Raw genomic sequence first — 72,089 nt, 5'->3', positions numbered from 1 at the left:
GTGTCATAGCGATTGAACCCGTCAATCCATTTGAGTGTCTGAAGATATAGTACACATATGTTTCTTACAATACTCTACTATTCATACTTGACACTTTACAAGCCATGTGTCCTTATCCATTAATAAGCATATAGGAAGCCAAGTCCAAGCTTCTTGAAGCGGCAAAACTTCATGCTCACATAGGTGATTCTTTTAATTATGCACCTGCATTTTCAATTTTCCAAAAGAACCATTAAGAAGATATAATTCAACCTAACCATCACTTGCAGGTCTGAGCACATACCTTGGGAAGATAAACACAATTGCTCCAATCTCTAACTATGATCTTTCCACATTGAATTCTGCTTCTAATGTTGTATTAGAAGGGAATTGGGTATACCATAGCTAATAGATTTAAATGGACTTTAATCCCATCCCAATTACCGACTTCTTCACTAAGTCTCTAGCTAACCCCTTCGTCAAGTGGTCAGCTAAGTTTTGTTGCGACCGAACAAACTCAATAGATATCACCCCATTCATGATTAATTCCCTAATCATACTATGTCTAACACCCAAATGTCTAGACTTTCCATTGTATATTTGACTATAAGCTTTAGCCAATGTGGCAGTACTATCACAACGGATAGAAATTGGTGATATCGGTTTAGGCCATATCGGAATCTCATATACCAAATTCCTTAGCCATTCCGCTTCTTTACCAGCAGCAGCTAATGCTACAAACTCAGATTCCATTGTGGAACCAGTTATACATGTTTGCTTCTTGGAAGCCCATGAGATGGCACCTCCCTCAAGCAAGAACACCCATCCACTTGTAGAGGATGAATCTTCAGCATTATTTATCCAACTAGCATCCGAATAACCCTCTAACACCGAAGAAAATCCCATATATGATAATCCATAATTTATTGTACCCTTCAAGTACTTGAATACCCTAGTTATCGCATGCCAATGATGTCTACTAGGATTACTAGTAAATCTGCTCAACTTTCCAACCGCATAAGCAATATCCGGTCTAGTGCTAATCATAGCATACATCAAAGAGCCTATAGCTTTTGAATATTCGAGTTGATCCACAGGTTTACCTATATTTGGCATAAGCTTTTCTCCCGGATCCATGGGAGTACTTACTGGAGAACAACTTTCATAATTGAACTTCTTGAGTATTTTCTCAATATAATGAGATTGCGTAATTACAATCCCCTTATTCTCCCGTTTAATCTTAATACCAAGAATAACGTCCGCTTCTCCCATATCCTTCATGGAGAACTTTGATGACAAGAAATTCTTTGTTTTATCAACTTGATTTTGGTCGGTGCCAAAGATCAACATGTCATCAACATATAAGCAAATGAAAACTCCTTTACCGGAAGTATCAAATTTGCTATATACACATTTGTCAGCTTGGTTTAGAATGAAACCATTAGACAAAACAACCTCATCAAACTTTTGATGCCACTGCTTCGGAGCTTATTTCAGCCCATACAACGACTTAATTAGCTTACACACTTTATGCTCATTACCAGGCATTACAAATCCTTCAGGTTGCTTCATATACACTTCTTCCTCCAAATCACCATTCAGAAATGCTGTTTTGACATCCATTTGATGAATCACTAGATTATGAATAGCCGCCAAGGCAATCAACAATCTAATAGTAGTGATACGGGCAACAGGAGCATAGGTATCGAAATAATCAATCCCTTCCTTTTGTCTGAAGCCTTGGATAACTAATCTAGCTTTAAACTTGTCAATTTTACCATCGACTTTCATCTTCTTTTTGAAGATCCATTTGCAACCCAATGGTTTGCAACCTGGTGGTAAATCAGATAATACCCAAGTATTATTTTCCATGATAGAACCAATCTCTTCGTCAATTGCTTCTTTCCAAAAAGCAGAATCTCGAGATTTCACAGCTTCATCATACGTTCTTAGATCCTCCTCTATACTATAGCAATAATAGTATTGAGTGTCAATCTGATCCTTTGATCCCTCAACTAAATATAGTTGAAAATCAGATCCATAAGATCTAGATTTTCTAGCTCTTTTGCTCCTACGGGGTTCAAGTGTCTTACTTGGCACATCATTTGAATGATCATCCCTTAGAGATTCATCTGAATTAGGTATAGAGTCCTTTGGTCTAGGTATAGAAGAGAAACAATTCTCATCAAATATGGCATCTCTCGATTCTATAATCGTGTTAATAGAAATCGAGTCATTAGGTTCTACAACATAAAACCTATAGGCCTTGGAGTGCTCAGCATATCCAACAAAGATGCAAGCTACACCCTTTTCATCCAAAGTTTTCCTTTTTGGGTCCGGGAGTCTAACCACGGCTCTACAACCCCAAACACGTAGAAACGTTAAGTTGGGTCGTTTCTTATACCAAAGTTCATATGGGGTAGTCCTGTTCCTTTTATTAGGAACCCTATTTAACAAATAGCAAGCCGTTAACATAGCTTCTCCCCAAAACCCTTCACTCAAACCAGAGTAAGATAACATGGCATTCACCATTTCCTTAAGCACTCTATTTTTCCTTTCAGCCACACCATTTTGTTGAGGTGTATATGGTGCCGTAGTCTCATGAATGATTCCTACGGATTGGAAAAATACAGGATCATAATATTCACCACCTCTATCTGTACGTAATGTTTTAATCAACACATTCTGTTGCACTTCAACTTCAGTTTTATAAATTTTGAATTAATCTAAGGATTCGTCCTTAGCGTGCAGCAAATAAACATAGCAGAATCTAGATGCATCATCTATGAAAGTGACAAAATATTTTTTATGTCCTAATGATGGAGTAGCATGCAAATCACATAAATCACTATGTATCAACTCAAGAATGACAGATTTCCTTGTTATACTTTTAAAAGGTTGCCTAGTGATCTTTGTTAACATGCAAGTTTTACAATTTTCTACATTTTTATCAAAAACAGGAATTAAATCATCTTTAGACATTTCATGCATTCTTTTATAATGTACGTGTCCTAGACGAGCATGCCATAACGATGAATTGATAATATTCGAAGAGGACATAAATACAGAGCCAGAATCATTAGGAACTCCATTCAAATTCATCATAAACATACCATTATTATAATATCCAAATCCTACAAACACACCAGACTTCGATAAAACATATTTATCGGATTCACACACTTGCTTGTATTCAAGCTTATTTAATACAGGACCAGAAATCAAATTCTTACGTAGTTTAGGAACATACAAAACATTAAACAAAGTAATAGTCTTTCCAGAACTGAATTCTAGCACCACGTTTCCTTTGCCTTCAACGGGAGCGAAGTGATCATCTCCCATGTAGAGGACAGAACCATCTTCCACTGGAACAAGAGTCTTGAACCAGAAACGATCCTTGCAAACATGTGTTGTAGCGCCAGAATCAATCCACCACGCGATAGCATCATCCTGCACATAGAATGCTTCAGAATTTAGTGAAACCGAATGTTTAATCAAACTATTCAAATCACGAATTGATTTCTGACCTTGGTTTTCGGATTGGTCCTTAGACCCCTTTCCTGAACCACTTGCATTCGCGTTATCATGCTTTTTGCCGGAACGGCAATCCTTCTTGAAGTGGCCTGTTTTGCCACACTTCCAGCATTCTAGTTTCGGTTTCTTGTTAGCACCGAAACTGCCCTTATTGTTCTTGAAAGCACGCTTCTTTCCTTTGTTTTTGTTGTTACCGTTCTTACCACCCTCTTCGACCATATTAACCGAGGGTCCAGCAATTTCTTTGCCTTTTCCTTTGTCATCCTCCTGCGCTCTTAGAGATTCTTCTATGCGCAAGTGACTTCCAAGTTGGATCAAAGACAGTTCGTCTTTTCCATGCTTCAGATTGTGTTTGAAATCCTTCCACGAAGGAGGCAACTTGTCTATGATGCTTGAGACAGATATTGTTTCATCCATCTTCAATCCGTGTTGTGTGAACTGTCCAAGGATTCGGAGGAGTTCATTGAATTGTTCCATGACAGACCTCGATTCAACCATTTTGTAATTGTTGAAATCGGTTACCAGGAACTTTTTACTGGATGAGTCCTCTACCATGTACTTGGATTCGAGACAATCCCACAATTCCTTTGCAGATTCTATGTTTTGATAAATATCAAATAAGGGATCAGACATACCGTTAAGAATGTGCCCTCTGCATATGTAGTCGTCGTTCTCCCATTTTGATCTACGTCTCATATTTTCAACCGTGTCTTCCTCCAGAAGTTCTGGAATCGGTGTAGACAGGACGTGCACCACCTTCAACGTTGTCAACATGAAATGCATCTTCTTTTGCCAACGCCTGAAGTCTTGTCCTTGAAACTTGTCCAATTTTCCGAAGTTTGTAGTCATCTCCTTGACGGTGCTTCCTCCAGCCATGATTATCAGAAAATACTTTGTTCGTTTGTTAGAAAAATGGGTATGATAATCCTGGATAACTTCGAAGAATCGCGTTCGTACACTTTCCGAACAAAGTATTTCGACCCTATTCTTGCCTGGGTTCACGAAATCTTTGTGGGGATAATTCTTGAAGAACAATTTATTTCTGGCAAAGAGAGATGTTCAGGAATGTAGAGAGAAAGTTTGATTTCGTTATCACTTTTCAAACTGAGGCCAAATGACTCCTTATATAGGAGATCAATAACAGAAACCGAAAAGACGCAACTGTTCAGAAACGGTTACGTCGGTTGGGAAAGGATTCGAAATTCAAAAGAAAATTTCGAACGTTGGAACCCCGTTTCAATTATTCGCATTCAATTATACGTTTACTCGACGAGCGTGCACTCCGCACTACCCCTAACTCGTTTCCAAGCTTTAACGCATAATTGCATCGGCCTATAGTAAATCACATTATTACTAAAATACATTGATGATATTAAAATCACCAACAGTTTGGACACTCCAACACAACTAGATTGTCCTTATAGAAGAAATGGGTCACCAGCAGCATGCAGCATAGATACTTGTAATTGAAATTGTGGCATAGAATGTCTTAGAAAGGGAATTCAAAAAGGTGGACAATGTTGGTTGTTGTTGTTTTATTTAAGAAGCCATGTTGTATCACTTCAATCATTAAAAATAAAAAATGCACTTTAATCAGTGTTTGGAATTTACAATGTGTAAGGTTTCATTTATTGTAATGTTAGAAAACCATAACCTTGTTTATCAATGAATGCACTTTCAAATAAAAATATATTCTCACCAATCATCTATTTTTCATATTAGGATCATGATACTTTGATGATCTAAAATCTATGAACTCATCTTAGTTTGAAAAACATTGATAATAATAGCTAATCTTTTCAATTTTCATTAAAGTTAAATACTAAGTATTAATATGGATCTCATAATTATCTAATCACAACTTTTTTACTCAATACAAAATTCTAACCAACACAAGATAGTCAAATATTCATAGAGACTTTTTTTTTTTTTTTTGTATGAATAGAGGTATTTGTGTAAATAAATCAATGACAATTATAATGAGTAACAAAGTTCAACCTCGAGATATTAAAAAGTATTTTATTTTTAGAGATAAATTTGAACTCAAAACCTTTTATTAAATTTAAAACATCATTATCGTCTCATTCAAATGCTCTTAAGTTGTTACATAAACATCTATAAAAGTTAGTTTTATAACTTTCAAATAAAATAAATTGCATAATTTTTCTTCAAAAGTTGTGCAATTGCAGAATTTCACGTATAAACATTAGTATTCTCATAAATTTTATCATTTATTATTATGATAGTTGTCACAAAAAAACCTTCAATATATATATATATATATATATATATATATATATATATATATATATATATATATATATATATATATATATATATATATATATATATATATATATATATATATATATATGAAACTGTACTAACACAAATCATGACCCAATTGATGTATTTTACAGGGATATTCTCAAGACCTTCCCATTCCAAACTCTTAAAAGAATTTTAAGTTAAAGCCATTAATAGCTAATGCTTTAGTGTGCCCTATATCTGGTGCTTTAAAATATATTATGTATTATATTGTAAATTTATATTTATATTATATATAAATATATACTATGCATTATATTGGAGAAATAGTTTGTTTGGTCTACGTAGAGTTTAAATATAATGTCATTGAAATTAATTTTTTTTTTTTGTTAATTCAGTTAATTTCAAAATTGATAGTTGTAGATTTGTTCGTAAAGACATGAATTTGATCTTGTAACAATCTAGTCATTAGACTACAAAATCAAAAAATATAATTGTAAAATATAATTAAATAACTGTTTTGAATCACAACCAAATAAAATATATCATAAATATTTTTAAAAAATAATTAAAATAAAATTAATATGAATTAAATAGCATGTTACATGTGTCTACCATTTAATAATTTACACGGTTAGCTCATAGAATTTAATTTATAAAATTTTCATAATAAATATTTCTTATGAATTTCAAATTTAATATATAAATAAAATTAAAAAAATGGTAAAAATAAAATAAATTTGCACCATTATTTTTTTTTTACATATCTCAGAATGTGTGGTTAATTTTAGAATAACAAATAGCTGGAAGGGATGATTATTCATTAAGAGAACAGGGCTTATAAATAGCCTTATAAGCCAAACAGAATCTACTGCTAACAAACTTGAAACGTGGTAATAATCAAAAAAGAAACAAACCCTGTTCTTCCTAAAGAATAGGTCTTTCCTAAAAACCAGGAATTGCTAAACAAACAAATTTACGCTAATATTTTAATAATAATAAACTTCCTAACAATCCCTCCCTTAAGCTAATTCATCTGAACTTAGCTTACTTCAGTAATAAGCATCCCATTAAGCTTTTCAAATTGTTTCAATTTCAATGGCTTCGTCATAATGTCCGCAGTTTGATTCTCAGAAGCACAATAGCTCAACTTGATAACTCCGTTGTTTACTAAGTCCCTAAGAAAGTGGAATTTCACATCGATATGTTTACTTTTTCCGTGAAACACCGGATTTTTGGATAGTTGTATAGTAGAACTATTGTCGCACATGATCATAGTTGCTGTTTTTTCCCCGACTTCAATCTTTTCCAACACTCTTCTAAGCCAAACACATTGACACGCACATAAAGCTGCTGCCATGTATTCCGCCTCCGTGGTGGAGAGAGCGACAACCGGCTGTTTCTTTGAGGCCCAAGAAATAGCTCTCGCTCCCAATTTAAACACAAATCCGGAAGTGCTTCTTCGATCGTCTAAGTCACCGGCATAATCACTATCAGTGAAGGCCACCAGTTTTAGATTGTATTCTTGCTTCCTGTAAAAGATACCCAGATTAATTGTACCTTTTAGGTACCTTAAAATCCTCTTTGCTACCAGCCAATGTGCCATAGTAGGCCTAGCCATGAACCTGCTTATTAAACTAGCACCAAACATCATGTCAGGTCCAGTTACAGTCAAATACATAAGGCTTCCAACCACTTGCTTATACAGAGTTTCATCAACGGTAACACCTCCCTCGTCTTTGCGTAATTTTGTATCCAGTACAATGGGATTTTTCACAGCATTACTGTCCTCCATACCAAATCTAGATAAAACCTCCTTTGCATATCTTCTTTGACAAATGAATATTCCACCTGCACATTGCTTCACTTCTACTCCAATAAAATGCTTCATTTCCCCAAATCAGACATATCAAACTCCAACATCATTGAATTTTTAAACTCATCACACATGCTTCTATCATTCCCGGTAAAAATTAAATCATCAACATAAAGGCTTACAATTAAACGTTTACCTCCTTTTGATTTTGTAAATAGAGTATGCTCGCTAGAACATCTTTCGAATTCTTCTCGTAAGAAATAAGATTCGATTCTGCTGTACCAAGCTCGCGGTGCTTGTTTGAGCCCATATAATGCCTTTTTTAGTTTGTAGACTTTCTCTTCTTCTCCTTTCTTTACAAACCCCTCAAGTTGCTCAACATAGACTTCTTCTTTTAGCTCACCATGAAGAAAAGTGCTTTTACATCAAGTTGAAAGACCTCCCAACTATATTGTGCAGCTATTGCAAGAATTACACGGATAGTGTCGAGTCTTGCCACCGGAGCAAATACCTCAGTATAATCAATACCATGGCGTTGTGCATACCCTTTTGCTACGAGCCTCGCTTTGAACTTCTCCATAGTACCATCTTCATTTAACTTTGTTTTAAATACCCACTTGACTCCAATAGGTTTGATATCTTTAGGAATCACAGTAAGTTCCCAAGTTTGGTTCCTCTCAATGGATTCAATTTCCTATGACATTGATTCCCTCCATTTTTTGCATTGTACTGCTTCTTCAAACGTTGTAGGGTCATTCTCAGTTACCATCATCATTGCATTCAGATTTTCATCATCAGAGAGACCTTCCCCTGTTTCATAATCTGCCATCCATATTGGTTCTCTTCTTACTCGCATGCCCCTCCCTTCAAGTAATTCGTTATCATCAGAACTTGGCTCATTTGAAGGTGAAGTTGTCAGGCTACTTGATTTGTTGGAGCTGTTGTTAGAGATGTTGGAATTGCTGAAAATTCCAGGACTGCCACTCAAGTTATTTGGGTTTGTTTCACCAAGTTCTTCATTTTGATCCGTCACAGTATCTCTTTCATCTTCACACTCCAATATATCTTGCTTTATTTCTTCAACAGATCTCCCCCAATCCCAACCTTTTTCTTCTTCAAAAACAACATTCTTGCTGACAAAAAATTTCTTTGAGATTGGATCATAAAGCCTTCATGCTTTTGATTCATCGCTCTCTCCTAGAAGAACACATCTTTTGCTTTTGTCGTCTAATTTGCTCCTATTTTGATCTGGTATATGAACATGTGCCACACATCCGAAAACTCGAAAGTAATCTACCACCGGTTTTTCATTGCTTCATGCCTCTTCTGGGGTATTATCTTCAACCGCTGTTGTCGATCATCGATTCTGAATATGAACGCACCATTTTGTAGCCTCGGACCAGAAAGTTTTGGGAACTTTTCTTTCATTTAGCATGGATCAGACAACATTCATAATTGTCTGATTCTTTCTCTCGACAACTCCGTTCTGCTGCGGTGTATAGGCTGTTGTCAATTGCCTACTAATGCCCTATGATTTACAGAATTCTCCAAACTCATTTGAGGTGAACTCGCCACCCCTGTCAGTCCTCAAACAAGTTATGAATGCACCTATCTCTTTCTCAACATTAGCTTTAAAATGTTTAAAAGTAATAAAAGCTTCTGATTTTTTATGTAAGAAATAAATCCAAGTTTTACGAGAATAATCATCGATAAAACTTAGAATGTACCTCTTGCCACTGTGGGATGCTGGCTTGATAGGGCCACATATATCTGAATGTACTAGCTGGAGCTGTTTTGATGCCTTCCACAAACTCCTCCTTGGCATTGTATCTCTGTGTTGTTTTCCAGTTAGGCAGGTTGTACATAACTCATTAGGAGATTTGAGAACAGGTAAGCCAATCACCATCTTTTTGAAGGCCAATGTTCTTAATCCCTTGTGATTCAGGTGCCTAAATCGATTGTGCCCCATGCGCGCCTCTTTCTCTGATACATCTTCAGTTTGCAAACACATGAAATTTCTCTATGGCATATAAGCTAACACAAAAAACATCTTGTTTACACTCATATTAGTTTGCATAATCAGTCCTCTCTTAGAATGATACACTTTACAAGTTCCATCCCGAATTAAAATGGTCAATCCTTTCTCTTGAAGCTGCCCTATACTTAATAGATTGTTTTTAAGCTCAGGAATATAATAGACCTCAGATATTACCTGGATTATGCCATTTATTTGCACCTTTATACTCCCTTTTGCCACTACCGCCATTCTCGTATCATTTCCAAGCTTCACTGTTCGATTGAAATTTTCTTCCAATTCAAAGAGCCACTCTTTGTTTCCCGTCATGTGGTTGCTGCACCCTGAATCCAGGAACCATATCTCTTCTTTCTTTTCTTGATGAATATCTGCATATGACATCAACAAAAGTTCCTCTTCTTCTAATTCAGCATAGTTAGCTTTCTTTTCCCAGTCAGGACATTCATATTGGAAATGTCCTAATTTGTGGCATTTGAAACATTCAATGACTGCTTTGTTTATGGGTTATCTCCCTCTACCTCTGCCACGTCCTCCTCTGAACATGCCTCGACCTCTACCTCTGTTTGATCGATCATCATGAGCCACTTTTAACACATGTTCCTCCTCTTGGTATCCTTTCATTCTTTGTTCATGAACTAGTAAACTTCCATGTAATTCATCAATACTCAAAGTACTTAGATCATTTGATTCCTCTATTGAACACACAACATAGTTAAATTTGATAGTTAAAGATCTAAGTATCTTAATCACCACCATACTCTGCTCCATTGTCTCACTGTTTGACTTCATTTTTTTCACTAAGGTCAAGGTTCGCCCCAAAAAAGTGTCTACTTTATCTCCTTCTTTCATGGCCAGCAACTCGAACTCCCTCCTTAATGCCTGCAGTTGTGCCCTTTTCACGACCCTTGATATTTCCGCTTCATTGAGTCCCAAATTGCTTTTGAGGTTTCCTTGTCAAGAATTGTTTCAAGAACTTCTCTGTCAATGGCCTGAAACAGAAAATTCTTGACCTTTAGATCTTTGAGTTTGGCTTCTTCCATCGTCTTTCTCTATGCCTCACTTGCCGATGATGTCCCAATTGCTGCTGCAAGGATTCCTTCATCAACCAGATTCCACATTTCCTTACTCCTTAGAAAGTTCTCCATCATCATTGACCAATAATCATAATTGCCATCGAACTTGGGAATGGACTGCTGCACAAACTTTTTTGAAGTTGTCATTCTGCTCACACACTTTTAATTTGGCCCCTTGTACAACTCTGATACCAAATGTTAGTTTTAGAATAACAAATAGCTGGAAGAGATGATTATTCATTAAGAGAATAGGGCTTATAAATAGCCTTACAAGCAAAACAGAATCTACGGCTAACAAACTTGAAATGTGGTAATAATCAAAAAAGAAACAAATCCTATTCTTCCTAAAGAATAGGTCTTTCCTAAAAATTAGGAATTGCTAAACAAACAAATTACAACTAATATTTTAATAATAATAAACTTCCTAACATGTATAGTAGTGTAAGTAAAATATATAGTTTTATAGGAATATCTGCTAAAAAGTCTCATTTATTCCTCTTTGATTAATTCAAAGCAACCAAAAGAATTGTAAAAAAAAAACAAATAACAACAACAAAAGAATGAAGTTGACGACGAAATTGAAGACTTCGTGTTCTACTTCTATAGATAATATCTTGATAGAAAAAGATTTCTACCAACTTGGCTCTTATAATGGTAGAGAAAAAATTTATACGTCACAATTTGAGATTGGAGAATCAAGTCTATCAAAATCAAGAGTTATTGGAGGATTTTGTTTGAATGAGTAACTAAATGTTGTGAGTGAAGAATCAATTAGACTTTGTATGTGGCTATATTATGTGTAATTTCCTTTCTTTAAACTAGAGTTTTCTATTGTCAAGAATAAATTAAGGATTTTTCTAGGTGTTTTATTCTATTTCAATATGTGTTTGAGTTGTGTATTTTAAATGGAATATCATTGATAATTATCTACTACTATTTTTTGTTATTTATTATAGATTTATTCAATTAGATCATTCAAATGTTTGTCTATTATGAAAAGAGACTATGAATGTTGAAAACTTTATATCATATCCTTACATTCCTTACATTTATCTCCGTCCTTACATTTTAAGAAATATTTCAACTTTGTTTTTATTTAATTGTAATTAATTTACCATTTTACTTCTTACTATTTATTTATGTTTTTTAAAAATTTGAAGAAGTTTACACCCCTACAATTGGTAACCACCATTGTCAGACGGATCACGTCAACGATACTGGTATGATAACTAATTCACTCAACGTCGGCATCATATGTCATAGAATCAGATGTGGGGGTGAAACATACCACCTGAATCCAAACTGACATATGCATTTGTCAGGCATGTATAGAACAACTATATCACCCCACTTCAAACACCTTATATAGACATATATCGTGAAATGGACGCACCACTCTATGATCCTTGAATGAGCGTCATTTGACATCTACAAGTGTCAACTTGTCCAGTACAAGTCTTAACTCATCCACCTTCAACACATAGTTCGAGAAAGTCCACAATCTTCAATTGCTTTCTAATTATCTTCTCTTCTTCCAATAGTTGGAAAATACTCATGAATCAAACAATGTTACAAAATTAATACTATTAACAAAAAAATAATAAAATAAATAAAAATAAATACCTGTAGCTAGGGGTGGAAAAACGGGTTGTGGCTCGTCAGACCGGCCCGCGCACCCGCCAAAAAATGACGGGTTGGATTGAAATTTTTTATCCGCCTACCCGCTCAGCTTTAAGCTCACCAAAAAAAGGGGCGGGTTGGTCGTCATCCCGCCAACCTAGTTATCAAACACTTAAAATATTTATTTTGGTTGTTTGAAGGTTAATACTTGTTGATGATTCTATTTTATATATTTATTTGCGAATATATGCAATACTTTTTTAAGTAAATTTTGTTTAAAAGATGCTTTATAAAATTATAAAAAATCATTCTAAAAAATATATTTGAAATGTAAAAATAAGCCTATTAATCTATTAAAAAATAAAAAATAAAAAATAAAAAAATAGACGGGCAAACCCGCCGCCTGCCAACCCGCCACCTTGGCGGGACGGGCTAGATTTTAAAGCCCAATTTCACTTGGCGGGCTTGCTTGCTCCACCCCATTTTGGGGGGGGTTTAAGGCGGGACGGGGCAGACAATCCGTTTTGCCACCCCTACCTGTAGTAGAGTAGCATATCCTTTGAGTTGCTTGCAATTAAACATGGGAGCATCTCTGAGATATCTATAGAGAGTGATCAACATTGTTTCTCCCCAACTATATCTCTCACATCCATCCAAGTCGATAAATAGTGATATATATACTGTTCTCGCCTAAAAGTCTGATCGACAAAAATCGTGTAACCTACTAGCATCACCATGTAAACTCTGGTAGCATAGTCTTATCTAGAAGCAGATCAATGACGTCTAAATAAATTGTACATCCACTCTAGCTTATAATAAGCACCCATGAAAGAACGGACATGTGGCGCTACCTCACTAAATGTAACTCCCAAATAATCAACAACAAGACCAACAACATCTTCTTCAGTGACACCTCGAGGGCCCCTAAATTCTCCATTGACCGGAAGGTGATGCAAATAAGAAAAGTTGTCCAATGTAATGCCCATCCCACTAAATGACATGTGAAATGACAATGTCTTTGAATGACATCTCTCTGCAAATGCTGATACTAAATTTTGGTCTATCCTCGAAAAACAGGTTCTCTGGATTGAAGATATACTAGAGCCAGCCAACAAACTCTCCATCTCAGGTGGGAGACAATGAGGAACCCATCCCATAAGCTTTATCCCATGTCCAACAACTTAGAGTTCTTTCTTCATACCTATCTCCTAAAAACAATTTAAAATATATATTATAAAAATTAAAATTAAAATTACAATTTATTCAAAATAAATCAATTTCCATTAGTTACCTCGCTGAAACATATATGGCGAGCAATATAATGCTCATACTTTACTAGGAGAAACATATCATATGTCCCTCTTCGAAATGTTAACGATTGTAGAGCAGATACAGATCCACCTATATGCTCATCCTCGCCAACCATCGGTTGTCAATCACCCCGTACTACACTAACACATTACTCACACTTGATACATTTTCAACACTCCCCCTCAAGTGTGAGTCCACAATGCTCCCCCTCAAGTGGAAGCTCTTCTTGCTTCCACAAACTATTGTACCAGACAAAATATTTCTTACTCACCACCCTGGCGCCATTGACACTCTTCAACAGAACGTTTCTTACTCACCACCCTTGTGGCGCCGTTGACTTTCGATACAAGTAAGTCAGTCCATTTCTCAAACCAAAGGCTCTAATACCATTTATTGGAGAAGTTTTTCACTAAGGAGTATTGAACATTGTATGACTTCTTCTTCTAGAGTAACACCTTTGTGAGAGACACATCACATATTCACCCAAAACCTTAAGGTGATAGGTGGGTGATTCTATCACTTATAAATGCTCAAGTCTCCATATTTCTAACCAATATGATACTATTACCCACACTACTCACACTTGATACATTCTCAACAAATCTGAAGCTTCTTTGAGGCGGTACATTGACATATTCAGGAAAATGGTATTCAAAGTATGACGAGCAAATAAAGGATTGCACTTTTGGATTTTTAGAAACGTTTGAGGTCACATTTATGTTTCCAGAGAAGTTAGTTTTGAAAGACATGGTAATATTGGGTGTCATCCTTAATCAAGCCCAACCATACCTCAATTAAGAGAAAAACATGCTATATGAAGATGTCGAAAGAAACAAAACCTCAAGAAGTGGTAGATTTTCCGAGTATGACCCGTTAAACACTTCAAGAGAAGTGGTAGATCTTCAAAGAGGCTAGAGTGAAATATCCATATCTTGTAAAAGAGTCAACATAAATTAACAAGTCTAAATTTAGGATATTCAAACATTGATGAGGGGGTAATTTGAAGAATGCGACTGAAGAGTTGATTAAAAAGGAATACTTGGTAGATACACCAAGTGTGATGAGTGGAAATATGAATACAAGAGACAAAGAGATTCCCCCTAGAATTCTAGAAGATGAAGTGATTCCCCAAGAAGAAAGCACTTTCTTTTTTAGGTTGAGGCACTGCCTAAATAAATAATTAAGACAACTAAAGGAACCGATATAGGGATCAAAGAAGAATATGAAGACCGAAGGGGGAAGTGATTGCTCATAGTGTACGTCACCAAGGGCTATCACTATATTGCTTTCATCACTGAAGGGTTCTCGTACCCCAAGACACCACTCATTGGTATTGTGAAGAGAAAGATCATATAGTTGATCATAGTGGATAAGAAAGGATAAATGTTGGTAGATGAGAAGACAAAGCAAACCATTATGGAATTTCAAGGATAATGAGGAAGTGGGTGGCATTCTCAATGATATTGGTTCACATGTGATTACATCCACCTTAACAAATTTTGACGTATCAAATATCTTTATTGACCGAGGAAGTTCATATGACATCATTTATGCCGAACTTTTTGAAAAGTTAGGCTCAAATAAGGAGAACTTATCACCCTGCATGAGCATGAATTTTGAAGCATTCAATGGTTTTGTAACCCGTCATTGGGGTTTCATAGATATTATGGTAACTTTCTGTGAAGGAAGAGAAGCCAATACAATGGATGTTCTATTTTTGGTGGTTCCATGTAAGAGATTTTACAATCGCGTCTTCGGAAGGAAATTTCAAAAATTTCTTGGAATTTCATAGATCAATGGATATGAGTCATTAAGAAAATATTTCCTAATGATGAAAAATACAACATCCATCTTGAACCAGTGATGGTTTATGTCGAACACATAGAAATTGAATTATTCACAAAGCCTTGAAGTAGAATATGTACATGACTTCCTTCTAGCATACGGAGAAGGTAAAAGAGGCATACTTGCCTAGATAACAGCTCTAGACGTCAATGTCGCAGACTTCCATGCACATCTAGAGGAAGCTATATCTGATAACGAGCACGATTCAGAGAAACCTCTATATATCACCGATAGAATAAATATGTTGAGGCCGATCAATAATAATGATTTCATATCCATCTAGATCGACGAAAACCCAACAAGAGTAGTGAACATTAGAGCTAACCTTCCAAGTTCTATCAAGGAGGAATTCACGAGGTGCCTTGAATCCAATGTTGTTCTGTTTGCCATTTCCCTAAAAGGAGATGTCTGACATCGATCTGAGCATGCTTATCATCAGCTAAATATTAATCTTTTTGTCTGGTACGTGTCTTAGAGGAGACACTATTTGTAACACCCTAAACCCCAAAAATACTTAATTAAATAAAAAAATATACATTTTTCATATTTATGCAGCAATGATGTTCCATATCTCCCTCAAATAAACATGCTTCTAAAAAAACTTTATAACAATGCAATAGAAATTCAAGTCATTTTATCTCAACTGAAAACATCTCAACATAATTAAATAAATTCATAAATCTCAGAAAATAACAAATAACGAAACTCATCTAGATGTTACACTATTAGAGCTACACCGCATGAAACTAAACTCAAAAGAGTAAACATAAAGAAGTTTTCAAATAACAATATAAATGAAGTATTTTTGGGGTTTAAACTCATAGATGTTATCAGTGTATTAAACAACAAAGGTAGTTTTCAAATAACAATAACATCAACACACATATATTAATTCTCACACACAATCAATTACAATATAAATGAAATGCTAAGTCTTTCTCAATATGCATGTGGTACTAAGGTTTGGATGTCAGAGTTATGTTACTGAAATATCCATGTCTCTAGTTCCTCTCCGAACTGGGTTCCTCTCTGAACCTGAGACCGTCATTGGTTCCTCTCCTGAATCATGACCTTGTCGACCGAAGTCCTAACTATCTCTGATATACATGAGTGCATGAAAATCAACAACAAATTTCAAAAACACATACTCAACAAAAAAAAACATTCACATCTCATACGTAACAAGGTTCCTCTCTAAACCCACAATTTTGCTAATCTAAGGCTAACTATGTAGTTCCTCTTTGAACTACTTAACTCAAAGCATATTATACAGATATAACTCACTCATATAATCATATAATATTCAAACATACTCATTAACAGGGAAAATTATTATCATGTCAGTCGACAATATGGGTAAAAAAATAATTACTCACGGACAAACTCTAGCCTTATCAAAACAACTCTGGACCTATCAGATTACTCAAATTTTACCTCAAACAACTCAATAGTTTGACTGTAAATAACTCAAAAACTCAATTTTAACTCTTTTGGCTTATCAACCTTAAACAAATAAAAATATAACTAAAAAAGCAGCCTTATAATGCCCAAAAGGTTTCAAACTCAACTTATGTGTATCATATATCCTTAACTTCAACTCTAAACAACTCATAAATAACTCTGACAACTCTATCAACTCTAGTGTAACAAATCTGACTCTTAAATTTATCAAAAAGGCAACGAAAGGTCACCGAACTCAAAATTACTCGAAAACTCGATGTATTGGACAAGGAATTTGAAACCGTTAAACCGCCGTCGAACCAGCCTGTCACCGACCCGCCCGCGCCACCGCATGCTCTTGCTGATTGCAGCTACCGCCTTTGTGTTGCGTCCCGTTTCTAACATTGAACCGCACTCGCGCTGCTATGACCTCGTGTCGTGCCCACTTTAGTGTTGCTTCAGCCTCTCATCACGCGCCTTGCCTTCCCCCGACCAGGCGCAACATCGCGCTACCGCTCTGCTTTTATCGTTGATGATTATGCGCGGCTTCTGCCGCCACTGATGCTCCACCGCATTTCTTCTTTCCTCCGAATCTATTTTATTTTTATTTTTTCCTGTTAATTTTATTTTTCAGAGAAAAAAGACCATTTGGAGTTTTCTGGCTTTTTAATAACTTTTGTCCAATAATACAGATAAATTATATACCATAGTCCAAGTATTATAATTTTGCCTTATAGTGTAATCACAGTGCATCATACAACAACAATGCATCGATAAGGTAAAAAGGCTAAAACAATACAAGGCATAACACATTTGACAAGGATTCAAGTAAAACAATACAATAATACTCAAGAATCAATCAGAAGAGTTTAAGGAAAACCCTTTGGCCACAAGCATACAACATAAATATATAATTTAGAAGAAAAATATTGGAGGATAAGAATCTCTCACTATCTGACTGCATAAACACCCACATTTGAATAGTTTCCCTTTTACCTCGAAATTGCATATTAAAGAACTATTGGCCTTTGGGATCACCTCTCTTCCTTCTATGATCGCTCTAGCTTTCTGCGTCTTTTTCCAACTTTTCTCAATTTCACGATCTCATTAAACTCTTCCTCACTTTACTATTTATTTACCCTAGTTATCCCAATTTTCCTTTCACCCTCAATTGTCTTCACACCCCTCACTCTTACTATTTTTCTAAAATTTAAAATTCTACTATTTAATTTAAATAAATAATATTCTAATTTTTTTTCTTCCACTTTGACCACACCGTCAGTTCTTACTTAATTCACCACTCAGTCCTTAATAAAATTCTATTTTCTCCATACTCTAAAGTATCTCTAATATTAATTAAATTAAATAAATTACCAATATTTCAAATAAAACACATATATCATTCAAATAAATAAATAAAATATATATATATATATATATATATATATATATATATATATATATATATATATATATATATATATATATATATATATATATATATATATATATATATATATATATATATATATATATATATATATCAATTAAAATAAATAACTAAAGTTGGAATATTATAACTCTCTCCCACTTAAAAAGATTTTCGCTTTCGAAAATTACGTGACGCAAACAGCTCTAGATAAGTCTCTCTCATTTAGCTCTCTAGCTCCCACGTCACGCTTCCTCTAGCAGGTCCTCCACATACTAACTTCACCAGAGCAATCTCTTTACCTCTCAAATGATTCCCAAAAATTCAAACCAATCAACTCACCTGTCTTACTTTTGATTCAAATCCCTCTCAAGAAACACACTATGAATAAATACCATTTTTCAAACACAAACAAAACTAAAACGTTAATAAGCTTGAGTTGCAATCGTTACCAAGTTTGTGATGTCGAAACTGAGTTGTTGTAGTGTTGATTTTGAAAATGAAACAAGAGGTTTAGAAAAAAAAGGGATGTGGTTGAAACTTTATGGAAGGAGCTGAGTTGTGAGTGTAGAGGATGGAAGGATCGGGAGAAAATGAAATGAGAAGAAAGTTGTGAGTGGTTGTTTGAGAAGGGGTAGTTGTGTGAGTTTGGTTTAGGTTTAAAGAGAGAGCTTGAATGTGATTTTGGAAGAATTTTTAGGGACTGCTAGCTTAGAAAAACAAGGGGTGATGGTGTTCTATTTATAGGGCAAACACATGGGTTGGTGTGTGTGAAGTTTTGGGTTTACTTGTGGAAAAAAATGAAAGTTATCGTTGTTGTATGTACAGGTGTAACCGGTTACCATGATTTGGGTAACCAGTTACCCATACGAAAGTTAACGCTGAAGGCCTGTTAAGAGCAGGTGTAATCGGTTACCATAATTTGGGTAACCGGTTACCCATGCAGAAATTAGCCTTGGATGTTTGTTAAGAGTAGGTGTAACCAGTTACCATGATTTGGGTAACCGGTTACCAGAATCCAAATTTGTAATTTTTTTGGCTATATTATATTTTAATTTGAAGTGACATCAGGAAAACCCTAGTTTTCCTCAGGTATAATCACCATGCTTTTAGTCCATGTAACATGCATTTGGTTGTGAATGCTAATGCAAATATGGTGATGAAAAGATGAATGTATGCATGTGTAGTAGGGTCATGGACCAGATAAAAGTTGTACATGGTAGGATAAATTTTGGGGTACGACAAAGTCTCTAAGGATGATTCACCATTCACCATAGTTCTTTGAAGATGTACCAAGATTTGAAGAATAGTTTGTGGTGGTCTGCGATGAAAAAAAGACATTGCAGTATATGTGGCCAAATGTTTGGTTTGTCAACAAGTGAAAATTGAGCAACAGAGGTCGGGTGATATGTATTGGGGCAGTTTTTCACTAGGAAGCATTGAACATTGTGATACTTCTTCTTTTAGAGCAAAACCTTTGTGAGAGACACACCACATATAAAATCCAAAACCTTAAGGTGATAGGTGAATGAGCTCTCTCACTTATAAATGCTCAAGTCTCCACATTTTCAACCAATGTGGGACTAATACCCACACTACTCACACTTGCTACATTCTTAACACTCCCCCCTCAAGTGTGAGTCCACAATACTCCCCCTCAAGTGGAAGCTCTTCTTACTTCCACAAACTCTTGTAACGCACAAAACATTTCTTACTCACCACCATTGTGGCGCCGTTAATACTTTTCAACCGAACGTTTCTCACTCACCATCCTTGTGGCACCCTTGACTTTCAATACAAGTAAGTCGGTCCCTTTTCGAACCAAAGGCTCATGATACCATATGTTAGGGGAGTTTTTTAATAGGGAACATTGGACATTGTGAGACTTCTTCTTTTAGAGCAACATCTTTGTGAGAGACGCACAACATGTTCACCAAAAACCTTAAAGTGATAGATGAATAAGTTTTCTCACTTATAAATGCTCAAGTCTCCACACATTTCCAATCAATGAGGGACTATTACCTACACTACTCATATTTACTACATTCTCAACAATATGCTACAACCATTAGAAATTGCCAAGTAAAAATGAAAAATGATATATATATATATATATATATATATATATATATATATATATATATATATATATATATATATATATATATATATATATATATAATATTCACTTTGTTTTTTGTTGAAGCAAATCCTATATATATTGGAGAGTCTAATATATATTATAGTCTAGTGATGCAAAACATTCATTTAATATGGTCAACTTAATAGAGAGTTCAAGAAAAAAATTGGAGAAATCATTAATATGAATTATAGAAAGAGAACTAAAGATCAGAGGCTTTAATAAGTCGGACCTTTGATTCAACAAAACTTTTATTTATTTTCCACTGAAAGCAGCCAAAAAAAATTGCAACAAACAAACAACAACAAAAGTTACAATTTTCTTTTATATTTAATGCTCGATCCAAGAATCAAATCAGTCCCTTTTTATAACAAAAAGTTATTATTTATTAGATGAAATAAGGAATAAATTTATTTTATTTCTCTTATTGACTTTACATCAATAAAGAATCAAGGTTTTGGCTAATTTTTCTTGACTTTAAGTTTCTCATTCAAATCCTCTTTCTTTTATTTATTTGTTCCTTATTTCCACTCATATTCTACACCGTCTTATTTCTTTCGATGGATTGCAATGATAAAAAGAAAAAGAATCAAGGTTTTGGCATCATTCATATTCTTTGATGTTATTATTTATCTAAATGATTTTTTTATTTATAAATGTTCATTTTTGTTACATTTTTCTTTCAATAGGATACTAGGGCAACTTCTAACCATTGTAAAGTTTATCATGAAGAAGGATCAACAAGTTCAAAAACTCACGTGTGTGAGTTTTGTAACAAAACCTTTAGTAGTGGAAAAGCATTAGGTGGCCATAAAAGAAGAATCAAACTTTTGTATGTGGCTATATTATGCTTAATTTCTATTGTAAAAAATAAATTCAATGTGTTTTATTCTATTTGATTATGTGTTTGAGTTGTGTATTTGGAATGGAGTATCATTGGTAATTATCTACTACTACTTTTGTTATTAATTTGAGAATTATTCAAATGTTTGTCTATTATGAAAAGAGACCGATGAATGTTCTTGCAACTATGATATTTTGGATTTGAATGCTTATTGTGGTTCTATTAGGCTTGAAGAATTAATCTCTAGGATCGAAGTTGAATTGATTTCGGCCGATTTTAATCTAGAAAAACTAATTAAAAATCCTATGGAGTATTGTTCAATTATATGAAAACTTTCAATGAAATGCAAATATACATGAAAATATAGTTATCAAAATAAAAAAACTAATTAACCTATCATATATATGAAAATATAGTTATCAAAATAAAAAAATAAAATGCAAAAATCATAGAGAACTTTCAATGCACACTAGAGTTATAACAAATATTTAGTTGAAAATTCAAATTCTATGTATTGTAATCGATAAGACTTCAAAAGTCTATTCATTTCAACAATGAATCATTTAATCAATTGTATTAAAGCTCCTAATCGATTAGGGTAGGATCTAATTGATTAGAAACCTCCTATAAGAGGTCATTCTACTTTCCTCTTTCTTTCATCACTTAAATTTTCTTCTTTTATCGTACTTGTTATTTGTTTTCCTTTACTATTTATTGTTACTATTTATTGTGAGCTATACCATCATCACCTATGGCACTCAAGAGAATCAAAACCTCTTCTTGCAACCTTTGAGTTTGATTACTTCTCATCATCGGTTCAAGATAACTCTTTCAACAAGTATTTTTTTCAATCACTTTGTTCTTAAACTGCTCTTTGTCGATGATATCTATTTTAAAAAATTTGAATTTTTTTTATGCATTCAACCAAACTAAACTCAAAGAATTCATCTGCAATAAACCAAAAATAGTGTATCCAAGGCGGGTAAAAATGTTCTACTCAAAGCTCACATACAAATAAATGATTATTACTTCTTAGGTATGTAAAATTTTAATCTCTCTCAATTGAAGAGTTTGGGTGAATTGTTGGTCTACCCTCTTGTGGGTCTCTCTACTATTATGATGCTTCAAATAACTTTGAAAATTACAATCTTCACTCTACCACACAATCCCTTCTTTCTGAACCAGCTACATGTCATAGGGTCTCTCACACAATGGAACATATGATTGTGACATGTTGTCTCAATTTCTATGTGATCACCCATGTGATTATCTCGAGGAAGGTTACCACAAGCAACTGTTAGACGAATGATTTTGTGGTTACTTGGCTTCTAGACAATAACATCAAGACCAACTTTTCACTAAAGTGTTTCAACATATGTTAGACTGCAGAAGGCAACATACTCGGTAGCCATATGGGGATCCGATCGCAAACGTTATGATTCATGATGGAGTCGGTTTGGAAGAGGAAACATGTGATCCCAACTCTTCAAATATCAACAAAATTGCTCTGAAAATGATAAACAATTTTTTGCACCGGTTTGTTAGTTGTTTTTATTTCTCTTTTGTCCTTTTAATATATGTTTTTATCTTATTTCAAGCTTGGTTGCATGTTTTCTCTGATTTCAGGCTCAAAAGAGTGTTCTAGGAAAAAAAGGGATCAAGAGGAACACAATACAACAAAATTCGGAAAAAGGAATTTTCTTCATACAAAATTCAGGGATCTAATACGACCGTCCTTAGCAGCTGCTATGGGCCATAGTAGCCTTGAGGCGCTTCCCATACAAAGATCAGACGCCTATTACATATGGTCGTAGTAGCCGCTACAGACAGTAGCAGAAAGACGGTTTTCGATTGAAAAAAGTTTGAGCATCAACCTTCAAAATGCAGATCTATGGAGCACGATCCTTCACAATTCTTGATAGCAGCTTGTTCTTCAGATGGAAATAAGGCAAGGCTAAGGAATTAGAGTCCAATAATCAACCAATGAAGTTGAAAATTGGATCTGAAAAATTCAAGTGAAAGAGCAAAATTCCTTTAGAGTGAGGTTTGGATTGAGTTCTGCAACATCTAAGACGCCTTGAGGTTGATTTTGAATGAAGCAAAGCAGCTCTATTTATAGCAACATGCAATGCAAATCATGGGAATTTCATGTGCATGTGTGATGAGGGCCTCCATGCATGGGCCTGTACAGGCGCATGGAGGGCCCAAATCCAATTCATTTGGCATGCTGAAGTGTAATTGAAATGAAATGGACATGTACATGTGAATGATTTGGAGTGTGCGTGAAGTTTGAACATGGTTTCCATAATTGCACCCAAACTTTCTCCTCTTCGAAAATACCTCTTACCAAAATGAAACATGGCCTTGTGGGTAATGGTTGGAAAGGTCTTGACATGAGGAACAATTGTTATATTGAACAAAACTCCATTTGGAATTGGTAAATTAATGAAAATTGGTCATAAAGTTCAAGGTGCAAAACATGTTCATGTGAATTTTGCCAAAATGTACCAACTTCAAGCCCTTCTATTTCAATTATAAAAGCTCCATATGACAAAACCTCCAACATAAAAGTTATATATATTTTCAAGAAAATAAATTTGGACTCAAATTTTGAATCATTTGGATTTTTTATGAGAAAGTTATGGGCACTTGAAGTTGGACTTTTTCACATTTCAATGACTTTGGTCCAAAGTGACCTATAATGTTTTGTATTATCACATGTACTTCTTTTAGGATTATGAAAATTTGTTCAACATAACAAATGAACTAGACATCTTAAAATTTCCAATGAATTTGATCCCACCTCAAAATAATGAAAAATGAATGAGTTAGGTCCTTGGGAAGCTGACCCAAAATTAGGGTTTCAGTCAAAATGACCTATAATGTTTGGAAATGAATGATGACCTTCCAAGATTCAAATAAAATTTTTATGAACATGAAAGTTGTTCATATGGTACTTAAGAACATTTTTTCTCTTGGAGTCATCTTTATTTAACAAACACATCAAATGTTGGGTCTTAGTGGATTTCAAAATAGTCAGATGAATTGACTGATCAACTTCTCAAGTCCATACTTCAAATCCTGATGAATGAATGATTGAGGACACTCAAATAAGTTCAAATATGCATGCAATGATGAATGAAAGAACTTCCCTTGATTATATTTGATCATGGGTTAAGGTTGCTTCATGAGCAAGGCACAGTCAATGCACAAATGAATTAGGGTTTCCTTGGGAAACAATCCTCAAGCCCTTTAGTTTGCTTTGATCAAATTGACAAATTGAGATACTTGGTAGGCATGTATGATGATTGAGAGCTTTGGGAACCATTTTCATGCTTGCTTTCAACTTCCTCTGGCCATATCAATGCATAGGGGCCTCTTAGGAGCCTTAGATCTTATGATTGCTCAAGCTACAATACAAAAGATGTTAGTGACATATTTTTTTGCTTTTGGTTAGTAAACAAAATAAGAAAAGAAATAATATACAATTCAAGCATGCTTGGTGGTCTCAAACCAACTCACACAAGTCCCACCCTAGGGTTAAGGAGCCAAGATGCTATGATCCTTGAGGCAAGGCAATGAGCAATGATATGATGCCATTGATGCGTGGGTTTTCGCAAGTATACGAACGCGTCAGAGTAATATAAAAGATTGTCGAATCCACAGAGACCAAGTGTCAATCTATCGTTATCTATTGTTATGGTGTTTATCAAAGGCAATCAAAATAGGTGTTTTTAGAGTGTGCAATGAAAAGTAAAGTGTTGAATAAAGTTCAATTAATAAAGACAGGGTCGAATGTAATTCACATAATCAATTAATAATCCAAGTACTTGCTAGTAGAACTACCTATGGGTAGTGTTTCCTACTTTGAAAAGAACTAATTTAACAGGAACTGTCGCTTTCGCGTATTCAGAACCGAGTTGTACTCCCTAATCAAACCCTCTTATTGTCACTTATAAAAAGGCGCGCATTGCGTTAGAGTAGTAAACCTATTTTTAAGAAATATAGTATCTTGACTAAGTTGTAAAGTATTTTAACCTGGACTTCTTAACCAAAAGAGGTTCTCAGGAACCAGACTCTAAACTTATAAACGTGTCCGAAAATAGTTTTAAAATCTCTTTTCTTCTTAAGTTAAAAACTCCTAATGAACTAAACAAAGCGCTTTCGCTGTTTTTGAAATAGTTAGAAACAATTAAGTTTAAAAAGACGTTGGACGGCTTTCGATCTTACCCAACGGAAATTAAATGCGGGAAAACTTAAGTTGAAAGTTAAAATAGCCCTTAAGTATTTCTACGAACAATTGTACGGATTATCGGTTCAATTACGATCCTTACATTCTAACCTTATAGGTTTAGTTAGACATGATAAAGTAAAGGTGCATTAGTTTAAATAAAAGTAGTGCGGGTGCGGAAAATAAATAAAAGTAGTGCGAGTGTGGAAAATAAATAAAAGTAGTGCGAGTGCGGAAAATAAATAAAAGTAGTGCGAGTGCGAGAAATAAATAAAAGTAAAGTGAGTGCGAGAAATAAATAAAAGTAAAGCGAGTGCGAGAAATAAATAAAAGTAAAGCGAGTGCGGGAAATAAATAAAGTAAAGCGAGTGCGGGAAATAAATAAAGTAAAGCGAGTGCGGGAAATAAATAAAGTAAAGCGAGTGCGGGAAATTAAAATAGATAAAGGCAAAGTAATAAAAACCTGCTCCAATCGAAGAGTTGAATAAAATGCAAAGCGGAAATGAAAATGGCGGCAGAATTAACTTCCTTCCAAAGTGCTCCAAACTCGATTACAGACTCAATCACAAAACTCGATTACACAATTGTGGTAACACCCCAATGCGAAGCGATTACCACTTTAAAATACTGAATATATGCCTAAGTGAGACAAATTTTGCTATGAGTTTGCCTTTGTTCTAAGTTTGGATCTTCCTCTGCTCTAAGTTTGGATGCTTGAACAAGTGATTTTGAGTCTCTATTCATAGGAGAGTAAAATGAGGGAAATGACAAGGATGCCCTTCAACTTGAAAATGGGAGGGAAAACTTTTCCTCTTGTGGCGTCCGCCACAAGGCCATGGCGCCCGCCACAAGGCCAATCTGAGGCGCCTTAGTGGAAGTAGTGGGGAACGTGGCAGTTGAGGGAAGTTGAGCTAGGACACGTCATGGCAGGGTCTATGGCGCCAGCCACAGTGGGAGCCACAAGTACAAAATGCTGAATTTTAGGGTTTTTAGCTCTTTTTCACTCCTTTTCTCGATAGGGGCTCCGATTAAAGTAAAAACCTGAAAACAAAGAGAAACATAGTAATAACACAACAAAATGACAATAAAACTACTAAAATGCATGCGAAATCGGAGTCGAAAATACGGTGAATTTCAGTGTCATCAGCCATGAGGGATCTTAGGGTCAAAATTAGGGTCTTACAGCAGTTTTCAAAGAAATCGACTGACCAAATTTTTTCAAGTATTCTTAATTTTATTCAGAATTTCCATAAATTCCAAAAAGTTGCATCAATTGGAAATACATAATGTATTTATACATGGAGATTTACATGAAGATGTATACACGTTAGTGCCACAAGGTGTTACTAGTCCAAAGTCAAATCAAGTATGCAAATTGTTGAAGTCACTCTATGGTTTAAGGCAAGGCAATAGAAAATGGTATGAAATTAACATCATTCTTAGTTAATTAATGATATAAGTAATTTGGTTGAGATTATTCCCTTTTCGCATCCAATAATGGTCCATATTTCAGTGCACTACAATGTGTGTGAATGATATCATTTTGGTTGAGAACTCCATGGATGAAATTTATAGATTGAAAACTACACTTGATGTTGAATTTAAAATCAAATATCTTGGCAAGTTAAAGTACTTCATAATAATAGAAGTTTCTCATTCCAAAATTGAAATTATTATTTGTCAAAGAAAGTATTTCTTGAATGTGTTGAAAGACACATGTCTCCTTAAGTCTAAACCGGACAAAACTCCTATTGATCCATCTTTCAAGTTGCATCAGAACACAACCGAGTCTTTTGAATATATTCTCAACTATAGAAGATTAGTTGGAAAGCTACTTTATCTCTTAACTACCAGGTCTTTCCTTTGAATATATCAAATAACTAACTTTCTTCAATCAATGAGATATCTTCATTTGTTCCCATTTTTTCTACATTTCTGGTTATCTCCTTGATTTCATCATCGTAATGAGAAACTTCATGATTAACGTTGTCATTATTCATCTCATATCCGTATTTTAAAATTGAGAAAAATACAAACCCAAACTCGAACACAATTTTACTATTTTAAGATAAATATTTGGAATATCGTGGATTAGAATTTGCATTACTACAATATAATATCCTTACATAGCTATCAATGAGCTGGTTTGTAATTTAATTTATATATGTTGTAATGTAAATCCAATAAAATTGTAATATTTATTATAATATTTTAAAATATAAATAATAAAATAATATTTGTAAATAACTTATTTGGATTTATTTATAAAAAAAATTATAATGTAGATATATAAAAAAGTTATTTTAAAAAAAGAAAAAAAAACTAACAAGTTTTTTTTGTTATAGAAAAATGAAGGACTAAACTTATTATATTAAAATAAAAAGGTGGCACTTCTAAAGCGACGTTAACGGCATCCCACTAAAAAATAGAAAAGTCTAGTTTTATCTTCCATATTAGGTAATTGATTTGGTTAGCAAAAGTAGGAGTTAAAATAAAAAGATGGCACTTATAATGATTTTTATTCAAACTAGGACACACACTCTCTCTTATATATTTCAAACACATTCACACTATTATTCACGTAGTTAAAAATCACATTTGCTCAAACCATGACATCTTCTTCTTTGCAACAAAAAAAATGCAATCAATCTAATGAAACTAGAAATATTGTGTTAAGAAAAGGAACATGGTCTAGTGAAGAGGATCAATTATTAAGAGAATATGTGATTAAATATGGAATTGGAAAGTGGGATTCTCTAAGAAAGAAAACAAAGCTCGCTCGAGATGGAAGAAGTTGTCGTTTAAGATGGTTAAATCATCTAAATCCAATTTTAAAAAAGTGTTCGTTTAATGAAGAAGAAGGGAGAAAACTTGTTCATCTCTATAATGAATTTGGTCCCAAATGGTCTCAAATGATTTTACAGGTTTGTTTATTTATACTTCACTCTTATAGGAATTATGAATAAAAAATTAAAGTTTATTAGGCTTTCTATAATTGTAACCATTTATAATAGATAATGAATTTTTTTTTTATGTTATGTAAAAATAAGGTTTTTTTTTGGTAATAATATCTTTGCATTAAGTCTACTTATTAATTAATAAAATTTAGTGATATGCATGGATTTTTTTTTAGAATAACTGATAATTGGATATATAATTATTTTGAATTTGTTTTTATTGCAACAGTTTCCTGGAAGAACCGATAACGAGTTAAAGAATTTTATTAATTCCAAAAAAAGAAGTTTAAAAAATTCTAGAAAGCATCTCCTTCCAGAAAACATAAACCAAGTTGATGAGTTGAATAATAATGTTGGTGAAATTAGTAACAAACAAAATAATGCCTCCCAAGAAGAAGAAACGGCTCTACCAACAATGGAATTTGATCATCAAGTAGATGTTCTACATGGTAACTATCTTGATCAAAATTATGGTGACAAAAGTATCCACAACTTTCAACAATTTTCAACGTTGGCTGATGATTCAAGTACTTGTATCAAAAATCATGCTGTCCCAACATTGGATGATAGGTGAGGAGACAATTTAATGTTTTTTTTTCTTTTTAAAATTTATAATTACATTAACATATTTCATGACTAACATTAGAGTTTATTTTAATGAATGCCATCAGGTTTCCTTCATACTTTCAAGATATGGAAGATATCGTTCCACCATTTTCATCAAGTAATATGTTTTTTGATCAAGAGCTTCCTCCATACAATCTAGACATGGATTATCAACTTTCAGAAGAAAGGTATTGGGACCGATATCTTCAAAATCCAGATTTATCATCTGAGGAGCCTCAATATGAGATCTTAGAACCTTGGTTGCTATCTCAATGTGTTCCTCTTTGGTAAACACATTTATGGAGGATGAGAGAAATAAAAAGAATTAGCTTATAGTAATTATAATTATAATGTGAGTTTTATTTCTTAGTTATTATTTTCATTTTTTTAAAGAATTAATTTGTATTACGAACACTTATTTCAATTGTATTTGATAGAAGTATTTTATCTTAATGTGTGCCTTTTGAAAGCAATATTATTTCCACATTTATTTATTCAGTGTCTCATTCATTTATTCTAGAGTTTTCTAAAATCTAAAACGAATAATTTGGATCAAAACTAGTGGATTATGGACACGTTTATTTAAAAAATAAATACTAATAATTATTCAATGAATATATTAGATTTATATAGAAATGCATGTACGTAAGTTATATGTGTCTTCCAACAATTAAATATATTCTCCATCGTTTTCATGTAACCCATCACTAATTAATTGAATAAAATAAAAATTAAAAAAGAAGAAGGGCGCGTGAGAGTCAATTATGGGATCCAAAACCATTTTTTTAATCCTTACAAATTCTCTCTATAGATTTCCTTTTTCTTTCAGAAACAAACATTACAGACTGGGTTGACTCTTTTCTCTACGTGTTTGCCGGCTGATTTGGTGTATTTGCTTTGTAGATGTACTATAGTATTTTGTCAACAACAAATGTTAGTTTCAAACTATACTGCTACTTTCAATGTTAGTTTCTTTGTTTGTTTTTTTTAAAACTTTTTTCTGTCATTGGTCATTTGCTGGTTAATCTAAATTAGTCATAATAGGAGATCATGAGATCAAATAGATGGGGTTGGACGCCCCCACCTGTTCTGTTTTTTCCATCTCTCCCTTTCTTATTATTATTGTAATATTGTATGAAGGATTCGGTTTTGTTTCGGTTAGACTAATTAGGCTTAGACTTACACTATTACATGCAATCATTGTTTCTTATTCTTTTGAATCTTTCATTTTCTCTAATTTAGTTAATGTCAAACTAGTTCTGATCCTTAATAATAAATGTGATAAATCGAAAATTCCATCAATTCACTTCCACAATAAAACCACACTTGTTTTCTTTATAAAAGTAACCTGTTTTCAAATCAAAATTAATTTTCATCCAACATCGAACAATTGCCAACCTCCAAGAACATATCAAGTTTGAATATGTTTCAATACTAGCACAGCTGTTCCACACAAAGGCCAATTGCCAACCTCCAGAGACAGGTACACATAGTTCCTGTCATGAATAGTCCAACCACCTACTTCAAGGGACCATTCAGGAGAATCACAGAACCTTCCACCACTACTAGAAAAACTGTTATTAGCGTCGGCCATTTACAGACGCTAATGGTGAAAAAATAGACACTAATATGTGGTTAGCGTCGGTTTAGCGTCGGTGTCGGGCCTTGAATAAAAGTTGCGAAGCTACTGTGTAACGTCGGCTAAAGATACACCGAGGCTACGTAGCCTCGGGGAGACGGAGGCTAAAGCGGACACTAATGGAACTGACACTATGTTGTTTCAAAACCATGAAAAGTCAATATTATGTTTAGCGTTGGCCTGTCCGACTCTAAAGTCAACAAAAAAAGTCAACATTTTTTGTATGCATCGATCGACTGGCATTGAGGTCAATTTATAAAACTCAAGAAAAGAACAGATAGCGTCCGTGTCACCGACCCTAAAGTCAACATAGAAAAGTCTATAATAATATTTAGCCTTGCATACACCGACTCTAAAGTCAACAAAAAAGGACAATAACGGGTTGCAACATGACAACCTCACTCGAACAAATTTTTTCAATCCACATTATCATATTTATGGTAAAACACTTGGAAACAATTTTAAACATTCGTGAAAGTAACTACAAAAGTTCTACCCACATTAACTTTCAAAAAACATACACAAAAAGTAATCACATCCGAGATTAATTCGTTCTACTAAAAGTACAAGATCAATCTTCATCTAATGATTGATCATCCAAATCGTCATCATAATGATGAGAATGTGATACAAAAGTTGAAGTGTCAAATTTCTTCATCATAAATTCCTTCCAAGCATTCATCTCCCTCTCCATCCTTTGTGCAGTCTCGGTAGCAGCTTTTGTAGCCTCGGTAGCAGCTCGCATTGCTTCGTTAGCCTCTTGTAATTGGGTCGTTGCAGCCTCGGCAATTTGTTCAGCTCTAATTCTAGCTGCTCTTTCAGCTTCTAATGACATCCCAAACATAGAGTGTTGAGGAGTTTGAGATTGTTGGGTAAAACTTTTTGATCCACGTTTTAGATTAATAGCTAAATCTGCAGCGCCATAAACCCGACCACGGTTACGGCCCCCAGCAGCCTCTGTCCATAGCTGATTTACACGCTCTCCATCTAACACTTGAACAACCTCTCCATTCCCTTCTTCAGTTGGCTGAAGTTCTGCATCAAACTTCTCTTTAAAAGTCTTCTGCATAATAGAAAAAGTAAGGAATATTTAACAGCAAGATAACACAAGCAATTGTATCATTCTTATACAGCTATGCCAATGAAACTCAAAATGGTTATGCCCCATATCTATCTAAGAAAAGTCCCATATCTGCCAAATGGCTATGCCAATGAAACTCAAGATAACACAGCAAGTTTAAAGTCCCATATCTATCTAAGAAAAGAATCAATAATAATAATAGTATTTGTGCGCTGTCTCATGCATTGTCACTATAGCAATCGACACATCCACGTTGTGCTCAGAAATCTAATGGGACTGATAATTATTTTGCCTAAATTGTCACTATAGCAAACAAAGATACACATCACTAGTGTTCATACTCATTCGAGTTACTGAATGTTGCACGTGAAGTTGCTTTTGAATGTGAAGGTGTGCCTAAATTGATTAAAGACGTGGGATGTTCCTTACAAAATAAACCAATTGAAGAATGGAAAGTGTCGTTAGATAATCTTAAACATTAGTTAATATATATTTATCCATTTAAAGTGACAATGCATTAGTTAATATATACAGTAATTATAAAAGTACAGGCTCACTTTATCATAAAAGTACAGTAATTATATACATTAGTTAATATATATCTATCCATATAAAAGCAGCAACAACAGGACAGTTTATGGGACTTTAAACTGTTTTTCTGTAGTAATAGTTAATGGGACTTTAAACTGTTTTTCTGTTTGAAAAGCAGGCTCCTATTTTGAAAAGCAGCAACAACAAACAGTTTATGGGACTTTAAACTGTTTTTCTGTAATAATAGTTAATAAGTAGCACCTGCCTTCCAACCTGCAGGTATTGTGAACCGTGATCCCACCCAATTGGACCCAACATTGCTACTCACTTGAAACCTCAATCGGATTTCATTTTCAAACTGATAGCAGGAAGTAGGAATTTCAAACTGATAGCAGGAATTTCAAACTGATAGCAGGAATTTCAAACTGATATCAAACAGCACAGCAGGAATTTCATTTTCAACAAAACTTTCCTTTTCAAACTGATAGCAGTCCTGACTGTAGAATTACAGCTTTCTATGGTCACTCTAAGCATGTTGATAAACATAGGACTTGTGCTATTATATCTAACTTACATTAGACTATAAAAATGGATAACTAGATCCTTTTTGGAGAGTTTAATTTGATTAAGCCTGCTTCTGAAAAACAAGGGGTAAACATATATATTTTAAAACTACTAATATGTTTAACGATACTATAATTAATATCAACCTCCAAATAAGGTGGAGTCAGAGAGCTAAAAGCTCTTGGTTGATGGAAGGAGATAGAAACTCCAAATACTTCTATCAAAAATCCAGTCAAAGAAAGAGAAGAAACTTTACGAGAACAGCGCCATAAGGAATACATAACAGCTACATAATATGTTTCAAGCATGGATGCAAATATTGATGCAGTAAAATTTACGAGAACTTACATAAGTAGATGCAGCACGACTGTCAACCCATTCACCATTTTTCCTCTTGTGTGTTTTTAAAAATAACTCATCGGGACGCAGATCCCTTTGAAGTTCACGTGACTACAAAAATCAATTAATCCAATAATCAATACAGAATACGAGTAAAACTGTCAAGATATAAAGAATCTTCATAATAATAATAATTTGTTAGGATTTTATTACTTACAAGTTGAAGTGCAACATCAATATGAGCCTTACGGCCTGTGGTGTGGATTGCTCCGCCTCTTGCGGAAGCTCGATTGGTCTTGTTTTGAGAAGACACGGCCAAAAACTCGGTCTTTTTCCAATAAGTTTGAAGTTCAACCCAAGCATCATCACCAATCCATGAAGGTCGAGTCCCTTTTCTCCTCGCCTTCCCCAACATGTCGTTTAATCGTTTTCTTCCTTTTTTTTCAAATGCGCTATAGACAAATGCATGATCGAAAGGATCCCACGAAACCTTCTCCTAAAAATAATTAAAATCACATAATTAATATTAATAACCAATTAGTTACTTTTTTAAATATAATTTGATCAACTTAAGTGACAAAAGTCAATAAATACTTACTCCAAACAACTTAAACCAATCAGCTTTCGTATCAGGATCGAGTGCAGACCAATGATGTATAGGTTTATAAAATTGTTTGCGTATCGCATAATTAATGGCACCAGCAACTTCTTTGGCAGGAACTAGCCTACAAAATACAATAATAAAACTACTAAATTATTAAGAATCATATGGATAGTAATATTCTCAACTTTCTTAATAGGTTATATATATTTTAGACAAAATACAATAATAAAACTACTAAATTATTAAATTATGAGAATATATATGACTTACCCAGTACCAGATGGTTTTATAATAACTTTCCCATTCTCATCTATTGTTGGCACAAGAGGGGTAATAGTTTCTTGACCCACCGCCTCATCCTCATCAGCATCCACATCTTCCTCCTCTGCCAAATTTGAAGGGCTAGCCATTGTTTGAAGGTTTATACTTTGAGGGCCAGCCATTGTTTGATGGCTTAAAGTTGGAGTAGGCATAAAACTGAATTTCTCAGAGGTAGTGGCATGAACAGGTACTACAGTTGGAGCTGGTGTTGGCATCGACGATGCAGCCTGCACAGACGATGCTGCCTGAGCTGGTGTTGGCATCGACGATGCAGCCTGCACGGACGATGCTGCCTGAGCTGGTGTTGGCATCAACGATGCAGCCTGCACACACGATTTTTTAGAAGCTGATGTTGGCATTGATGATGCAACCTGCACGGACGATGCTTCCTGAGCTGGTGTTGGCATCGACGATGCAGCCTGCACAGATGATTTTTCGAAGCTGATGTCGGCATCGACGATGCAACCTGCACGGACGGTGCTGCCTGAGCTGGTGTTGGTGCCGATGATGCATCCTGCATAGACAATGTTGTTTGAGCAGGTTTCCTAACGATATGCTTCTTGTTAATTATGCGATTTCGTTCTTCTTGAAGTTTTCCTGGTGCTAATACCTTAGCTTTTCCACCTCTTTTAGTCATCTGTTGTCATAAAAATAAAAGGATTAGTCAGTCTCACACTCTTAACATTATCATAACATTATCAAATGCAGTTTCTGATAAAATTAAAAGTAAAAGAAAAGAAACAATGTTGTTTCTGATAATTCAAATGCAGTTGCCAAACATTATCATAACACGCAAAAACCCCTCCAAACATCAACAACAGCAAAAACCTCTCCATACTGTGGCGAGTCCGAAAGCTGCCACGTATACCTACCATAGCGCCGCAGTTACGGATATTTGATAACACAACACTGCTCTACAGGAAACAATTTGAGCAATTTACAGTACGGATTCTTAATGGAGAATCCAAAATGCCCCCTAGTTTCAACAGAGAAGATGTGGATTTTTTATTATATGCCAGAAGACAGATAAAGGGAGGCGGCTGCTTGCTAAATAAAAAAATTTCATAAAACATATAAAGTGAATTCTAGTTCTACTAGAAAACAAAACATTCATTGTTGTTGTACGATATTCTCATACATCTCCAAACTTTATAAAAACAGGACTCATATTAATCAATCAATAAAAAAAGTTAAGAGAAAGATATGCATACTCTATTGTGGTCCTAAAGTAATAATAACTAAAAGGTTAACAACAACTTCATGATAAAGCATGCAACGATCTAATGCAAAAACATGTAAAATGATATTGCAAGGTGTAGAAAACTGTATTTGACCTTTAGAAAGTATTATACTGCATGATAGCACAGGGAAGAACTATAGTGATTCACTACATAGCCAAATTATTGGATATTAGAAATGGAGCCATTTCAAATACAAAGGAATGCTGCTAACAAAGGAGGGGTAAACAAAGAAAAAGTTCTCTACAGGGAAAAGATAAATGCACAGCGACTTAATTTATCTTACATAACTTGTCCAGAATTGATTCTAGCTGAGAAACTAGAAAGAGAAACTAGAAAGAAAAGAAAATTTAGTTCTGCTTCACCCTTTTGTTTCTATTTGAACCCTCATTCACGTCACATCACGCTTATCTTCATCAATGCCCTCTATCTGCTTCACTAGTAGAGCAATCAAAAATCTCTTCAAACACATCTAATTGTGACATGTCACGCAAACAAGATATTGCTTCAATTTCTACATTGGGTAGCGCCGGTAACATCCCATCAGATTGATAAGGTACTTCATCCTCTATGTTGTCAATCTCTACGCGACCCCTTGGTTTTGTGGTGATTGCCGCACACCATCCACGCATATCTCTACACATTTCTGGATATGGGACATAATACACTTGTCTTGCATTTTGCGCAAGGATGAAAGGATCATAAGGACGATAACATTTATCCATCTTAATATCCACAGTTTTATATTGTGGGTGAACCTTTGTGCCCGTATTCCTTGTTGGATCAAACCATTCACAATAAAAAACTGGAATCTTATGCTTCAGACCAAAGTAATCTAGCTCAAAGATATGTTTGATTATTCCATAAAAATCAGTATTTCCTCCTTCTGCAAGACCTTTCACGTGCACACCACAATTGCTAGTTTTTCCACCTTTGCTCCATTCTTCAGTATGAAACTTGTACCCATTGATAAAATACATGTTCCATGATATGGCCATTGATGCAGGACTACGAGACAAGGCAATTATATCTTGGTTAGTAACTCCATTTGTCTCCTCATTTACATATTTCTTCAGCCATATGGGAAACTCTATATGTATGCGCCCAGATGAATCTTCTATATCTAGAGAGTGGTTCTCTAAGAATATGCTGAAATAAATCACACGATTCATAAGTAAATATCTATTATGATATGCATCAATAATTTGATTGAATATATTATGATGCACACTTACTCAAGATATGGTTTAACCTCATCACAATTTATCAAGACATGCACATGTGAAGACTTCCATTCCTTATCAGATAGAAAATATTTTCGTGACTTCCCACTTGGTCGACCGCCACTTTGTAGAATGGACATTGTAGGTAGAATGTCATCATTGTCTAAATGAGGTTTGTTACTAAGATTTATGGTTGGCAACAAACGGAAAGAGTTGAAATAATGAGAGCAAAAGTAATTTGTCTCGCGATGTATATAATCACTGCATATGGAACCTTCAACTCTAGCCTTATTTGTCACTGCCCTCTTTGAGACTCCCATAAATCTGCACATTCAATCATTCCACGTTTATTAATTTATGATAAACATGCAATAACTTAATAAAATCAACCACAACAATTACCTTTCGAATGGATACATCCATCGGTACTGTACTGGACCACCTAGAATTGCTTCTTTGGCAAGATGGATTGAAAGATGCTCCATTGAGTCAAAGAAACCTGGTGGAAAAATCCTTTCTAACTTGCATATGATAATTGGAATATTCTCATCCAACTTAATTAAGTCGTCCATCCTCAATGTATTGCAACAAAGATCTTTAAAGAATCGACTTAGCTCAGTTAATGGTTTCCAAACCAAATCTGGCAATAAATGGAATGCAATTGGGAGTAAACATTCCATGAAAACATGACAATCATGGCTCTTCATCCCATGCACCGTACCCTTTTCTACATTGGCACACCTACTGAGGTTTGAAGCATAGCCATCTGGCATTCTCAATTCCTTAAGCCATTTACAAACCAACTTGGCTTCGGATTTGGTTAGAGTGTAACTAGCCTTTGGTTTACCATTCTTTCTGTTTTCTAAGGGTTGGAGCTCCAAGTCCCCGCGAAAGCATAATTTAGCCAAGTCTTCTCTTGCCTTTTCATTATCCTTTGTTTTATCCTTAACATTCATGACAGTATTAAATATATTATCGAAGACGTTTTTTTCTATGTGCATCACATCGAGGTTATGCCTTAACAAGTTATCCTTCCAATATGGGAGATCCCAAAAAATACTTCGCTTTTTCCAATTGTGATCCACTCCATACCCTTCGAATTCTTTCCATTTCGCCTCCCATCCAATTTCAGTAACTTTTGGAAAATTACTTATTACCGCCCATATATCTTTCCCTGTGGAAATGGGAGGTGGCTCATTGGTCACAACCCTATTTTTTAGGAAACTTCTTTTACTCCTTCTGAAGGAGTGATTAGATGGCAAGAAACAACGATGACAGTCAAACCAGGAATTCTTATGGCCACTTTTCAAGGTGAAAGCATCAGTGTGTTCCATACAATGAGGGCATGCCAATTTACCTTGTGTTCCCCATCCAGATAACATACCATAGGCTGGAAAATCATTAATTGTCCATATCAAGCAGGCTTTCATGATGAAGTTTTGTTTTGTAGATATATCATAGTTCAATATTCCATTGGACCACAATCGATGTAGATCATCAATCAATGGTTGCAAGTAGACATCTATCTTTAATTTAGGGTTTTTAGGTCCGGGTATGAGGCATGCCAAAAACAAGTATGGGTTGGTCATGCACATTTCAGGGGGGAGATTATACGGAGTAACTATTATTGGCCAACATGAGTATGGAGAAGCAGACGCTTGAATGTAAGGAGTAAAACCATCTGAACACAGACCCAACCTTACATTTCTGGGTTCCCTAGAAAAGTCAGGATATACACTATCAAAATGTTTCCATGCTTTTCCATCTGACGGGTGGCGAAGGATGTTGGAACTATTTTTGTTCATGTGATGCCATCTCATTTCACTTGCCGACTCAGTTGATGCATACAATCTTTGTAATCTGGGAATGATTGGGAAGTAGAACATTCTCTTCACTGGGATATCTTTGTACTTTCCCATGCCAGTCTTGCGAGGAATGAACCTAGGAGCATTACAAAATTTGCACTCTGATAGATTGCTATCATCCTTGTAATATAACATACAACCATTCTTACAACAATCAATCTTCTCAACCTTTAGCCCTAACTTAGATACCAACTGTGTTGCTTGGTAATAGTTCTCGGGCAAGCATTTTTGAACTGGACATACACTTTTAAGCATTTGTGCAACAAAATCTAAACCTTTTTGTGGTACATGCCAATTAGACCTAATTTCAAGAAGTTGAGTAGATATTGATAATATTGATTGGGTAGCTCCCTCATAAATGGGCTTGTTGAAAGATATCAACTTGTCATAAAATCGTTTGGCATCTTCGTTGGGAAACTCATCCTCCGTATATTCCTCAACTTCTATGTTATCATTCACGTGAGAGAATACTCCATAAGGCCTAAAAGCATCATACACCATCTGATTCATTGCCTCAATTTGGTCATCATGATGCACATGCTCACTACTATTTGAATCATTCCTTGTATTAACATTGAGCTCTACTTCTCCATGTTGAGTCCAAATCCAATAGTCTGGTTGAAAACCATCTCGATACAAGTGAAGTCTAACATTAGTTGGTGTTCTTATCTTGAGACACTTGCAATTTATACACGGACACCTTATCCCTCCCTCAGATTTACAAATAGGTTGTTTCAAAGCCCCCTTTACGAAGTCTTTAACCCCGCGAACATACTCTTCTTTCAATCCGTGTCTATTGGAATATACTCTATCGTACATCCAAGTACGATCCATTTTCTATAAGGCAAACAATTAACTCGTCAACCACTGAAAATTAAAACATATATTAGACAAAAATGAATGGCCGATAAGTTCCTAATGGGTATTAGGAGAAAATCAGATAACTTCCTAATGGGTATTAGGAGAGAATAGAATACATGCATTCCAAAGGATTTTTATTTTATTTTCAGTGGTTCAAAAATTAAACATGACGAACATACCAAATTTTAATACTATTGTACATTATTATTTCAGACCGTAAACAAAATTGCTGCACAGATTTATAAATCTATTAAACTGTTGTATATTTTAACAAATCCAATAAGCTATTGTACTCACTTCCTGAAATCTAACTAAAACAATGTAAGCCTTAATTCTTAGTTTATTTTTTAATGTAAACCGAACCAAAACTACATGTTAATGGAAATAACTAACAACTTGCAGTATGTAGTCACTATATAGACTGTCATGTACAGTAGTACCAAATTATTACCATGCCAACACAAATCAACATACAAACCAAAACAAAACTTCTACCTACAAACATACGCAACCAAAACGCATAAGGTAGCCGATACACAAAGCAACCGCCTCGAAACCAGAAAAAAAACACAACACTGGGACAGTGATCACAACAACAGAATAGAACTTAATTCGAAATATAAACAAAATCTATGCAAATCAAATGCCACAAAGGTGAAAGGTTATATCCCGATGCTAGAATTTCATTTACAACATAACCAATTCGCAATCCAAGGGAAACCGAAAAGAGAAAAACACAACATAGCCAATGCGTGTTCGAAATCAAAATAAAGTTCAAAAATTTGTAAATCATACACTTAGCTCGAACTATGAGTTTAAACAAGTGGTAACCACAATCAAACAATTCTCTTATAACAACTAGAGTTAACGGTGCCGACAAAAACTAACGGTAACTATAACCAAACCGTCTACGCAAACAGAGCCGTACAGTGCAAAAAGAAGAAACAAAATAGATTATGATTATTTACAATGTTATTCCAAAGATAAAAGATCCAACACTTATTCTGAGAAAATTACTAATATCTATTGGAATTTGAATATGAGACCTTAAGAGGAACACATTTTTAAAACTCGATCTCATTCACCATGAGGCTAACTCCTAAGACCAACATTTCTCTATAAATTAGTTAAGTTTATTGAACATGCACTTACAGTGTAACATTATTTTATTAAAATATATGTGTATTTTGACGAAGTACATGTCATTTATTAAGAAAAACACACTCTTAAAACTCTTAGGGCTATCAGGGTTTCTCTCTAAATTAATTAAGTTTATTGATCAGACATTTATAGTATAAAATAATTTTATCGAAATGTATGTGAAATGTATGTGTATTTTGACGAGTACTTGAATGTTAGTTGATATAAAATTAGAGAACCTATAAAGAATTAAACTATATTGCACAATATAGTTCAAATAACATTCAACCAAAGTGATTGAAATCAAATTATGATGGTAAAGTATGTGTGGATTTGGAACTCTTTCATAAATAAAGAGTGTTCTCTCGTAGAAGCATGTCAAGCCTTATGAAAACACCTTGAAAGAGGTTTATCACACTATACAATGATATGATTTGAAATAAATTGGCACTTCTAAAAGTTAAATTTGAATGGTGAAGGATTGATTATAATTCTAAAAGTAACATCCAATTATCCATTTCACTATGCTTCACAAGCAGGGTATAACAGAATATCTTATTTGCAAGGAAAATGGAAATTTAACATCCAATCATCCATTAAAACACAAGGAAGCACAAGACAAACAAGACAGTAGGAATGGAGAAATCAGAAACACGTGAAGCTAACTCGGGGAATCGAGAAACATATTGATTTCAAAAATATGGATGAACTGCTAGCACAACAGGACAACAACACAAGACAGAACAAAGGAACACTTCTCAATTGCAGTCACTAGAAGCAAGCAAAGCACTAACTAAGACACATCAACAGCAGTTAGAAAACAAGCACTAATAATCAGGTCACAAATATATAGCAGACACACAGATTGTTACAAATGGCTGATACTGGCACTGCAACTCACATCAGAAATCAGTTATGGAATGCAGGCACATCAGATAATTCAAGAAGCACAACAGCCAAATCAGGCGGCACAATGAAAACATCACCTTCAGCCTGAAGCAAGGAAGGCTCAACAGCAAATATCTCATCAAGAACAGGACAATCTAGAGCATTAGAGGACATACATCAAGCAACAAAAGGGAAACTAAACTACAGATATGAGTTCATCTATAAAGCACTCAAGCAGCCGCATCATCAATACACAATGCAACAACTGGAAATTACTCGGAGGCAACATCATCAAGAGAACCACATGAAGGACATTCAAGATAAGAGGAAGGATGAAAACATGCATCAATATCATCAACATACCAGAAACCTTGGTTCCACAAAAACAAATCTAAACCAGCACAAACTTTTTCAGCTCTTTTAGTTTGACCCCATAAGAAATAATTAAGCAGAACTTAGGAAATTCCATAGCCTCCTCATAACCACAAAATCAATTCATAAATAATTCTCAACAGCTTCACTTATTCCAAATAATTGTATAATAACTAAAGTGTTAAGTATTTCAAACTTCAAACATTGCAACAGTAAAATTATTCGACCTCATTTTTGTCATGATAAGATCCGGTGCCTGATCAAAGGTTTGATGTAATCACGGGCAAAATTTCTTGTCAAAGTCGTGATGTTCATTCAAGCACGTGCTTGTTTAGAAACCATACTGTCAAACTTATTTCTGATGGCCGCCCAGAAGGCAGGGATAGAGATGTCATCCGGTACTTCCTTAAACGATGGGAGGTAGTTTACATCCACGATTACATGATCATGGATCCCTAACACTCATCACACAATGCGTATGTTGCAACAAATTTTAAACATTTAAAAGTATTTTGGTTATTACATAAATTATATTTTCCATTTATTTATATTCAAAATCTTGGATTTAATTTACTTAGTTTAAAATAAGTGATGCTTATAAGATACAAGTAGAAACTATACAGCTTTCACAAACACAGGTAGAAACTATATAGCAGAGCAATCAAAATCACATTTAACACCACACATATGTTCATAACAGGAGTATCATAGAAACTATACAACTTTCACAAACACAGCTTTCACTACTGATGCAAACAGTTAATAAATTTGAGTCCAGAAAAAACATTTCCTTCAAAATAAATTATAACCCCAACCTTGAGAAATACTAACTGATGCAAACACTAACTATTGCAAACACTAACAGTTCAGTCTGGTTCCAAATTAACATAGGGATGACTAATCTTGAGAAAGAGTTGTCTTTGCAAAATCCCGGATGATATAGTGCTTCGGTTCCAAATTAACTTGCATTCAACAACTGCTTACTGCCTCCACTAAGTAAGATGAGCATTCTTGAAAACCTACATTCAGAAAACCAATTAGCAAATAATTTGATTTTTGTAGTTTCAGACTTAAAGGAGACTTTAAACATGTTTGGAAACAATACTAAACTTGCAAAGAAAAGTTGATTCCAGCATCCACAAAGCCGATAGTTCTGGAAAACCTACATTCAGAAAACATAAAACATATGACTATCTCATACTCATTAAACCAAAACTCCATGGAAATCACTTGAGATGAATATGCATTACCTTTGATGATTCAGAAACCCTTTAACGAGGGATTTTGAATTAGGGATTCTTCAATGGATTCACGGATTAGGGATTCACGAATCGGTTCACGAAATAGGGAAAAAAGGGATTCACGATTTAGCATGAAATTAGGGTTTTCGTTTTGTGAAATGAAATGGAGGGAGAGTGAAAAATGACGAGGGAAAAGGAAAGAGGGAAATAAGCTGTCGCGCAATTTTTGGTCCGAAATAGAAAATTCCATAGAGTTCGCCAAGCGGACTCTAATTAATAAATAAAATACTTAAACCTTAAATATATATATATATATATTATAGATAAATAAATGGAAAAAGTATATGTTATAAGAATAGAGTCGGCTCAGCGGACTCTAAGTAAATAAATACTAATTAAAAAATAATGCTACTAGATAGAGTCGGTCTCACCGAATCTAAATAAATTAATCAAACATTCTTCAAAGGTAACATAACAAGTAGTGTCGGTTTTGCCGACACTGATAAAAAAAATAACTTGTCTTAAAAGATGTACCTAGATAGAGTCCGTTAGTGTAGGCTTAGCCGACACTAATAGTGTCCGTGTCGGTGGCCGACTCTAAACTAGGAGGCTAAAATGACTTATTCTAGTAGTGCACAGGTTTCAACAACAGTATTGACATAACTCCTTGCAAGATACCAGAAAGTATCACCCATGGATCTCATCCAGGAACAGAACAGGATGCCTGCTCTGATACCAATTGTAATTCTGGTATAGTCAGAGTTCAGATGTTCTACACGAAGTCATGACATCTGATCCAACATTGTTACTTATACATCAAGACAGTTAGAAAAATTAAAGCCCAATACTCATATGCACACAGTCCCAGATGTCACTACATCTGCTACTCTACCACCATGGGAAGAAGAACATTCAATTTTGTCCATCTAGTGCAAACACACAGTAGGGATCAAACATAGCCCTTATGATTATTGATCCTACCCAGTTCTAAGCATGATGTCTCAACATTGTTTTGAACATCATCTGTCACAACATTACAGATGGATAAATTGTAACAGACTAACTAGTCTATCAGTAACAGCAGTCAATAATGAATGTCATAACATTCTGTTTTGCAATCAGATTGCAGGCTATGTGTCAAATCTGTTATTCCCTTCATGAACAGACTAGAAACAGACTGAATTATAACAGACAAAATATAGTGTGCAGAAGGTAAAAACACCAGTAATTGTTAACCCAGTTCGGTACAACATTACCTACTTTGGGGGTATACCAAGCCAGGAAGAAGATCCATTATTAGCAGTATTAATTCAGAGTTAAACTCCCCCGTTTACAACTCCTCACTTAATCCCTACCCAATGCAATCTATACCTAGGCACTCCTAGATAGAAACCTCCAGTTTCCATTCCTATCATTACAAGTACCATGTAATGTTTAAACAACTTGAACTTGCTTCACAGCTTCGTTCAAGAACATAACCACTCTTGCCTACAGGCTTTGAGTTACAAATAATCTCATGCTTTCAAGCACTGAGAAACACTTGGTAACCTTCCCACATGTTGGGAGGTTTACCTCATACACACACCTCTAATTTTTACATTGTTTGAGGCTTACAAAACCTAGGTTACAATTTACTATTTATAACCTAATCACCCAACTGGATTTGGGTCTTCAGAAATCGCAGCAAATCTTTCCTTTACTGTTACAGAGCTGGCAGAATTCTTCTGCTACAATCAAGGTCTTCAATCTTTTATTTCCTAAAAGATCTCCATATTTGGAAACTGTATATTCACCAAATATATTCACCAAATCTTCTGATTTAGTCTTCAAGACCTCCACAAATAACGCCACATAGGATTCTAACTAATCCCAGATTACATAACAGAATTAACTAATTCAGTTTTATACACAGCTGGGCTTGGACAACTTGAAAACCCTAAATCTATTTTCCAATCAAATCTTTTTATAACAGCTGCAAAGATCTCCTTGGAAAATAAACAAATCTGCTTGATATCCCTGATAGAATGCGCCAGCTAGCCATATCTTCAATCAACCAATGATTTCCACCAATTGTGCAATCACAAAACACCAGACATTCATACTGAATGTTCTGTGTACAAGATGTCATGACATCGGGTCCGACATCTGGAAAAATCCTGCATAATCCAGTTTCCTTTTATAGCAGGTACATCCATATCAGTTACCATGACAATGAGTATGTCAACTGAAACAATCTTGCAGCATATGTCTTCCAATTTAGCTCCAGCAGGTACATCCAATATCAGAAGCCTTAGCATTGTAAGTGGCATTCTGAAACAATCCTGCTTGCATATGTTCTTCAACTCCAACAGGTACATAGGATATCTCATGTTAAGACATCACACATAACATCTTGTGAACACTCTTTGTTTTACCAAAATTGTTGTCAACACTTAGAATCAACAAACTCCCCCTTTGGCAAATTTTGGCTAAAACATATATCTGTCCTTTTTGTTCACAAGGCAAACTATCAGCAGTTAAACCACTAAACAGTAGTTTAATCAGCAGCAGAAGCAAAACAATTACTAGCTATGGCTACTAGTAATACACACATGCACAAGGGTACTTCTCCTCCCCCTAAAACTGTGCAACAATCAACAGAATTACTAGCTATGGATGCAACTAGTAAGACACACAAATGCACAATGCACAAGAGTACTTCTTCTCCCCCTAAATTTGTGCATGCAACAAACATAACAGCTACTGACCTCCAGTACCTGTACCAGCCAGAATGTCATACTGACATCTGCTTCAACATCAACACCTGTGCATCTTATCAGACATCCTGTTTGACATCTGTAAACAGAACAACATTCTGTTGTAGCATCTGTGCACTTCTTTCAATAATAGCTGTCCTCCTGTTCAACCACATACACCTTCCACAACAGCTTCCATATCAAGCACTTCTCCCCCTTTTTAGTCAAAATTGACCAAAGGTGACCAATTAGACAAAATAAATGTCTATTAGCCTTGTTATCTGAGAACACATAGACCACAAGCTTGATGATTACTTGCAGCACAAAGACAAAACTCCCCCTGTCATGAACAACCAACTCTCCTCTTGAAACTTGGAGATCACACATGAACATATCCAACACCCTAAAGTTGGACCTTCACATACTTCCTGATTCAAAGAGAACCTAGACCACTTGATGAATGGAAAACATAAGATGCATCTTCATGTCTTCAAGAACACACCCTCTGTTCAACCCTCTTGGCTGAACACATCCACACTCTGTGTCAATCTCTATTCTAACCAGAACAGAAAACCACTTCACACAATGTTCTAACATGAGTTAGGAAATCCTTCACAATATAACACCATCTGATAATCTTCAGATATCACTGAGTCATTAGCTTGATCCATAAGAAACCAGACACAAATTGGGACATATACATTCTCATCCCATTACAAGAGATAATCTTCCATAGATAGCTCAAAACTCCTTCCACAAGCTCCAAGAGATGAATAGAAAACACCTCATTTTGTCTTCAACTTACTACTTTTCTGCTCAAAAGTAACTTGTCTCAGACTATCCTCAAGAATAATCAGTTTCCATATGTAGATTATCTTGATTCTTCGAACTCACTTCTGAGATAGACCAAATGCCACTGGTTGATTACCTCCTTCATGAATCCTCATATGAAAAAGTCAAATGCCAATTTTTGACCTCTCCACGTTTATCAGACTTCTCCCAAAGATATTCTGACCTTCCAAGTGAGACTTGAACTTCAAGCTACATGTTGAACACAACTTAGATTTTCTAAGACATGAACATGTAACATCCTTTCTATCCAGCAACTCCAAAGAAATGCAACGAGAACGACCTTTTTGAAGTATCTAATCTACAACCCTGTAGACCCTTCTATCTCAAGTTGATGTGCCACTTCACCAACTAAGATTCTGCTGTTGAACCAAATGTCATAACCTTGTGTTTTGACATCTAGCTGTTGAATTCAACTCCTTCTTCTGCCACTTGAAAGAACTTCCTCCCTTCACAGAACAAGAGTTCAATGTTCTCATAAACTTGATTGTGGAACCAAGTTTGAGTAAACATCCTCCATCCTGCAGGTTTGCAGTTAAGTCATCCAAGCTCACACCTTGATGAATCCCTGCTTCTTCTCCAAAGACCTCAAACACTCTGATGCATGAGTCTTCAGAAGGACCAGTTAGAAACTGTCCCTTCAGCTATACCAAGGATTCCACTTCCTCAAGCAAAGCTGTTTCCATGATGTCAAGAATGCTGCCACTTATTCTTAACTCCACAGTGTGCATTATCCAATGCACTTCCTTACCTAGATCAGAAGTAAACTGATCCAAGTAACCACCATCAGGACTATGATGTTTTCTTCTTCTTGTACACGTCAAGGTTGAACATGTTTCTTGCCAGGAAACCTTTTCAGAGATCATATGCTTTTGCTGCCACCAAAGTGATAGATCATAAACCAATTTACTATCCTTCCTGTGAATCTTCACAGGATCTTGAAGATGAGATGTTCCAACATATTTTAAAAACATCATTTATCTTGAGCTCCAAGGATAATCAATTAAATACTTGTAGTTGGCACAAGTAGACATTGATCTTAAATCCTTTCCCAATATTCCTTTCAGATACCTCCACCATAAGGATACTTTGAAAGTACTCTTCTAGTGTCAACATCTTCTGCTTGCAAGCACCTCAACAGATTTGAAAGTCTTCCCTGATTAAATTCACCCTTAGGAATGAGAGAGATGAATTCTTCCTTGCAAATGTGTCACACAACTACCAGAACCCATGTGACACAGGTCAATAACCAACCAGACCCTAGGCTGACCAATACGTGAGGAGGTTAACCAAAACTCCCCCTCAAATTAACCATCATGGAAACTTCACACCAATATCCATGCATTGTACCCAACTGTCTCACCATGACATACATCACCCTTATTGGTGGCAACTAACTCTCTGAGTTAAACCTCTACATACTCCAATCACACCAATCAGACTCCAGCTGACCATAAGTACTGGTGAAAGACAATAACACTCGTCAATAGTAGGTATGCATTGCCAGAGCATACTACCTCAACCAATCTCTGAATCTTCATATTCTCACTCCTTGACAGAACTGCCACTTCTGAGCGTGGTGTTTGAATTACAAGATTCATGGTCCTAATCCTCCTAAATGATATAGCAATCAGGTTGCCCCATTATTGACTTCTAACATCCAGGGGACATGTCTTCCAACACAACATAGTACTTCCAGGAGCAACTATCCAAGACAGACAACATGAGGTTGCACAATGTCACATTTCAACCAGCTCCACTTCTAGATATCAAACTTCTAAAAGTGACCTTGAGCATACTCATAGTTGACCCTACCCTTGTCAACTTAGCTCCCACAGATGTCTCCTCTTCCAGGTCAGGAGTAGGTTCCAAACACAAGTATCCCTTTGTTTGACACCCAAAAACATCTGCTCTTCAACCAGTAGCTGCATACTTGTTGAACAACATGTTCTAACATTGCCTAGAACATTAGTTCCACCTCCTTGGAACAAATCCTCCTTGAAAGTCTTCAAGGTCTTCATATACACTACCCAAGAGAGTAAAAGAATCAGTGATCAGGTGATTCTTACCATCCTGAAGTGAGAACGTCATCATGAGTGGACTTGAGGAGACTCAAGTATCTTTGACATCTTCAGTAGATTATGATGAAATCTTGAACACATCCGCCTTTCATCCACATGAGGGGAAACTTCATCAGAGTTTAAGTTTTTCCAGGTATTGTGCAGCGGAAATCATAATACAACTCAACCTATGACCACACACTTCACCAGAATAGCCTCCAAGAACATACCAAGTTTGAATATGTTTCAATACTAGCACAACTGTTCCACACAAAGGCCAATTGTCAACCTCCAGAGACAGGTACACATAGTTCCTGTCATGAATAGTCCAACCACCTACTTCAAGGGACCATTTAGGGGAATCACAGAACCTTCCACAGGTTCCAACAACAGTACTGACATAACTCCTTGCAAGATACCAGAAAGTATCACCCATGGATCTCATCCAGGAACAGAACATGATGCCTGCTCTGATACCAATTATAATTCTGGTATAGTCAGAGTTCAGATGTTCTACATGAAGTCATGACATCTGATCCAACATTGTTACTTATACATCAAGACAGTTAGAAAAATTAAAGCCCAATACTCATATGCACACAGTCCCAGATGTCACTACATCTGCTACTCTACCACCATGGGAAGAAGAACATTCAATTTTGTCCATCTAGTGCAAACACACAGTAGGGATCAAACATAGCCCTTATGATTATTGATCCTACCCAGTTCTAAGCATGATGTCTCAACATTGTTTTGAACATCATCTGTCACAACATTACAGATGGATAAATTGTAACAGACTAACTAGTCTATCAGTAACAGCAGTCAATAATGAATGTCATAACATTCTGTTTTGCAATCAGATTGCAGGCTATGTGTCAAATCTGTTATTCCCTTCATGAACAGACTAGAAACAGACTGAATTATAACAGACAAAATATAGTGTGCAGAAGGTAAAAACACCAGTAATTGTTAACCCAGTTCGGTACAACATCACCTACTCTGGGGGCATACCAAGCCAGGAAGAAGATCCATTATTAGCAGTATTAATTCAGAGTTAAACTCCCCCGTTTACAACTCCTCACTTAATCCCTACCCAATGCAATCTATACCTAGGCACTCCTAGATAGAAACCTCCAGTTTCCATTCCTATCATTACAAGTACCATGTAATGTTTAAACAACTTGAACTTGCTTCACAGCTTCGTTCAAGAACATAACCACTCTTGCCTACAGGCTTTGAGTTACAAAAAATCTCATGCTTTCAAGTACTAAGAAACACTTGGTAACCTTCCCACATGTTGGGAGGTTTACCTCATACACCCAACTCTAATTTTTACATTGTTTGAGGCTTACAAAACCTAGGTTACAATCTACTATTTATAACCTAATCACCCAACTGGATTTGGGCCTTCAGAAATCGCAGCAAACCTTTCCTTTGCTGTTACAGAGCTGGCAGAATTCTTCTGCTACAATCAAGGTCTTCAATCTTTTATTTCCTAAAAGATCTCCATATTTGGAAACTGTATATTCACCAAATATATTCACCAAATCTTCTGATTTAGTCTTCAAGACCTCCACAAATAACGCCACATAGGATTCTAACTAATCCCAGAATACATAACAGAATTAACTAATTCAGTTTTATACACAGCTGGGCTTGGACAACTTGAAAACCCTAAATCTATTTTCCAATCAAATCTTTTTATAATAGCTGTAAAGATCTCCTTGGAAAATAAACAAATCTGGTTGATATCCCTGATAGAATGTGCCAGCTAGCCATATCTTTAATCAACCAATGATTGCCACCAATTGTGCAATCACAAAACACCAGACATTCATACTGAATGTTCTGTGTACAAGATGTCATGACATCGGGTCTGACATCTGGAAAAATCCTACATAATCCAGTTTCCTTTTATAGCAGGTACAGCCATATCAGTTACCATGACAATGAGTATGTCAACAGAAACAATCCTGCAGCATATGTCTTCCAATTTAGCTCCAGCAGGTACATCCAATATCAGAAGCCTTAGCATTGTAAGTGGCATTCTGAAACAATCCTGCTTGCATATGTTCTTCAACTCCAACAGGTACATAGGATATCTCATGTTAAGACATCACACATAACATCTTGTGAACACTCTTTGTTTTACCAAAATTGTTGCCAACACTTAGAATCAACAGATGTTAGTAGTGCATTCTTAAATGGATACATTTCTGAAGAGGTGTATGTGCATTCAATCATAACATCATCCTTTCTCATATGGATGTTAGTAGTGCATTCTTAAATGGATACATTTATGAAGAGGTGTGTGTGCACCAACCCTCTAGTTTTGAAAGTTTTCAAAATTTAGATTTTGTTTTTAAATTGAAAAATTCGTTATATGGTCTAAAACAAGCTCCCAGAGCTTAGTATGACAGACTAAGTAACTTCCTTTTGGAAAATGATTTTACCAAAGGGAAAATGGACATAACTCTTAAGAATGATATTCTGGTTGTGCAAATTTATGTTGATGATATTATTTTTAGTTCTGCTAATGCTTCGTTGTGCAAGAATTTTGCTAAGTCAATCCAGGTAGAACTTGAAATGAGTCTAATGGGAGAACTCAAGTTCTTTCTGGTAATCCATATTAATCAATGTTCAGAAGGAACGTACATCCATCAGATAAAATATACAAGGGAACAAATACTCCAATGCATCTTACATGCATTCTGAAGAAAGAAGAGGTAAGCAGTAAAGTAAATCAAAAGCTATCCAGAGGTATGATAGACTCTCTCCTTTATCTAAATACTTCTAGACCTGACATTTTATTCAGTGTCTGCTTATATGCTCACTTCTAATCAGATCCTAGGGAGAATCACTTAACTGTTGTTAAGAGAATCTTTAGGTATCTACAAGGTACTACTAATCTTGGTTTGTTTTATAGAAAAACAAGTGAGTATAAATATGTAGGTTGTTATGGTGCTGACTATGCTGGAGACAAAATAGAAAGGAAAATTAATTCTGGAAGTTGTCAATTTATAGGAGACAATCTGATCTCATGGTCCAGCAAGAAACAGTCAACAATTGCGCATTCAACAGCCGAAGTTGGGTCTATTGCATCTTCTGGTGCAACACTCAGATACTCTGGATGAAGATTCAGCTGGAAGAATATCATATATCCAAGATTAACATTCCTATTCTCTATGATAACACTTCTTCTATTTGTTTGTCTAAGAATCCTATCTTGCATTCTAGGGCTAAGCATATTGAAATTAAACATAATTTTTTACGTGACTATTTTCAGAAGGGTTTTCACTTAAAATTTGTTGATACAGACCATTATTACACTGATGTCTTTACAAAATCCCTTGCTGAAGATAGATTCGTTTCATTCTGAAAAACATATTATGGATTTTTCTCCAGAATGAAAAGATGAATTTCAAAATGTTAAGTCTTTAGAACTCTAGATAAGGTTTTGACAATTTATTTGTTGATTCTAAGACATGACCTTTCTGAAGTGAGGAAGTTTCATGAATCAGAAAGGTTATGATAAGAAGCAATCTTATCCATTTATCTTATTGTTTTTGAACAGTTGTTGCAATAAATGTTTGTCTTGTCGTTTGGTAGCGTGTGGTTCTTAGTGGTGACAGTTGTCCCACTTTATGAGCATGTATAATAAAGGCATGACACATTGGGTTTCACATTTATTGGGATTAGGTTAAAATCTCTTACACTTCCCCCTTTTGACTGTGTGTTTCTTAAATTTTCATCATTGCTTATTCTTTATATAAACCCACTTCACTCACATTTCACACTACGCTCACAACTACTCCCACACTTTCATACCTTCAAATACCCTATTTGCAATTGTTCTTCTTCATCTGCAACTTCCGTAAATGGCTGGTCAAAAACAAAAACAACATCAATAACAACAACAAGCTCAACCTCAATCTTCTCCTCAGTCCGTCGCTGATAAGAAAACTCATCCCTCCAAGGAAGAAATATGTGGTAGTAATATCCCATTGGAAAACTATCATATCTTCACCAAGATCAATCCGTCGGAAATCTTGGCGTACTACATGGAAATTTGCCTCGAGGGTAATATTAATCCATTGGTGGATCCCTTAAATCTACCAGATGACTACCCATTTGTTCTGTTGCCGCCTCCTACTCCCTAAAACCCTTAGTTTTCAAAATATTCTTCGCACGTGTGTGTTCTTATTTTTTTCTAAGTGTGTGTGTGCTTTTTATGTTTATTTGAGTACTTTTTATATTTCTATTATGTTTTTAAGTATTTCCGTCTTTGTAAACATGATTGTATCATTTTTGCCTTCTGGAATTTTTAATGAAAATATTATCCTATTTCTTTCAAATATATTCTTTACATTTTATATTTGTCTTTTTGATTGATGATAAAGGGGGAGAAAAGTATTTAAGGGGAAGAATCATAATTCATTTTCATATATACCTATATTCTTGAATATAAATTTATTAATGTTTTTGATAACAACTACTTCGAAGAATAGTTTGTTAATTGTTTTGCGGGGATAAGTTCAAAACATCATAAGCTCTTGAAGTTTTTAAGATCAGAATGTAAGTTACCAGTTTCTAAAGAAATGGTCTACTATCTGAGTCTAAAACTTTCACACTGCTGTTTGAGAAAGATCTCAACCAGGAATCAGAACCAAGCATCAAGTCTTCAAGGAATTGAAAACCAGGCTCTGAACTTGGTATCAAGATTTGAAGAATTGAATATTCCATGGTAATCATACTTGGAAATCAATCTCTTTAAAGAATAATTTGTAACCAGGTTCTGAAAGATCTTTCAAAGATTCAAAGAGATTTTTTCAAAGGTAATCAGGCTCTGAAAAATAGAATTTCAGAGAGAACCAGGCTCTAAAGCTTCTTAAAAAGAATTCAACCAAGCTTCTGAAGTGAAGTTCATCAGAATGTTGAGTTTAAGCCTACAACTACCATAGTTGCAATACAACTTGGATGCAAAATTTGTGGAACCCAAGGACATATAACTACTGAATGCAATCTTTTAGCTGAATCAAACCCAGATCAGATCAATTATGCCCAAGAAAACCCTTATTCAAACACCTATAACCCTGGACGGAGGAATCACCCTAATTTTTCTTATAAAAACAATAACCCTACTCAAAACTCTACACCTCAAAGACCATCAGGTTTGCAAGCTCAAAGACAAACACAACCTATACAAGCTGCTCCTCAGAAATCCAACCTTGAGAAAATCATGAAAAATTTCATTTCAGCTCAAACTCAATAAAATAAAGAATTCATGAACCAAAACGTTCATATAAATGAGTTGATTACATAATTAGGCACCAAGGTCGATTTTGTGGTAACCCATAATAAGATGCTTGAGACCCAGATCTCTAAAGTGGCTCAACAACAAGCTGCTCAAGCTACACCATAAGGATCATTTCCTAGACAACCTTAACCTAACACCAAGGGGGCATGCTAACATTATTGCCCTGCATAGAGGAACTACATATAATGAACCTGTAGATCTTAGGTTGAAGAAACTAGAGCCACCAAAAAAGGATGTTGTGACCACACCAGAGAAACAAGCAGTATAGGAACCTGTAGAAACTGAGAAACAAAGAGAGGAAGAAGTTAAAAATAAGGAAGAGGTAAAAGAAAACCAAGTTTACATACCAGCCCTCCTTATAAACCACTGATCTCATACCCGCAAAGACTTAAACAAACCAAATTAGATAACAAATATAAAAAGTTCATGAAAGTAATTGGGAAACTCCACGTCGAGATTCCCTTCACCGAAGCTATCACCCAAATACCATCGTATGCCAAATTTCTAAAAGACATCTTAACCAACAAACATAAGCTTGATGATCCTAAACCTTTAGAATACAATTCAATTGTTGAAAACAAACTAGCCAAAAAGGAGAAAGACCCCAAAAGTTTTTCTATACCTTATGTTCTAGGAAATCATGTCATTGATAAAGCACAACTAGATTTAGGAGCCAGTGTGATCTTGATAACTTTAGCTATTTGTAATAGATTAAACCTAGGAGACATGCAACCAACTAGGATGTCCCTTCAACTGGTCGATCAATTAGTTAAATATCCAATAGGTGTATTGGAAGATATTCCAGTTAGGATCGGACAACTGTATATTCCAACCGATGTCATTGTTATGGACATTAAAGAAGACGACAAAATCCATATCCTTCTAGGTAGACCCTTCTTATCAACTGCTGGAGCCATAATAGATGTCCAAAGAGGAAAAATTACTTTCGAGGTAGGGGATGAAAAAGTAGAATTTATCTTATCCAAATTTATAATGGCACCTTCCATAGATGACTCATATTGTGCCATCAATATCATCGACAAGTGCATAAGAGAACTAAACCAAGACCAAGAAACACTCACCGAAATGATTAAACTACCCTCAACACCTATGATGGAGGATGATGGTTTTAAATCCATGACACCCTTCGTTGATGACAACCTTCATGAATGCTTGGCACTCACCACTGACCATATGCCTAGTCCTAAGAAACAATTATTACAGCTTAAGGAACTCCCAAAGAGCCTAAGATATGAATTCCTTGACGAAGAACTAAATCATCTAGTTATAGTAAGTGCAACCCTTAATAAGGATGTAACTAATCAACTCTTAGATATCTTAAGAAAATATAATGCAGCTCTAGGTTATAACATTTCCGACCTTAAAGGGATAAGTCCTTCTGTGTGCATACATCGAATTATGCTATAGGAAGATTATAAACCCTCTAGAGAACACCAAAGAAGGATAAACCCTATAATGAGTGATGTAGTTAAGAAAGAAATGCTAAAGTTACTAGAAGCTGTAATAATTTACCAAACCTCTTATAGAAAATGGGTAAGCCCCATGCATGTGGTACCTAAAAAGGGAGGTGTCACAGTTGTACAAAATGATAAAGGAGAACAAGTAGAAAAATGTATAACCAACGGTTGGTGTATGTGCATTGATTATAGGAAGTTAAATAAAGTAACCAGGAAAAACCACTTTCCTCTTCCTTTTAGAGATCAAATGCTTGAACGTCTGGCTAGACACTCTTATTTCTATTATTTAGACAGATACTCTGGATTGTTCTAGATTCCTATTTATCCCGATGACCAGGAGAAAACAACCTTCACCTGCCCTTATGAAACATCTTCCTATCGACGAATGTCATTCGGACTAAGCAATGCCCCTGCAAATTTCCAATGATGTATGATGTCAATCTTCGTAGATTTCCTTGACGAGATCATGGAAATTTTCATGGACGACTTCTCGGTATGTGGATCCAGTTTTAAAAATGGCCTGGATAACCTTGAGAGAATCCTAGAGAGATGCGTAGAAGTTAACCTTTGTCTAAACTAGGAGAAATATCATATCATGGTTACCGAAGGTATAATACTAGGACACATAGTATTAGAAAGAGGCATTGAGGTTGATAAATCTAAGATCGAGGTTATAGAAAACCTTCAACCATCGAAAATAGTTAGAGAGGTGAGAAGCTTTCTTGGACACACCGGTTTCTACCGACGCTTCATCAACGACTTCTCCAAAATAACCAAACCTTTAGCTGGTCTCCTAATGAAAGATATCAAATTAAATTTCAACGACAAATGTCTAGAGGCCTTTAAACTCCTGAAACTTGCAATAATATCCACGCTTATCATGTAACCACCAGATTGGAACCAACCGTTCGAAATCATGTGCGATGCAAGCGATTACATTGTCGGTGTTGTTTTAGGGATAACGAAAAGACAAAATACTACATGTAATCTACTATTCCAGTAGAACTTAGATGTCGTCCAGTTAAATTATGCTACTACTGCAAAAGAGCTACTTGCAATAGTATTTGCAATAGACAAATTCCACTTCTATCTAGTTGGAGCTAAAATCATAATATATACCGATCACACTGACATTCGATATCTTCTTAACAAAAGGATGCAAAGCCTAAACTACTTCACTGAATCCTATTGCTACAAGAGTTTGACTTGGAAATTCGAGATAAAAAGGCCACTGAAAATGTGGTAGCATATCACCTTTCAAGGCTCGAATATCTAAAACCAGACCTAATACCTACAAATAATGACTTACCTATGATAGACTTCTAATGTCAATTAAAACAAATCATGATAATGACCCTGATGATGTATTGGAACTAAACATTGAAATTACCCTCGTAGTAACAAAATACATTGGTGCACCGATTTCGTTAACTACTTAGCAGCGATATCATACCCCCTGACTTAAATTACCAACAAACTAAGAAGTTCTTCCATGACGTGAGACAATTCTATTGGGATGAACCCATTCTTTTCAAAAGAGGCGTAGACGGTATATTTTGTCTTTGTGAACCTGAGGAGGAAGTGGAAAGTACTATAACTCATTTCCACTCCGCTTCATATGGCGGACATACGAGCACATCTAAGACTGGCGCTAAGATCCTTCAAGCATGCCTTTTCTGGCCAACCTTATGGTGTGATGTCTACACTCACATTGTCAAATGTGATTGGTGCCAACACACTGGGAAAATATCGAGGCGTGATGAGATTCCATTAAGAAACATCCAAGAAGTCAAAGTCTTTGATGTCTAGGGAATCGACTTCATGGGAACATTTCCATCATCTATGGGAAATAAGTACAATCTAGTAGTTATCGACTATGTGTCAAAGTGGATTGAGGACGTAGCCTCATCTACCAACGACACACGAGTGGTCATCAAGCTTTTTAAAAACTATATATTTCCGAGATTTGGAGTACCTTGCCTCGTTATAAGTGATGGCATATGTCACTTCATTTCGAAAATATTTAATAATCTTCTAAATAAGTATGGTGTAAAACATAGAGTAACAACGCCCTATCATCCACAAACTAGTGGACAAGTAAAGTGTCAAATATGAAAATCAAACAAATCCTCGAGAAAACAGTTTCCACTTCTAGGAAGGATTGGTCTCTTAAGCTACAAGATGCATTATGGGCTTATAGGACCGCTTATAAAACCTCTATAAGGACAACCCCTTTTAAGCTAGTTTATGGAAAATCATGTCACATATCATTCGAATTAGAGAATAAAGCCTATTGGGATATAAATTCCCTTAACATGGATTACCTAACGGCCGGTGACAATCGCATACTAGTCATTCATAGGATAGAAGAACTTTGTCGTGATGCTTATGAGAATGCCATGATTTACAAAGAAAGAACTAAGGAATGGCGTGACTAAAGAATTACGAGAAAAGAGTTAAATGTAGGCGATCATGTACTCCTGTTAACCTCCAGACTAAGACTTTTCACAAGTAAACTACGTTCCAGATGGACTGGTCCGTACGAAGTCACGAAAGTCAAGAAGTCTGTAGCTGTTGAAATTCGAAATCAATCGTGTAGTCCCTTCATTGTGAATGGACAAAGGCTTAAACACTATAACGGAGGCGACATCCCTACCTATTATACAGGCCATACTTTAATAGAACCACCAATCACTACTTCAATTATGTGATTTCTCCGATCATCAAGCTACCAACGTTAAACAAATGCTTCGTGGGAGGCAATCCACGACCCTTTTTAATTTTATTATATTTTTCGCATATTTTCCAATTTACAAACGGTGAATTACTAAATTAACTATTTTTCTTAATAAGACTGAATTGTGTGATGTTTCCATTTCATGTTTCAGATCTTTACATAGCCATTCCCACAAACCATTTTTCAGGAAGCAGAGTTTTGACGACATGAACGTACGATTTAGGGATGACAGCTAGAGGAACCGCTATATGGTCCTATTTGAGAGACCGATGCTTCCCACCAGATACCATGGCCCTGCCTGCTTATAAGCCCTAGGGCTCGAGGCAAGCATTAGATACATGTGTTACCAACTGTAGTGGGAGAAATATGTTGAAGTTATGAACGTTACCTGACCTTATAATTCTTTGTTCCCTGACCCATCAGCCTAATCATGGTCGTGGATTCAGAAGAGGCTTGATTACATTTAGACTGTTTGGACTGGAATATAAGTTTAACCAAAAGGAGTTTGCTAACCTTCTAGGTTTTCAGAGCGGCCTTGACGTTGTATCTGAACTTCCTACTGGTGATTTTATACAGGAAGATATAGACACTTTATGGAGTGTGATTACCAGTGGAGGTAGCCCTGACCCATCCATCTAGCTTTATAACCACATCCATAACCTAGCCTTTAGGTACTTCCAGATGATACTTGCCCAAACATTCTTTGGAAGAAGTGAGACCGATGAGCTTGTCAGCATACATGAGATATTATTTCTCTTCTGCATCACCCAGTCCCGTCCTGTAGAATCAGAAACTTTCCTGATTAAAAACCTAGAACTTATAGTCAGATCAATCGAAGGACCTATCCATGTGGGAGGAACAGTGACCCGTATTGCATATGCACTAGTCCTCCTGAAACAACTTTCCCATTTTGTTTCATGTTGTGGAAACACCCTCATAGACATGGATCAGTGTTTAGACCGTGGCCTGGTGAGGAGAGTCTACTTTAGCACCGAGCAGTACAAACTCGTGATTGATAACCAGATAGTCCATTATTTTTCCTTGCCCCACCACGAAAGAACAAACGTACATAAAAAGGGAAACTGGGCCTACGCTCTAGAAGACCAAGGGGAGACCTCAACCAAACCTGTTCCTCCACTTACTCCTGAATACCATCCAGCACCCCCTCAAATAGGACCATTGTGTTTTCTTCAAATGTTAATCTTTAGAGGCAGGACTTTGACCAAGAACTCCTCATCATGCGTTAGGAAATGATTTCTCTTCGTGAAAAATTAACGATCTTACCTTGCAGATAGAAGTGGCTAATGCCACACACGCCGAAGAGACGACTGACATGTACCAGAAGATCTACTATCTTAGACGTTAGCAAGCAGAAGCTTGGGAGTCCTGTCTGCATCAAAATCATAATGCCCGACAAAACTCTCTTTAGTTAACGTTCCTGTCACTATAAGGAGCATTGAGGACATTGCTCTCTTTTTGTGTGTATGTGTGTGTGTGTGTGTGGGGGGGGGGGGATTTATTTCATTATCGTTATTCATTTATTTAATTCACCATCTTTAGATTTATTTTATTTTATTTTCGCCAATTTATTTTTCGCATCTTCCATTTATTAGACTCAACTTTTTGATTAATTTTTAGTACCATTTTGATTTCTCTTATTTTGCATTTATAGGTTAAATTTAAAAAAAATTTATCTGTGTTATATTATTAACCATAATGTAATGTTCGATTATTTTTCAATTATGTTAAACAAGCAAAGCAAAAGCCTTTGAAGAAGAACCATACACCCCCGAGAATGCATTCAAACACCCCTTAGAAGCCCAGATCTGCAACCAAAATCCCAAAAGCCCAAATTGTGAAGATGTTGTTCGCCATCCCCATGGGATCTGAAGGTGAAAACATGGGACATAAAAAAAACCCATTTTCTCCAAATTCAACTCATCTTCAACCTCTTACAACCCATTTTCTCTTTTCTTTAACCCATATAAAATCCCACTCACCCATATTCACTCACCAAAACTCTAATACCCACAACCTTCCCAACTAATCCATCCACTCTTCACTCTTAAAATACCTCATTTTTCACTCAAAATCGCCATTCTTTCATTTTCACCAAAAATACCCAAATTTCTTCACAAGAATGGCAGCCATGAGAGATGGAGGAATTATTTTCTACAAGGGAAGGGATGGAAATAGGAAGAGGAAAAAATATCATGAATTGTTGACCGAAGAAGTTTTCTCCACGAGGTATATCGATGACAACTGCTTATACAGTTTAGGCATATATCAGTATGTTTACTGCATGTTAGAAAACTTAGGTTTCCAACACTTGTTTAACCGTAGAGATAATACATATTTGTGAACCTGACTAGGGAATTTTCGAGTTCCCTTATGTATATTGTTATACCAAACACTGCAAGCACCGTAGGAATGGTTAGGTTCCACATGTTTAATATGGAATATGCATATACTACTGACCAACTTGCAGGTTTGTTATGATTCCCCCACGGGGAAGGTGTTTTATGTGAGACACCATTAGATATTAACTGGGAAGTTGAAGCATACCGGTTATGGAGAGATCTGACAGGTCTCACCACTGATTCCTTTGGAGGAAATCTGGCTTCTGATATCCACAACCCGCTCATATGTGTCTTCCGCCAACTATTGGCAGATACTATATTCGGCTGGGAGAATTCAAATAAATTAAATGCAAAATAATTTCTTTATTTGCAGGCAGCTCTAACACAACGAAAGTTGAATTCAGTCCCATTCATGATAGCCCACATGCGTGTTGTTGTGGGAAATAAGGGGACCATGTCTTTTGGAGGCTTGATTACCTCCATCGCCTGTGATTTAAGGTTAGATAGTGACATGACTACATTGAAACCCCTACTGCCCCATATCATTGACATGAAATTTTGAAGAAATATGCGATTGTGAAAAGTTAGGAGAGAATGAGGCTACCACCTCATGTTTAATTATGTAGCCATAAAAAGTGTCGCATTACCTTGTCCTCGTCGTACACATGTGTGACATAACATAAACTAGACTTATAATCTGAATGACCCATCGATCACTGGCCTGGTATCCTAAGACATCCCAAAAAATAAGGATGATGGGATTGATGATGAGTATGAGCGGAGAAACATGTATCCCGTTCATGATGCCCCTCCTCCACCTACACACGTTGAATCAGTTTTTTCTAACACTTATGCAGGTACCTCCTCTGGTTTCTATTATGACGAAGAGATATTGCGGGAACAAATAGCTCGTGAGGAGGGGCGAAATGGCTTGTTTTAATCCATGTATGAATAAAAACAAGATATGATGGAGTTCATGTGGGAATCACAATGCCAAATAGATTTCTCCCTTAGATCAAGGATGGAGGCCCAAGCCACCATGGCATCCCAACATATGCGTCTCCAAGCTTCACAGGCATGTGACTTTGCTCTTGTGCATGCTAACCAGGAATCTATAATAGGGAACCTCCAGAGTCTACATGCGTCTAATGCCTCACTCTCAACATGAGTCCAGCAACTCCAGATTTCCCAGAGTTCACGCCATTGGAGCCGAAGTCGTCATCCATGGCATCAGGACCATCCAGGAGAGGGAAGTGGAGGCCATCAGTAGCATATTGTCCAGGTTCTACCATTCCTTTTTTACCTTTTATCAAAACATTGGGGATAATTTTTGGTTTAAGTGTGGAAGAGGAACCTTACTGTTTTCATTTTTTTTATTATTTATTATCATCTTTTAGCTAGATTTACTGTTTTAGTATTATTGCTTAGGAATTTATTCACTAGTTTAGTTTGTCTGTTGCATAAATTCATGTGTTGTTGAGTCTTTATGTGTAGTTTTTTGTTGTTTATTAATTCTTCCATTTCATGAGCCATACAAAAAAATTGAAAAAGATAACAGGTGTTTAATTTGAAGTTTTAGGCTATTAGAAAAATTAAGGATAGGTTATAGAGACTTGGGAAAGCCCCCAGAAGACCAGTATCGTCTTAACACCGTAAGTATCCTAATTATAGAGATCAATTTGGATACTTGTTATGCCACGGCCCTGAAATCTCGCCCCTAAATAAGTCTTTGAGTAGTTTATCCTAGCAGTCAACACCATCTAAATTACCATCGAGTAAACTGAGCGATGCAAATAGGTAAATAATCCCATGTTAAAGAGAAAGAAAAATAAAAGTAAAACTCTGGAAAAGTAAGAAATAGAAAAAAGGAATTTGCCTTCTAAGTTAGGTGATCCTCACTCGGTCATTTAGCCTAACGACTGTGAAAGCTCCAAGAATATTGCATATTCATAAAAAAAAATTGAGATAATATGGATCATGGTCACTAACAGGTTCTTTTGCCGTATCTGAACAAATAACGGGTTTAATGTGATTGCGCCTAAATGAAAAAGGACAAAAAACGGGATGAGTAAGTTAGGCCTAGGCATAATGACATGATGTGAATTAGTTTGTATAGGAAGGAGATTTATGAACGCAAACGTGGAATATGTTGTTACGATACCCTTAGTTTGCGAGTTAGTACATATCAATATGGCCTTGAGCGAATTTGAGTCTTTAGCCTAGAATAGTTACATGAGCACCACTATTTTTCTTCATAAGCTCATAAATATTTGCTTGCGATAATTAATGGTTTAAGTGTCGGAGATTTTGATAACACCAAAACATATTACATATTTCACTCGGATTGCACATGTTTTACCGTCCTTTGATTATCATTTATGCTGTTGTGCTGGTACTTTTCCTTGTTTTCAGGTACATAGCCTAGAAAAGGCCTTACTCGAAGAAACAAAACAAAACGGAGGAAAATGGAGAAAAATGAGTAAAAGGTACACATGGCGTTCAACATGGAATTTGTAGCGGTGTATTCGTTACCATTGGAGATATTAACTAAATCCAAGGTAAATCATACAAAGTCGAGTCGCCACCGCACTTCTATTTATCCAAAGGAATGGTTAGAAAGCGAACAAAAACCTATAAAGTTTTACAAACAAAACTAGTAAAAGAGGGCCAGAGATCTGGGTAAGGGGGTTGGTTATGTCATGGGAAGGTGTTAGGCACCCACAACATCCTAGGTACTCCTAGGGAGCCCTTTTCACGCTTGTTGCAAAAGGTTATTGTTTATGAAAGTTATTTTGTGCAAACATGATTGAAGAGATGAGAAAAGAATATACAAGTTTATTTACATTTTGTGTTTGGATGGATGAACCCATTGCCTACGTACCCTCTCATGAAAGATAATGATCAAAACCCCGTAGTTCGGGTAAAAGATTTCAAAACAAATGAGTGGATTGATTGGTCCAAAAGCCTTAAGGTCTTTTGTTATCAAATGGAGAAAACTCGACCTGAAAAACCACAAGTCCACCATGTGAGAATAACTTCGACATGCTAGTGAGGGGTTAACCCTATAATAAGCATGGAAGGCTTACAATTCAATCACTAAGGAAAAAGGTGAGTATTATATCTACCACAAGGATAACTCAAACCTAATAGCTAAAGGTTATGAAAAATTTGATTAAGAACATGGTCATTGAAACCACAAAAGAAGCATTTGAATGGGTTGCATTAACCAATTAGAAGTATGTACAAAAATGGTCAAAGTTGACTTAAGATTCAAATCAAAATGAGTATTATGAAAAGAAAGTTTGAAAATCAAAGGCATAAGGCCTAGGTTTCTAATGTTGAAAACAAGTGAAAATGTTTGCACAAATAGTTTTTGGTTTGGGTTAAGGATGAAAAAGGTTAATGGTGATGGTAAGGGATAAACCACATATAGGAGTTCCTTTCTCGAGATCATAAAGATGATCCAAGTAAGTTCCTTTGGAATAAGGCAACACAAGGCAAAAGCAATAAACAGGTCTCATGAGAGAACCACAGAAAGAGGAAACAGAATGCCAATCAATGGACTTACATCCAACTCCTAACAACAAAACTAGAAACAGAATGCCAATAAATGGACTTATATCCGACTCCAAGCAACAAAACGGAAACAGAATGCCAATATATGGACTTAGATTCGACTCCAAGCAACAAAACGGAAACAGAATGCCAATATATGAACTTAGATCCGACTCCAAGCAACAAAACGGAAACAGAATGCCAATATATGGACTTAGATCCGACTCCAAACAACAAACAAATGTCAAAAGCAAACATGCAAATGCACACAATGCAAACAATCATCACACTCTATATACAAACAAAAGGCTCAATCAAATAGGTGGGCTTTAGTCAAGAGGGGTCATATCAACCTCGACAAACAAGCCAAACTGTAATGGTAAGGTATGAGCTCTTAACCACTAACATTGAGAGTTAGGGTGAAGCTGATGAAAATGGAAATGAGGATGAGACCTCATGCTCTTAACCCGGGCCTGGGTGAGCTTATGACAAAGAAAGCGTGGGGATCCAGAAAGAGGGACCCTATTCCACTTGACTGACTCTATACAAAGATCTTGGGTGTTTATTCAAAAGCATCAGCACGTAGTGCGAGCATAATGAAAGACTCACTGAATAACAGGGGATTGGTTGCTAATCCCTTCTATCTGTCAATTGCCTCTTCACTTAGGAGGACTTATCAAGTAACATGCCTCATTTAGAGGTCTTTGGCACAAATGTAAACAATCACACATAGAGCCTCTTAAGGAGGACTTCAGCCAAATGCCTGCCAAAAAGGTGACAGGACTTCCAGACTACATGGAGTAAGAAAGTAGCTACCTAAGTGGTGTATCAACCACAATCCAAAGCTCAAGCAAGAGCTAAAAGCTAGCAACTAAATGTACCTACTTGAAATGGCAGTGAATGAATTCGCGTGCTCAAGCTTCCTCCAGCTCCAGATCAACTTCCTTTAACCTCTACTGAAGCTTTGCACAAGAATTAGCAATGGAAACAGCTTGAATCTACCTCAATTTCAACAATCCATCTTCATGTTCATGCGTTCAATCTGCTCAAAATCAAGCTCAATTATCCAATCCAATGGTTGAATCTTGCTTAGAATTCTTCCAGGAGTAAGAATATGCAAAGAGAATCAAGGTTTGTGTGAAGAATAGAGAGATTCGAAGAGAGATAAATTTTGGAGGGAATGGAAATTTTGAGATTTGAATTGCTTCTCCTTCAAAAACAGTTATGATTTGGCTTATATACTCTTTGTTAATCATGCTGAAATCAGGATTAGGCTTTGGTTAATTGAGATTAGAAAGATGTGAGGTGTATTGCAAAAATGGCAAGTGTGCTTAGCATTTGGTCATGTGTACGTGAACAGTGCCATGATGAGCCTTGTTTTCACTTAAAATTATTCAATAATCAAGATGGAAGTGGTCTTTTGCTTGTATGATCAACCGAATTTGAATTATCAAAATTCCCTCCAAAACGTACATGTGTGAACAAGTGATCATATGATCTTCTTCCATGCAAGGCAATGATTTATTTGGAAAGTATTGGTCACAAGGAGTATTTTGCAAAAAGAGTGGACCAATTTGGAGTTTTGAATCAAAAGTTATGTTATGTTGAACTTCCATGCATACTTTGTGATCATTTTACCATAACTTCTCAACCATTTATCAGATGAGCATGAAATAGGACTTTTTGAAAAGAGGAGAGAAAGATATTCAACTTACATGTTCACCAAAAATCCATTTGAAGCTTCTTTGTTATTGGAAAATCAAGTTGAATATGGACCAAAAACTTGCCATTTTTGGAAACTTGAAATTACAGGTCACTTTCCATTTTTGGAAACTTTTGCAATGACTTCAAAATCTTCAAGATAGATGTTTGACAAGATGAATAGGCCTTGTTTGAACATGAATGGGATGTTTCAAATCACTTCCCCACCTCAAAGCCCTCAGTTAACTGCATAGTTGATTCCATTGGTCCTCAGATGACCTTGACATGCCTGAATGAACTTGAGCCTTTACCACTTGGGGAAATGGCTTCAAAATGAACTCTAGCTCATATAAGCTCAATATAATACCATGTGGTCCTCACACCAAGAAAATACCATCAGCTCTTGTTCAAAGGATGCTATTGAAGTGCTTGACCTGTGCTTGCTTGATGCTATAAAACAAAAGGTTAGTGACATATTTTTGTGCTTTTGGTTAGTGAATAAAATGAGAAAAGCAATGATATACAATGCAAACATGCTTGATGATCAACAATCACTCACAAAGAGATCCCAACCATAGGTAAAGGAAGCAAGATGCTCAATGATCCTTGAGGCTTAAGCTATGAGATGCTATGATGCCATGAGGGATCTTAGGGTCAAAAATTGGGGTCTTACAGATGCCCCTATTTAAGATCATTCTGGCCGGAGAAGTGAAGGTTAAAATCTTCGTCTTGACGAGATAGAATGGGCTTAAATAATAACAAAGAGACAAATTTTGGTCCCTAAGAGACCTCATGATGTAGATGTATGCATGCAAAACAAACAAACTATGTGGGAATATACGTCCACAAAGAAGAAAAGACATCCGGAGAACAGACAATCCATTGGAGTAATATACTCACTAGGAATAAAGACTCTACCGGGGACTCTCATGGGGATAAGAGGAAAGAAAAAGTGTGAATAAATCACAACCCACAGTTGGGGAACTTTATTGGGGAACAAAAGAGAAAAAATGCATGAGTAGGTCACGACTTGAAACTGGGAAAAGAATTCCAAAGGGAAGAAATCCAATGGAAAGACTCAAGCTGAGGAAAACTTCGGATAAAAAATCCGGACTCGGGCTGGGGAAAGATTGAACAAAATCTATCCCTGCCAGGGAAAATGCATATATTGGGAAAACGCCAACACAACAACAACTATCCACAAAGGATACTTCGGATAAAAATCCGGACAAAGACAATCCACTCGGGGAACTCCACTGGGATGTCTGGAAAAAAACATGAGACTTCTACGGGGAAAAATCACCAAGACGAGGTGTTACCGGTTACTGGGTAACAAGCTCGGGAAGAATGAATATCTAAGACCGGTATAAGGGTGAGAGATATCAATCAACCAAAACATCTGAGGGAGACCTAAAAAGGTATATTTCGACTCAGGAAAATCTGACTCCACAGGGGACCAAGGTCATAATAGGGAGAAGAAAGGAAGGAACACCGGGGATACCGATTACTGGGTATATAATAGGTGACCGACCGAAATAGTGAATTGGTGTGTGTTCCAAAACACTCATCATCCTGGAAGAGAGCAAAAGCAAACTTGTTAAAGGATGGACATTCGATTCCTCAAGGAATACGAATCTTACTCAACTGGAGAAGAAACAAAAGACTCCGACTGAAGAGTGCATGAGATATATTATCTATTACCGTCATAACGTAGATAACATACTCGCATGGAAGATTATCCACAACCGGGTTGTAAGTTGTTAAAGGATAAATCAACAGAACTCGTGAATTGGTGTGTGTTCCAAAACACTCATCATCCTGGAAGAGAGCAAAAGCAAACTTGTTAAAGGATGGACATTCGACTCCACAACGGAATACGAATCTTACTCGACTGAAGAAAGACAAAACTTCGACTGAAGAGTGCATGAGATATATTATCTATTGCCGTCATAACGTAGATAACATACTCGCATGGAAGATTATCCACAACCGGGTTGTAAGTTGTTAAAGGATAAATCGACCGAAATCGTGAATTGGTGTGTGTTCCAAAACACTCATCATCCTGGAAGAAAGCTGAAAAAGCAAACTTGTTAAAGGATGGACATTCGACTCCACAAAGGAATACGAATCTTACTCGACTGAGGAAGAACAAAAGACTTCAACTGAAGAGTGCATGAGATATATTATCTATTACCGTCAGAACGTAGATAACATACTCGCATGGAAGATTATCCATAACCGGGTTGTAGGTTGTTAAAGGATAAATCGACCGAAATGAAAGGCATCGGGATACCAAACTAGGTATATAAAGATGACCAATCAAAGGGAACAACAAACATTACCGGCAAACGGTAAATGAAGGAGGACCCGTTGGGGATAAAATTGCTTACTCAGAGCAATTATCCGACAGAAGAGGGAATATCAAGACCGAATATTGGATAATGATAACCATCAAAGAGGGGATTACATCTACCGGATACTGGGTAGAAAACTACAAAAAAGTAACCGTCATCAACTGGGATGAACACCAAGGGTTCACTTTGCAACAGGGGGGAAAATAGGGTTTACAACTACCGGTTAGTAGGTAGAAAACCGCAGACTCCGATGGGGAGAAAAAATGTAGGATTTACAACTACCGATTAGTGGGTAGAAGACCACAGACTCCACTGGGGATAAGATGAATGATTGCCGGTTAGTGAGCAACTATTCATTTATACCACAGGGAAGTACAAGAGACAGCCATAAGGAGCCAATTCAGGATCGAACCAAAAAGGCAAAACTGAATCAAGACTCATCCTAATGAGGAAATAACTCAATAGGGAAACCCATCCCAATATATATGTTGGGAGGAAACGGAAACAACCGTCATCCACGAGGATATAACTCAGTGGGAAGTGCAGAAGGAAAGGGTAAACACTTTCTGCTTAAGGGGCTGACTCTATATGGAGAGATCAGACACTCCAACATTTGCTTGGGGAGATCTACTAGGGAGATCTATATCACCAATTAGCAGGAGACAACAATCAAAAGATATATGGCAAAGAATGCAACATGAATATCTGAATGTTATGATTATGCATATATGCATGATTTATGTATGATGAATGCTGACAAAACAGACATGTCTAACACACATAGGTCCAGGAATCTACCACCCGGTACTACCCCTCAAGAGGGAAGCCAAAATCACCAGAGAGCAAAGAGCAATCTGCCGGAGACCGGATACCAGGGAACAACAACATCTCTGCAGGGGAGGAAAACATAAGAGGCTCCGGAGGGATCATTAGTCACAACCGGAGAAAAGAGTTCATTGCACAAGCAGAAACGGCCACAAAAACAACTCTGCTGGCGACTTTACTGCGGAAGAGATGAGAGGAAACTGGTGATCAAACACTGAGTACCAAACCCACCAAGGAGATCACATCCTGCTGAGGAAATAGGATCTCTGCTCTGCTGCTGAAAGGGAGAGTGGTGAACATCTCGACAAACATACCACTCAGGGATGAACCAACACAGATAAAGTTCACCACACCAACCACTCTGGTGGGGATATATCCGAAGGAAATCTGGGGATCAACCACCAAATACCGAATCTTCCAGAGAGTATCACACCTGTTGGTGAGGAAAGATTGCTGCTCTGCTAGAGAGATGAAGGTTTAAATCTTCAACAAGTGCTCTGCTTGGGAACTGCCCCACAATAGTGTTCAAACAACACTCTACTGGGGATGAACCACAATAGGGGCTCGGAGGAGGAAGATACAGCGATGCAAGGGATATGAACAAATGCCTTACCCTGTTGGGAATCATACCATCCTTGGGAGAGCACTGAGGATCTCTTAAGTATTTTTGTGTCATTGTGAACATTCACTTTGTTTAAAAACAATTTATGAAAAATTTAGTTTTCAAAACAATGACGTTTTATCAATTAAAACATGCAAAACATTTGTTGAATAGGAACAAATAAGAGTGCGAATAATTGGATGAAAGCTCAAATTTATTTGATGGAATGGTAGCCTGCAAATGGCAAGACTCCATAGATCTGTACAAGTTTGAAATTGGTGATGTATATTGGAAAAGGGCTACATTGAACATAATGACCATTTCTCCACCAATTCCGAATTCGATGTATTCGAAGCTTTAGTTGACGACGAATCAAGAATTTCTGGCGGATGACAGATGTAGAACACAGTCTTGTCAGGATGCAGTTACTTGCCAAATCCCTAATTTTTGCCTAGATTTCCCCAGGGTGAGGTACTCGATCTAGCGGGATGCAAATTCATTTTTTTTCATGTCTCTAACTTTTTCCTGGATCGCCCTTTCGGGTTTTCAATCCACCGAGACGCTCATTTTTGCCTAAGCCGCCCTTTCGGGTTTTCAACTTAGCGAGCTATTCTGTTTTTATTTTTAGGGAAAGTATTTCTTGACTGCATCTGAATTCACAGGACGAGTGAAATCCTCCTCATCCATAGTTGTAAGTATCAAAGCGCCGCCTGAAAAGGCTCTCTTGACAACATATGGACCCTCATAGTTTGGAGTCCACTTGCCCCTAGAATCGGGCGCAAAAGACAAGACTTTCTTGAGCACAAGGTCACCTTCTCGGAACACTCGAGGCTTGACCTTCTTATCAAATGATTTCTTCATCCTTTGCTGATATAACTGACCATGGCACATGGCAGACAATCTTTTCTCTTCAATCAAGTTCAACTGGTCGTAACTACTCTGAACCCATTCAGCATCAATCAACTCGGGGTTTGAGGGCGCCGTTTTTTTTTGTGATTATTTTGATTTTTTTTTTTTGATTTTGATTTTTTTATTGTATTTTTTCACCCCTTTTTGATATTACATTTGTAAAGCCCCAATTTGACTGTTTCCAGGTTCTCAAGATGCGGCTGGATGATCTTCTTTTCATGCTCAAGAAGACGGGTAATCTCGTCAGGAATCCCTTCAACATCATCTTCCTCTGCCTCGAATACAGGGAATTCAAAATTGGGAAATGGTGTTGGATCATTATGTTCAATGGGTTTAGAAATCAACCTGCATAATGATTTTGGATATGAAAGCTTTTTAGAAATCAAACAAGGCAATCATTATGCGGATGAAAAGATTGATTTTATTCTTGTTTTTATGGTTTTATGTGATCACCAATTTCATGCAAAAAGCAAAAAGTGAAAACAATTGGAAAAACAAACATTTAACATGAATTTATTGAATGAAAACATCATTGTATTTATGCTGCCAACAATGTCATCACTTCTCCTTTTGGCATGGGAGAAGGATTTTTAAGCAAAGCGATTATTACTTTGATTTATGGATAACTGTAGGAACATCCACAGCGACCCAATTGTGACAGATCCCTCCAGGGATGACAAAGTGGTCAGAATCCTCTGCATCTTCTTCCAGAACAGCAACAACATCTTCATCTTGACCGGTGTGGATAAAACCTCCACTCTTGAACAACCCTTTCTCATTGAAGACCCCAGAAGAAAAGCCTATGCCAGCCCGGGACTTGTTATCTTCCAGCTCAATCATTTTTCCTAGACCAGCAATTGCACCACATTCAATGGCCAATTTCGCATCTCTATAGGAAGCAAATGAAGGAGTTCTCTTCTCAACAGGCTCAGCTATAGATAAAGCTTGGAAAGGAGTTCCAACTTCATCCTCCGCATCTATGTATGAGAAGGAAGACAAGTGGCTAACCAGGAATGATTCCATAAAAAGCACTTAGTCTGGCGACTTCTTCTTTGAGTTCACGGTTCTCTTGCTCTAGATGATCCATCAATCTGGAAGAGTTGGCTCTGGTGTAGTACCGGTGAGTCAGCTTGTCTTCAAAATAAATGAAGAGCACAAAGTTAGACCACAAGACCAGAGGCTGAGAACAACACCTGCTTATGCAAATGATGCATGCAATGCTTATGCATATGATTTGTTTTTATTTCAAAGGAACTATAAGGTTTTATTTGCAAATTTTGGAAATATTAAGCATTTGTTCGCATATGGAAATATCTCATCAAATATATTTGGAAAAAGAAGTACAACATTGTCAATCATTACAAGAGAAAAGGAAAATAATCATCCTATGGATCCCTATAAACAGATCGTCTGATACTCAGGGAACAGGACGATAAGATGCTCGAAACTTCTTCACCTCTCTCTCGTAAGCTGCTTCCATATCCGCCTTCTCTTTGGCGAGTCGGTCATACCACCTTTTCCAAAACTTGGAAGACTGAGGAAGTAGAGAAGTCTATGCATCATTAGGGTC

The 72,089-nt window shown here is 36.0% G+C and overlaps 4 protein-coding genes and 1 long non-coding RNA gene across 5 annotated transcripts; 2 read left to right on the top strand and 3 right to left on the bottom strand.

Moving 5' to 3' along the window:
* Window positions 1-28,174: 28,174 nt before the first annotated feature.
* On the top strand, window positions 28,175-29,419 carry LOC127121773 (transcription factor WER). The gene is made up of 3 exons (XM_051052212.1): window positions 28,175-28,489; window positions 28,752-29,092; window positions 29,194-29,419. Exons 1-3 carry the CDS (start codon window positions 28,175-28,177, stop codon window positions 29,417-29,419), a joined length of 882 nt encoding a protein of 293 aa, XP_050908169.1.
* Window positions 29,420-31,338: 1,919 nt separating this feature from the next.
* Window positions 31,339-35,375, bottom strand: LOC127121772 (uncharacterized). Its single transcript, XM_051052211.1, has 7 exons — window positions 35,346-35,375; window positions 35,046-35,121; window positions 34,157-34,721; window positions 33,881-34,007; window positions 33,500-33,778; window positions 33,292-33,393; window positions 31,339-31,830 (listed from the first exon to the last, which is right to left on the bottom strand). The coding sequence occupies exons 1-7, from the start codon at window positions 35,373-35,375 to the stop codon at window positions 31,339-31,341; spliced, it is 1,671 nt and encodes a 556-aa protein (XP_050908168.1).
* Window positions 35,376-35,861: 486 nt separating this feature from the next.
* Window positions 35,862-39,367, bottom strand: LOC127121771 (uncharacterized). The gene is made up of 3 exons (XM_051052210.1): window positions 37,071-39,367; window positions 36,681-36,992; window positions 35,862-36,594 (listed from the first exon to the last, which is right to left on the bottom strand). Exons 1-3 carry the CDS (start codon window positions 39,365-39,367, stop codon window positions 35,862-35,864), a joined length of 3,342 nt encoding a protein of 1,113 aa, XP_050908167.1.
* A 3,327-nt stretch (window positions 39,368-42,694) lies between these two features.
* On the bottom strand, window positions 42,695-43,166 carry LOC127117883 (uncharacterized). Its single transcript, XR_007802048.1, has 3 exons — window positions 43,045-43,166; window positions 42,905-42,956; window positions 42,695-42,813 (listed from the first exon to the last, which is right to left on the bottom strand). It is a non-coding gene; the product is annotated as an uncharacterized LOC127117883 (long non-coding RNA).
* Window positions 43,167-54,425: 11,259 nt separating this feature from the next.
* Window positions 54,426-55,427, top strand: LOC127121770 (uncharacterized). Its single transcript, XM_051052209.1, has one exon. The coding sequence runs from the start codon at window positions 54,426-54,428 to the stop codon at window positions 55,425-55,427; it is 1,002 nt and encodes a 333-aa protein (XP_050908166.1).
* The last annotated feature ends 16,662 nt before the right edge of the window (window positions 55,428-72,089 follow it).

Source organism: Lathyrus oleraceus, chromosome 2 (genome assembly GCF_024323335.1).
Source record: "Lathyrus oleraceus cultivar Zhongwan6 chromosome 2, CAAS_Psat_ZW6_1.0, whole genome shotgun sequence".
NCBI classification, from domain to species: domain Eukaryota; kingdom Viridiplantae; phylum Streptophyta; class Magnoliopsida; order Fabales; family Fabaceae; genus Lathyrus; species Lathyrus oleraceus.
The sequence above is the reverse complement of the archived record's forward strand: the minus strand, read 5'-3'. Positions and strand labels throughout refer to the sequence as shown.

Coding starts and splice junctions, on each gene's coding strand:
- LOC127121773 (XM_051052212.1), top strand. CDS start 28,175: ATGACATCTTCTTCTTTGCAACAAAAAAAATGCAATCAATCTAATGAA. Junction 28,490..28,751: donor GGTCTCAAATGATTTTACAG/GTTTGTTTATTT, acceptor TTATTGCAACAG/TTTCCTGGAAGAACCGATAA. Junction 29,093..29,193: donor GTCCCAACATTGGATGATAG/GTGAGGAGACAA, acceptor GAATGCCATCAG/GTTTCCTTCATACTTTCAAG.
- LOC127121772 (XM_051052211.1), bottom strand. CDS start 35,375: ATGAGTCCTGTTTTTATAAAGTTTGGAGAT. Junction 34,722..35,045: donor CAGCTTTCGGACTCGCCACA/GTATGGAGAGGT, acceptor TTGTCTATGCAG/GATGCATCATCGGCACCAAC. Junction 33,394..33,499: donor TTGATGTTGCACTTCAACTT/GTAAGTAATAAA, acceptor TGATTTTTGTAG/TCACGTGAACTTCAAAGGGA.
- LOC127121771 (XM_051052210.1), bottom strand. CDS start 39,367: ATGGATCGTACTTGGATGTACGATAGAGTATATTCCAATAGACACGGA. Junction 36,993..37,070: donor TGGATGTATCCATTCGAAAG/GTAATTGTTGTG, acceptor TTGAATGTGCAG/ATTTATGGGAGTCTCAAAGA. Junction 36,595..36,680: donor GAGGTTAAACCATATCTTGA/GTAAGTGTGCAT, acceptor GATTTATTTCAG/CATATTCTTAGAGAACCACT.
- LOC127121770 (XM_051052209.1), top strand. CDS start 54,426: ATGAAAGTAATTGGGAAACTCCACGTCGAGATTCCCTTCACCGAAGCT.